Genomic DNA, 72089 nt, shown 5'->3' on the forward strand with positions numbered 1-72089 from the left:
TTGGCGTACCGCGAGGAAGTTTCTTACCATTCGCGAAATAATAAAAGGCGTCGAGCTAACGACGTAAAACGAGCGCTTGTTGGGAGGCACCCCAACGGTTTTATTTTTCTGTTTTTCTGTAAATGAGATGTAAATGTGTTAAGTGGAGGCACATTGGAATTTCTTTTTTGTTGCACTGGTTTTTGTCTTTCTGGTGTAGCGCGCTTAATGTGTTAGACCGCGCTTAGCGCGGTCTGTAGCTTTTGGCTAATGAATTCTTTTTAATGATTCATTTGACTCGCCTTTTTCCCACTTACACCAAGGCTTTATAGTTTTGTATTTTATAGTTATAATTTTAATTCTTTTGTTGTTGTTTAGACTCAAATTTTGGCCCGATTACTTGGAATCGCATTTGGTAATTCTCCAATTTTGATTGATTCAACATGCCAATTGTGCGGTAATGATTGTTCGAATTTGTACATAGCAAGGTACTCGTTTATCGCTTTCTATAGCATAACATGTTTAGGAGACTTTTCATTTGTACAATTTTCATATTATTCATTCTTTTTGCATAACTTGCTCATGACTTGAATCACATTAGTTTCCCCTTTTTACCATAAATGTGAGGTGGCTTTCCATTGTGTACATATGCGAGTGACCGACATTTCTTGTTTTAACTGGATATCATTATGTTTAATCTGTCGTTTGTATTGATTTTGTGAATGCACGAAAGTGATCAAGGCACTTGTTTGATTTTGAGCGAAACTACCATAGCCAAATATCAATTCACCTTGTGAGTGTGTGACCATTAGTAACCCCCTTTGAGCCTTTTTGTCAATATCCATATTGTTTTTGCTTAATTCTTGTCTATGAGCGTTTGGTTTTCATTTGTGTATGGATGTTGATTCTTTGTTTTCTTGAACCCTCAACTATGATTTATAGTTTGAATTTTTACCTTGCCTTAGAAAGTAGGGAGTATTCTTATTATGATGATAGTTGTATTCAAGTTGGGGAGAGGATGTTTGCTTACTTATATTGTGGTTGGTGTGAGGTTGTGAAAAGAAAAAAGAAAAAAAAAATTGTGAAAAAGAAAGAAAAGAAAAAGAAAGAAAAAAGGAAAAAAAAATTGGAAAAAGAAAAGAGCAAAAAGAGTTTGGAATAAGATTTGTGTTAATAAGTATTGTGTTTGGTGTGAAACATGTGAGGAAGAAGAAGTTTGATTGAAATTATATTGTTTGAAACTTTGTGGAAGTAATTACTCCCTTAGGTTTAGGCAAGTTTTTGTTTCGATTAGCTTTAGGACTTATCACTTGTTTGTTAACCAAGCCACATTACAACCTTTAAAGCCCTTGTGATTCGTGCCGTTGCGTTTTCGATACTATTTTTGGATGAACGCATAATTTTGTCTATTGTTTGCAAGTTTGTCGGGTGTGTGTCAAAGTCCTCACCTTTCGGTGTTTTTCATCTACCGATGAATTTTTGCTAGGCGTGATTTTTGATTGAGCTTGTTTTGTTTTAGAATGTTTTGTATGATTTTTGTACTTAGGATCCGTTTCATTTTCATGTTGTCGTTGTAGGATTGTGGTAAGTATTTACTTTGTTGGTACGTTTTTGTTTGAACCGTACAATTGTTTCGTTTTTCTAAACTGTGTTGATTATTAATTCTGTGGAGTTTTTACTTTTGATTCTTTTGGGTGTTTGGCCTTGTTTGAGGACAAACAAATTCAAGTTGGGGAGAGTTGTTAAGTGTCAAAATGTAGTTATTTTGTGTTTGTAAATAGTGGCACTTATCGATACTTTTTGTTAATACCGTTCGAATAATACCCCGTTTTGTGTATAAATACGTCTACTTTGTGAATAGATGTATCTTCATATACTTTTATACTTTTTGATAGTTTTCTATTCATTTTGTAGGTATTGAGGCGTATTTGGAGCATGAGCAATAACGTGGCGAAGACACGGCTTCAAACGCGCGATTTTGAGCGGCGAAATCAATTCATTCGGCGAATAAAGCTCAAAACCAAATAATAATAAATCACCAATTTGGTTGATATGTTGTCATTGTTAGATAGAGCATGAAATAAGCTTTCCAACGCTTCGAACCGGGCGTAAATCGGAGTTACGGTTCTCAAGATATGGCCAAAATAAGATTTCAATTTTCTGTTGAGCGGGCTAAGCGCGGATTTGCGCGCTAAGCGCGGTCTGGGCGGTTTGGAATGTCATTAAATAGGGAAAAATCACATTTTTTAGGGTTATGCTTTGGGGTATTTGTTCCCAAAGTCATCACAACCATTTTTGAGTGGAAAGATGCTAGAAAACACATTGGAACTGTCAAATGGATGATCCGGGGTTGAATCCTTCATCAATCGGAGCCGACAAACCGTGAGATTTTTAGGGTTTTTCTTCTTTTCTTCTCTTTGTGGTTTCATTTGTGGGTTTTTTTATATATATACTCTGATCTCATGTATATTTGTCGCCCATGGCGTTGTATAAAGTTGCTTTACAATATAAACTTGTTGTTTTTCCTGATTTTTTACATCTTGATGTTTGGGTTATGTTTGGTGGGTTGTTTTGCATCTTGATGTTAGGGGTTTGTGTTGTTGTAGAGATAGACCTCACAAATCTTGATTAGGAGAGATGATCATTAGCTTCTTGATTGTAGAGATAGATGAAGAGTTAATGTTCACTTTGTGTAGGTTCGTAATGCTACCGGGTTGTTTGATTGGTGGAGAGATCGTCGATCGAGCAATATTTTAATTTAACACGGTAAGCTACCGTATGTTTGATTGATGGAGAAATCGTCAACTAAGCATACAATAGAACTCGTGGAGGTGTTTGGACACGAATGCCGACAACGGGCAACACGTGAATGGTTTAAGGAGTATAGTAGACTGAGTGCAACTGGTCGATAAGTTTAAGTTTGTGAAGAGTAGATTATATGCAATACTTGATAGTTTCTTCTATTTGAAGAATGTATTCTTTTTGTGTTGATATTTACTTTTCCATTTCATATTTAAATTCATTCAAAACCAAACTCATAACTAAGAATCCGTCGAACGGCAGTTCAGTAGCACTAATCTCTGTGGACACGATAAATTCCCGGATAAATATTTCCAAATCTTTTGTTGCTTGCCGCTTTACCGCTTCAACAAAATGGCGCCGTTGCCGGGGATTGGTTTTGAGATTAATCGCATTGCGATGGTTTTGTGTTTTAAGTTTCGTAAATATGTCCATATCGTATATGTTGTGCATATTCCCATACTTGTGTGTTTTTATATATCTATACATGTTTATGTTTTCATACTTGTACATGTTTGTGTGTTTGATTTTGTTCCTCTTTACTTTTGCTATTTAGCAAGGTGAAGTTGGCTAAACAAATTGAACTCGGATAGTTCATAAATTCTAAATCTTCACTTTTCAATTTGTTTAGCCAAATAAGGATTTTGTAAATATTGTGTTTTATGTATATTATGTTTTTACACATACTTGTATATACGTTTGCTTTTGATTTGTTTGTTAAGTGTTTGGGCAGGACGTTTCCTTTAGGTTGCGTTTGAGGCGAAAGCATTGGCGTACCGCGAGGAAGTTTCTTACCATTCGCGAAATAATAAAAGGCGTCGAGCTAACGACGTAAAACGAGCGCTTGTTGGGAGGCACCCCAACGGTTTTATTTTTCTGTTTTTCTGTAAATGAGATGTAAATGTGTTAAGTGGAGGCACATTGGAATTTCTTTTTTGTTGCACTGGTTTTTGTCTTTCTGGTGTAGCGCGCTTAACGTGTTAGACCGCCCTTAGCGCGGTCTGTAGCTTTTGGCTAATGAATTCTTTTTAATGATTCATTTGACTCGCCTTTTTCCCACTTACACCAAGGCTTTATAGTTTTGTATTTTATAGTTATAATTTTAATTCTTTTGTTGTTGTTTAGACTCAAATTTTGGCCCGATTACTTGGAATCGCATTTGGTAATTCTCCAATTTTGATTGATTCAACATGCCAATTGTGCGGTAATGATTGTTCGAATTTGTACATAGCAAGGTACTCGTTTATCGCTTTCTATAGCATAACATGTTTAGGAGACTTTTCATTTGTACAATTTTCATATTATTCATTCTTTTTGCATAACTTGCTCATGACTTGAATCACATTAGTTTCCCCTTTTTACCATAAATGTGAGGTGGCTTTCCATTGTGTACATATGCGAGTGACCGACATTTCTTGTTTTAACTGGATATCATTATGTTTAATCTGTCGTTTGTATTGATTTTGTGAATGCACGAAAGTGATCAAGGCACTTGTTTGATTTTGAGCGAAACTACCATAGCCAAATATCAATTCACCTTGTGAGTGTGTGACCATTAGTAACCCCCTTTGAGCCTTTTTGTCAATATCCATATTGTTTTTGCTTAATTCTTGTCTATGAGCGTTTGGTTTTCATTTGTGTATGGATGTTGATTCTTTGTTTTCTTGAACCCTCAACTATGATTTATAGTTTGAATTTTTACCTTGCCTTAGAAAGTAGGGAGTATTCTTATTATGATGATAGTTGTATTCAAGTTGGGGAGAGGATGTTTGCTTACTTATATTGTGGTTGGTGTGAGGTTGTGAAAAGAAAAAAGAAAAAAAAATTTGAAAAAGAAAGAAAAGAAAAAGAAAGAAAAAAGGAAAAAAAAATTGGAAAAAGAAAAGAGCAAAAAGAGTTTGGAATAAGATTTGTGTTAATAAGTATTGTGTTTGGTGTGAAACATGTGAGGAAGAAGAAGTTTGATTGAAATTATATTGTTTGAAACTTTGTGGAAGTAATTACTCCCTTAGGTTTAGGCAAGTTTTTGTTTCGATTAGCTTTAGGACTTATCACTTGTTTGTTAACCAAGCCACATTACAACCTTTAAAGCCCTTGTGATTTGTGCCGTTGCGTTTTCGATACTATTTTTGGATGAACGCATAATTTTGTCTATTGTTTGCAAGTTTGTCGGGTGTGTGTCAAAGTCCTCACCTTTCGGTGTTTTTCATCTACCGATGAATTTTTGCTAGGCATGATTTTTGATTGAGCTTGTTTTGTTTTAGAATGTTTTGTATGATTTTTGTACTTAGGATCCGTTTCATTTTCATGTTGTCGTTGTAGGATTGTGGTAAGTATTTACTTTGTTGGTACGTTTTTGTTTGAACCGTACAATTGTTTCGTTTTTCTAAACTGTGTTGATTATTAATTCTGTGGAGTTTTTACTTTTGATTCTTTTGGGTGTTTGGCCTTGTTTGAGGACAAACAAATTCAAGTTGGGGAGAGTTGTTAAGTGTCAAAATGTAGTTATTTTGTGTTTGTAAATAGTGGCACTTATCGATACTTTTTGTTAATACCGTTCGAATAATACCCCGTTTTGTGTATAAATACGTCTACTTTGTGAATAGATGTATCTTCATATACTTTTATACTTTTTGATAGTTTTCTATTCATTTTGTAGGTATTGAGGCGTATTTGGAGCATGAGCAATAACGTGGCGAAGACACGGCTTCAAACGCGCGATTTTGAGCGGCGAAATCAATTCATTCGGCGAATAAAGCTCAAAACCAAATAATAATAAATCACCAATTTGGTTGATATGTTGTCATTGTTAGATAGAGCATGAAATAAGCTTTCCAACGCTTCGAACCGGGCGTAAATCGGAGTTACGGTTCTCAAGATATGGCCAAAATAAGATTTCAATTTTCTGTTGAGCGGGCTAAGCGCGGATTTGCGCGCTAAGCGCGGTCTGGGCGGTTTGAAATGTCATTAAATAGGGGAAAATCACATTTTTTAGGGTTATGCTTTGGGGTATTTGTTCCCAAAGTCATCACAACCATTTTTGAGTGGAAAGATGCTAGAAAACACATTGGAACTGTCAAATGGATGATCCGGGGTTGAATCCTTCATCAATCGGAGCCGACAAACCATGAGATTTTTGGGTTTTTCTTCTTTTCTTCTCTTTGTGGTTTCATTTGTGGGTTTTTTTTATATATATACTCTGATCTCATGTATATTTGTCGCCCATGGCGTTGTATAAAGTTGCTTTACAATATAAACTTGTTGTTTTTCCTGATTTTTTACATCTTGATGTTTGGGTTATGTTTGGTGGGTTGTTTTTCATCTTGATGTTAGGGGTTTGTGTTGTTGTAGAGATAGACCTCACAAATCTTGATTAGGAGAGATGATCATTAGCTTCTTGATTGTAGAGATAGATGAAGAGTTAATGTTCACTTTGTGTAGGTTCGTAATGCTACCGGGTTGTTTGATTGGTGGAGAGATCGTCGATCGAGCAATATTTTAATTTAACACGGTAAGCTACCGTATGTTTGATTGATGGAGAAATCGTCAACTAAGCATACAATAGAACTCGTGGAGGTGTTTGGACACGAATGCCGACAACGGGCAACACGTGAATGGTTTAAGGAGTATAGTAGACTGAGTGCAACTGGTCGATAAGTTTAAGTTTGTGAAGAGTAGATTATATGCAATACTTGATAGTTTCTTCTATTTGAAGAATGTATTCTTTTTGTGTTGATATTTACTTTTCCATTTCATATTTAAATTCATTCAAAACCAAACTCATAACTAAGAATCCGTCGAACGGCAGTTCAGTAGCACTAATCTCTGTGGACACGATAAATTCCCGGATAAATATTTCCAAATCTTTTGTTGCTTGCCGCTTTACCGCTTCAACAAAATGGCGCCGTTGCCGGGGATTGGTTTTGAGATTAATCGCATTGCGATGGTTTTGTGTTTTAAGTTTCATAAATATGTCCATATCGTATATGTTGTGCATATTCCCATACTTGTGTGTTTTTATATATCTATACATGTTTATGTTTTCATACTTGTACATGTTTGTGTGTTTGATTTTTTTCCTCTTTACTTTTGCTATTTAGCAAGGTGAAGTTGGCTAAACAAATTGAACTCGGATAGTTCATAAATTCTAAATCTTCACTTTTCAATTTGTTTAGCCAAATAAGGATTTTGTAAATATTGTGTTTTATGTATATTATGTTTTTACACATACTTGTATATACGTTTGCTTTTGATTTGTTTGTTAAGTGTTTGGGCAGGACGTTTCCTTTAGGTTGCGTTTGAGGCGAAAGCATTGGCGTACCGCGAGGAAGTTTCTTACCATTCGCGAAATAATAAAAGGCGTCGAGCTAACGACGTAAAACGAGCGCTTGTTGGGAGGCACCCCAACGGTTTTATTTTTCTGTTTTTCTGTAAATGAGATGTAAATGTGTTAAGTGGAGGCACATTGGAATTTCTTTTTTGTTGCACTGGTTTTTGTCTTTCTGGTGTAGCGCGCTTAACGTGTTAGACCGCCTTTAGCGCGGTCTGTAGCTTTTGGCTAATGAATTCTTTTTAATGATTCATTTGACTCGCCTTTTTCCCACTTACACCAAGGCTTTATAGTTTTGTATTTTATAGTTATAATTTTAATTCTTTTGTTGTTGTTTAGACTCAAATTTTGGCCCGATTACTTGGAATCGCATTTGGTAATTCTCCAATTTTGATTGATTCAACATGCCAATTGTGCGGTAATGATTGTTCGAATTTGTACATAGCAAGGTACTCGTTTATCGCTTTCTATAGCATAACATGTTTAGGAGACTTTTCATTTGTACAATTTTCATATTATTCATTCTTTTTGCATAACTTGCTCATGACTTGAATCACATTAGTTTCCCCTTTTTACCATAAATGTGAGGTGGCTTTCCATTGTGTACATATGCGAGTGACCGACATTTCTTGTTTTAACTGGATATCATTATGTTTAATCTGTCGTTTGTATTGATTTTGTGAATGCACGAAAGTGATCAAGGCACTTGTTTGATTTTGAGCGAAACTACCATAGCCAAATATCAATTCACCTTGTGAGTGTGTGACCATTAGTAACCCCCTTTGAGCCTTTTTGTCAATATCCATATTGTTTTTGCTTAATTCTTGTCTATGAGCGTTTGGTTTTCATTTGTGTATGGATGTTGATTCTTTGTTTTCTTGAACCCTCAACTATGATTTATAGTTTGAATTTTTACCTTGCCTTAGAAAGTAGGGAGTATTCTTATTATGATGATAGTTGTATTCAAGTTGGGGAGAGGATGTTTGCTTACTTATATTGTGGTTGGTGTGAGGTTGTGAAAAGAAAAAAGAAAAAAAAAATTGTGAAAAAGAAAGAAAAGAAAAAGAAAGAAAAAAGGAAAAAAAATTGGAAAAAGAAAAGAGCAAAAAGAGTTTGGAATAAGATTTGTGTTAATAAGTATTGTGTTTGGTGTGAAACATGTGAGGAAGAAGAAGTTTGATTGAAATTATATTGTTTGAAACTTTGTGGAAGTAATTACTCCCTTAGGTTTAGGCAAGTTTTTGTTTCGATTAGCTTTAGGACTTATCACTTGTTTGTTAACCAAGCCACATTACAACCTTTAAAGCCCTTGTGATTCGTGCCGTTGCGTTTTCGACACTATTTTTGTATGAACGCATAATTTTGTCTATTGTTTGCAAGTTTGTCGGGTGTGTGTCAAAGTCCTCACCTTTCGGTGTTTTTCATCTACCGATGAATTTTTGCTAGGCGTGATTTTTGATTGAGCTTGTTTTGTTTTAGAATGTTTTGTATGATTTTTGTACTTAGGATCCGTTTCATTTTCATGTTGTCGTTGTAGGATTGTGGTAAGTATTTACTTTGTTGGTACGTTTTTGTTTGAACCGTACAATTGTTTCGTTTTTCTAAACTGTGTTGATTATTGATTCTGTGGAGTTTTTACTTTTGATTCTTTTGGGTGTTTGGCCTTGTTTGAGGACAAACAAATTCAAGTTGGGGAGAGTTGTTAAGTGTCAAAATGTAGTTATTTTGTGTTTGTAAATAGTGGCACTTATCGATACTTTTTGTTAATACCGTTCGAATAATACCCCGTTTTGTGTATAAATACGTCTACTTTGTGAATAGATGTATCTTCATATACTTTTATACTTTTTGATAGTTTTCTATTCATTTTGTAGGTATTGAGGCGTATTTGGAGCATGAGCAATAACGTGGCGAAGACACGGCTTCAAACGCGCGATTTTGAGCGGCGGAATCAATTCATTCGGCGAATAAAGCTCAAAACCAAATAATAATAAATCACCAATTTGGTTGATATGTTGTCAATGTTAGATAGAGCATGAAATAAGCTTTCCAACGCTTCGAACCGGGCGTAAATCGGAGTTACGGTTCTCAAGATATGGCCAAAATAAGATTTCAATTTTCTGTTGAGCGGGCTAAGCGCGGATTTGCGCGCTAAGCGCGGTCTAGGCGGTTTGGAATGTCATTAAATAGGGAAAAATCACATTTTTTAGGGTTATGCTTTGGGGTATTTGTTCCGAAAGTCATCACAACCATTTTTGAGTGGAAAGATGCTAGAAAACACATTGGAACTGTCAAATGGATGATCCGGGGTTGAATCCTTCATCAATCGGAGCCGACAAACCGTGAGATTTTTGAGTTTTTCTTCTTTTCTTCTCTTTGTGGTTTCATTTGTGGGTTTTTTTATATATATACTCTGATCTCATGTATATTTGTCGCCCATGGCGTTGTATAAAGTTGCTTTACAATATAAACTTGTTGTTTTTCCTGATTTTTTACATCTTGATGTTTGGGTTATGTTTGGTGGGTTGTTTTGCATCTTGATGTTAGGGGTTTGTGTTGTTGTAGAGATAGACCTCACAAATCTTGATTAGGAGAGATGATCATTAGCTTCTTGATTGTAGAGATAGATGAAGAGTTAATGTTCACTTTGTGTAGGTTCGTAATGCTACCGGGTTGTTTGATTGGTGGAGAGATCGTCGATCGAGCAATATTTTAATTTAACACGGTAAGCTACCGTATGTTTGATTGATGGAGAAATCGTCAACTAAGCATACAATAGAACTCGTGGAGGTGTTTGGACACGAATGCCGACAACGGGCAACACGTGAATGGTTTAAGGAGTATAGTAGACTGAGTGCAACTGGTCGATAAGTTTAAGTTTGTGAAGAGTAGATTATATGCAATACTTGATAGTTTCTTCTATTTGAAGAATGTATTCTTTTTGTGTTGATATTTACTTTCCCATTTCATATTTAAATTCATTCAAAACCAAACTCATAACTAAGAATTCGTCGAACGGCAGTTCAGTAGCACTAATCTCTGTGGACACGATAAATTCCCGGATAAATATTTCCAAATCTTTTGTTGCTTGCCGCTTTACCGCTTCAACAAAATGGCCATAATATTTCATCTTCACTTAGTCACAAAATCAATCTCACAAATATATACAACATCACGTATTCAAAAAATCGTCACAAATATACAATTCGCATATCATCAAGATCATTACAATTATCATCATGTTTCGGCACATCGGCACAATTACTCAATTTCACATATTAACACAGTCATCGCAATTATCTTCATAACCCACTAAACTAACGACAATTAGCTAGGATTCATACCATAAGGCTAATCACATAACAGTGCACAATAATAATCATATTGGCAATCACAATATTATTCGCAACAAAGGCATCCAAACCGAAATCACAATTTTTGGTCAATTCTCAAAATAATCTCAATATGCCAATATATCAAGTAAATCAAATCGACTTTCAATCATCAACTAAATCAATTAGAAATAATGTTAATTATCAAAACAACATCATACGCATAACAATATATATTCTCAACTTGAATGTTCAACCAAAACACAGTTACAGTCAATTTCTCAAAATACCGTAATTTACCGATAAACTGAATAATTGGTCCAAGTCCAAGCATATTTCAATCACACAGAGTTATTGGAATTAATTCAACTAATAATTTAATTATCCAATTAATAATCAAACTATATTAATTTCAATTCAACTATTATATTTCTATTCCATTACTTTCTAATTCTACACGGCTCATTATATTTCACACAGAGTTATTAGTTTTCTATTCATTTTGTAGGTATTGAGGCGTATTTGGAGCATGAGCAATAACGTGGCGAAGACACGGCTTCAAACGCGCGATTTTGAGCGGCGAAATCAATTCATTCGGCGAATAAAGCTCAAAACCAAATAATAATAAATCACCAATTTGGTTGATATGTTGTCATTGTTAGATAGAGCATGAAATAAGCTTTCCAACGCTTCGAACCGGGCGTAAATCGGAGTTACGGTTCTCAAGATATGGCCAAAATAAGATTTCAATTTTCTGTTGAGCGGGCTAAGCGCGGATTTGCGCGCTAAGCGCGGTCTGGGCGGTTTGGAATGTCATTAAATAGGGAAAAATCACATTTTTTAGGGTTATGCTTTGGGGTATTTGTTCCCAAAGTCATCACAACCATTTTTGAGTGGAAAGATGCTAGAAAACACATTGGAACTGTCAAATGGATGATCCGGGGTTGAATCCTTCATCAATCGGAGCCGACAAACCATGAGATTTTTGGGTTTTTCTTCTTTTCTTCTCTTTGTGGTTTCATTTGTGGGTTTTTTTTATATATATACTCTGATCTCATGTATATTTGTCGCCCATGGCGTTGTATAAAGTTGCTTTACAATATAAACTTGTTGTTTTTCCTGATTTTTTACATCTTGATGTTTGGGTTATGTTTGGTGGGTTGTTTGTCATCTTGATGTTAGGGGTTTGTGTTGTTGTAGAGATAGACCTCACAAATCTTGATTAGGAGAGATGATCATTAGCTTCTTGATTGTAGAGATAGATGAAGAGTTAATGTTCACTTTGTGTAGGTTCGTAATGCTACCGGGTTGTTTGATTGGTGGAGAGATCGTCGATCGAGCAATATTTTAATTTAACACGGTAAGCTACCGTATGTTTGATTGATGGAGAAATCGTCAACTAAGCATACAATAGAACTCGTGGAGGTGTTTGGACACGAATGCCGACAACGGGCAACACGTGAATGGTTTAAGGAGTATAGTAGACTGAGTGCAACTGGTCGATAAGTTTAAGTTTGTGAAGAGTAGATTATATGCAATACTTGATAGTTTCTTCTATTTGAAGAATGTATTCTTTTTGTGTTGATATTTACTTTTCCATTTCATATTTAAATTCATTCAAAACCAAACTCATAACTAAGAATCCGTCGAACGGCAGTTCAGTAGCACTAATCTCTGTGGACACGATAAATTCCCGGATAAATATTTCCAAATCTTTTGTTGCTTGCCGCTTTACCGCTTCAACAAAATGGCGCCGTTGCGGGGGATTGGTTTTGAGATTAATCGCATTGCGATGGTTTTGTGTTTTAAGTTTCGTAAATATGTCCATATCGTATATGTTGTGCATATTCCCATACTTGTGTGTTTTTATATATCTATACATGTTTATGTTTTCATACTTGTACATGTTTGTGTGTTTGATTTTGTTCCTCTTTACTTTTGCTATTTAGCAAGGTGAAGTTGGCTAAACAAATTGAACTCGGATAGTTCATAAATTCTAAATCTTCACTTTTCAATTTGTTTAGCCAAATAAGGATTTTGTAAATATTGTGTTTTATGTATATTATGTTTTTACACATACTTGTATATACGTTTGCTTTTGATTTGTTTGTTAAGTGTTTGGGCAGGACGTTTCCTTTAGGTTGCGTTTGAGGCGAAAGCATTGGCGTACCGCGAGGAAGTTTCTTACCATTCGCGAAATAATAAAAGGCGTCGAGCTAACGACGTAAAACGAGCGCTTGTTGGGAGGCACCCCAACGGTTTTATTTTTCTGTTTTTCTGTAAATGAGATGTAAATGTGTTAAGTGGAGGCACATTGGAATTTCTTTTTTGTTGCACTGGTTTTTGTCTTTCTGGTGTAGCGCGCTTAACGTGTTAGACCGCCCTTAGCGCGGTCTGTAGCTTTTGGCTAATGAATTCTTTTTAATGATTCATTTGACTCGCCTTTTTCCCACTTACACCAAGGCTTTATAGTTTTGTATTTTATAGTTATAATTTTAATTCTTTTGTTGTTGTTTAGACTCAAATTTTGGCCCGATTACTTGGAATCGCATTTGGTAATTCTCCAATTTTGATTGATTCAACATGCCAATTGTGCGGTAATGATTGTTCGAATTTGTACATAGCAAGGTACTCGTTTATCGCTTTCTATAGCATAACATGTTTAGGAGACTTTTCATTTGTACAATTTTCATATTATTCATTCTTTTTGCATAACTTGCTCATGACTTGAATCACATTAGTTTCCCCTTTTTACCATAAATGTGAGGTGGCTTTCCATTGTGTACATATGCGAGTGACCGACATTTCTTGTTTTAACTGGATATCATTATGTTTAATCTGTCGTTTGTATTGATTTTGTGAATGCACGAAAGTGATCAAGGCACTTGTTTGATTTTGAGCGAAACTACCATAGCCAAATATCAATTCACCTTGTGAGTGTGTGACCATTAGTAACCCCCTTTGAGCCTTTTTGTCAATATCCATATTGTTTTTGCTTAATTCTTGTCTATGAGCGTTTGGTTTTCATTTGTGTATGGATGTTGATTCTTTGTTTTCTTGAACCCTCAACTATGATTTATAGTTTGAATTTTTACCTTGCCTTAGAAAGTAGGGAGTATTCTTATTATGATGATAGTTGTATTCAAGTTGGGGAGAGGATGTTTGCTTACTTATATTGTGGTTGGTGTGAGGTTGTGAAAAGAAAAAAGAAAAAAAAATTGTGAAAAAGAAAGAAAAGAAAAAGAAAGAAAAAAGGAAAAAAAATTGGAAAAAGAAAAGAGCAAAAAGAGTTTGGAATAAGATTTGTGTTAATAAGTATTGTGTTTGGTGTGAAACATGTGAGGAAGAAGAAGTTTGATTGAAATTATATTGTTTGAAACTTTGTGGAAGTAATTACTCCCTTAGGTTTAGGCAAGTTTTTGTTTCGATTAGCTTTAGGACTTATCACTTGTTTGTTAACCAAGCCACATTACAACCTTTAAAGCCCTTGTGATTCGTGCCGTTGCGTTTTCGATACTATTTTTGTATGAACGCATAATTTTGTCTATTGTTTGCAAGTTTGTCGGGTGTGTGTCAAAGTCCTCACCTTTCGGTGTTTTTCATCTACCGATGAATTTTTGCTAGGCGTGATTTTTGATTGAGCTTGTTTTGTTTTAGAATGTTTTGTATGATTTTTGTACTTAGGATCCGTTTCATTTTCATGTTGTCGTTGTAGGATTGTGGTAAGTATTTACTTTGTTGGTACGTTTTTGTTTGAACCGTACAATTGTTTCGTTTTTCTAAACTGTGTTGATTATTGATTCTGTGGAGTTTTTACTTTTGATTCTTTTGGGTGTTTGGCCTTGTTTGAGGACAAACAAATTCAAGTTGGGGAGAGTTGTTAAGTGTCAAAATGTAGTTATTTTGTGTTTGTAAATAGTGGCACTTATCGATACTTTTTGTTAATACCGTTCGAATAATACCCCGTTTTGTGTATAAATACGTCTACTTTGTGAATAGATGTATCTTCATATACTTTTTTACTTTTTGATAGTTTTCTATTCATTTTGTAGGTATTGAGGCGTATTTGGAGCATGAGCAATAACGTGGCGAAGACACGGCTTCAAACGCGCGATTTTGAGCGGCGGAATCAATTCATTCGGCGAATAAAGCTCAAAACCAAATAATAATAAATCACCAATTTGGTTGATATGTTGTCAATGTTAGATAGAGCATGAAATAAGCTTTCCAACGCTTCGAACCGGGCGTAAATCGGAGTTACGGTTCTCAAGATATGGCCAAAATAAGATTTCAATTTTCTGTTGAGCGGGCTAAGCGCGGATTTGCGCGCTAAGCGCGGTCTAGGCGGTTTGGAATGTCATTAAATAGGGAAAAATCACATTTTTTAGGGTTATGCTTTGGGGTATTTGTTCCGAAAGTCATCACAACCATTTTTGAGTGGAAAGATGCTAGAAAACACATTGGAACTGTCAAATGGATGATCCGGGGTTGAATCCTTCATCAATCGGAGCCGACAAACCGTGAGATTTTTGAGTTTTTCTTCTTTTCTTCTCTTTGTGGTTTCATTTGTGGGTTTTTTTATATATATACTCTGATCTCATGTATATTTGTCGCCCATGGCGTTGTATAAAGTTGCTTTACAATATAAACTTGTTGTTTTTCCTGATTTTTTACATCTTGATGTTTGGGTTATGTTTGGTGGGTTGTTTTACATCTTGATGTTAGGGGTTTGTGTTGTTGTAGAGATAGACCTCACAAATCTTGATTAGGAGAGATGATCATTAGCTTCTTGATTGTAGAGATAGATGAAGAGTTAATGTTCACTTTGTGTAGGTTCGTAATGCTACCGGGTTGTTTGATTGGTGGAGAGATCGTCGATCGAGCAATATTTTAATTTAACACGGTAAGCTACCGTATGTTTGATTTATGGAGAAATCGTCAACTAAGCATACAATAGAACTCGTGGAGGTGTTTGGACACGAATGCCGACAACGGGCAACACGTGAATGGTTTAAGGAGTATAGTAGACTGAGTGCAACTGGTCGATAAGTTTAAGTTTGTGAAGAGTAGATTATATGCAATACTTGATAGTTTCTTCTATTTGAAGAATGTATTCTTTTTGTGTTGATATTTACTTTTCCATTTCATATTTAAATTCATTCAAAACCAAACTCATAACTAAGAATTCGTCGAACGGCAGTTCAGTAGCACTAATCTCTGTGGACACGATAAATTCCCGGATAAATATTTCCAAATCTTTTGTTGCTTGCCGCTTTACCGCTTCAACAAAATGGCCATAATATTTCATCTTCACTTAGTCACAAAATCAATCTCACAAATATATACAACATCACGTATTCAAAAAATCGTCACAAATATACAATTCGCATATCATCAAGATCATTACAATTATCATCATGTTTCGGCACATCGGCACAATTACTCAATTTCACATATTAACACAGGCATCGCAATTATCTTCATAACCCACTAAACTAACGACAATTAGCTAGGATTCATACCATAAGGCTAATCACATAACAGTGCACAATAATAATCATATTGGCAATCACAATATTATTCGCAACAAAGGCATCCAAACCGAAATCACAATTTTTGGTCAATTCTCAAAATAATCTCAATATGCCAATATATCAAGTAAATCAAATCGACTTTCAATCATCAACTAAATCAATTAGAAATAATGTTAATTATCAAAACAACATCATACGCATAACAATATATATTCTCAACTTGAATGTTCAACCAAAACACAGTTACAGTCAATTTCTCAAAATACCGTAATTTACCGATAAACTGAATAATTGGTCCAAGTCCAAGCATATTTCAATCACACAGAGTTATTGGAATTAATTCAACTAATAATTTAATTATCCAATTAATAATCAAACTATATTAATTTCAATTCAACTATTATATTTCTATTCCATTACTTTCTAATTCTACAACAAAACTCATTATTTCACTATCAATGGTTTACCCACAATAAACACAACATTCTAATACACATAGATTATCAATTGCACACAACTTATCACATTTATATCATCACATTCCAACAAATCATCAAATATCCAAAATTGCAACATACAAGAACATGGATATCAAAGTATAGAATTAAATCCACCATAACATACTATCATACAACCCATTAGCATGAAAGAACTCCACCCTTACCTTGGCAAATATGGACTCTTTCACCATAGCTCTAAGCTTTTCACCAAAATAAATCCTTCAAACATAATTTGGAGACACACCTAAAAACCAGTTCGGAAATCAGCTTATCAGACGAACTTAAAACTCTCAAAATCAAAATCGCTTTGGTCAGAACTTACCTCGATGAGTCAGGAACATTGTGTCAAAACCACGCGACGATCCAACGGTTGGATTTAGAGATACATCCGTTTTTCTAAGGTGACTCAATGCTGAAACTTGCTGCGAAAATGGGGTTTCTTCTAGCTTTTCTCTTCCACCATTGTTCTCTTCCCTTTTGCCTCTTTTCTCTTCTTCCTATCTTTTCCCCCAAATGAAAATAGTAACCTCTAAAACCCTAACTTTCTCTTACTATCTCACTTATGTCAATTGGGCTTAACCCACCAATCCATCCATTATGTTTCTATCACTTAGGCCCATTTAGTTAAATTTCTCTAATAACTCAATTAAGTCAAACACAAACACTCACATAATTAAATACTTAAATAATTATTATATCACATAATAACTAAATAAATAATTATTAAAAATACCAAATAATATAATTACTAATATAATTAATAAAAATCGGGATGTTACAACTCTCCCCCACTTAGAATATTTTCGTTCTCGAAAATACAATCGACACAACCATCTCATTGCCAAAACTACACTTATTCTCTCCAGACTCACACAAACACAAAGGCATTCCACACCTTCGACCATACAAAGCTTCAAAATACAAGCTCTCAAAAGATCCTTAAGCTACTGAATTGTCTTCTCCGTTTGACCATCAGCTTGCGGATGATAAACAAAACTCAAACACAACTTAATAATCAAAGTACTCTGCAAGACTTTCCAAAATCTAGAAGTAAACTTCGGATCTCTATCAGAAACAACACTCGACAGAATACCATGCCAACTCACAATCTTTTCAAAATACAACTTTGTAAGTCTCTCCATCGGATAATCCCTGCTTATCAGAATAGAGTGAGCAAAATTCATCAATCCATCTACAATGACCCAAATTTCATCACAATTAATCGATGTCCTCGACAAACCCAAAACAAAATCCATAGAAACACTATCCCACTTCCACTCAAGAATGGACAACGGTTGCATCAAACCAGACAATTTCTGATGTTTAATCTTTGACTTCTGACAAGTCAAACACGAATACACAAATTCCGCAATATCCTTCTTCATACGTCGCCACCAAAATAACTTTCTCATGTCTTGATACATCTTAGTAGCACCAGGATAATTACTCAACCACTTTGATGCCCTTCATCCCAAAAATTCTCTTTTTCAAACCCGAAACATTAGGAATACAAATTCAATCACGACATCTCATGACACCGTTCTCATCAATCCGAAAATTATCACCTTATCCTCGATCAATCAATGTCATCTTGTCAACCAATTTCAACTCCGATTTCTGACCTTCTCTAATCTCATCAAGAATACCACAAGTAAGCTTCAACATACCAAACTCAAATCTCGAAATTATTCCAAAAATTCCAATTCTTGAATCATCAACATAGACATATGCAATTATTTCCTACTCAATGCATTGGCTACAACGTTCGCTTTTCCCGGATGGTAATTCAAACCAAAATCATAGTCCTTTCAAGAATTACAACCATATTCTTTTCCTCATTATCAACTCGTTCTGATCAAACAACTACTTCAAACTCTTGTGTTCACTATATACCTCGAATCTCGATCCAAACAAGTGGTGCCTTCAAGGCTTCAAAACAAAAACAACGGCGACCAACTCTAAATCTTGCGTCAGATAATTCCTCTCATGAATCTTAAGTTGCCTTGAAGCATAAGCTGCCACTTTCCCTTTCTGCTTCAACACAAAGCCTCACAGAACCTTCCTTCTTATTTAACCAACATAACAGGTGCACCCCACGGCGACACACTCGGACGAATAAAACTCTTCTCAAGCAAATCCTCAAGTTAACCCTTCAACTCTTTCAACTCTGAAACTGACATCTGATATGGATCCATCGACATAGGACTGGTTCCAAGAACTAAATCAATAAAAAATTGAACTTCTCTTTCCGGCGGTAAATCACTTACATCTTTAGGAAACACTTATGCAAATGCGCAAGCTATCGGTAATTCATCAATCATTCTTTTCTCATGAACATCCAAAGTTGCCAACAACATAAACAACATCGCACCATCTTGCACAGACTCATTCACTTCCAATATTATCAAGCTGGCAAGATAAGTCTATCACATCCAATACGATCCCGTCTACTATCAACAAGAGATTAAGGGTGATCAGTTCCTCAATTTGTCAATAGATAGCCGACAACCATAATGGTAGCGTAAACCATCGTTACTCAACTGCAATAGAATCCTTCACGTCACCAAAAGTACCATACTTCAATAACTCCCAAAATCATCTGAACATGCTAACACACACCTTGTGATAACATTAGAACATAATTCCTTAACACCATTATCAACACTTTTTATTCTTGGAATCATACTCGTCCCTTCGCATTTCTAACTCCGACTTGAACGTTCTAACAACTTCGACAACTTTTCCAATCTCTTGCCAAGGATCCCTTGACAAGGTCTACCGTAATCCGTCGCTTAATCATTATTCTTACGTCAACATCCTATGCAACGGTTACTTAAACTGATAACTTCACAGTCCACCAATAATGCTGAATATGGCAACTTCCTACATTCCATCTTATAACAATTATCCTTATTCGAAGACGTTCTGACTTGCTAAACAACCAAAATCTTAAATCCATGTTACCTTCGAATTCGGAAACTAACAAACTTCTACATTGCTAGCTCTGTCTCCTTAAGCAATATATTGCACCTAGAACTTACAACTGAAACATATCCGAGAAGCACAGCTTCTCCCCTACTTCGCTCAAACTAACCCTTCAACAAAACGAACAAGTACCAACAGGGTTTCACACACATGTCGCGTACTAAGGAATAAAACACTAACAACATTCAACTGTCACACAACTCAACTGACTCGACAACTTGGCCGGACGGACCGACCTGCTCTGATACCACTAATGTAACACCCCAAATTCTACCCGAAAATATCATGCGAGAAATCAAAGTATTTTAAAAACTATCAACAAGCATTTGGGATATCACATTTACTTCATATAAACAACTCATAAATAGGTACATAGCACTTTAATCTCAGAGAAGCACAAAACAACTTATAACAGCTCTTAGACAAACCAACTTCATTTTAATATGCAGCGGAATCATAACATTCGACTTTATAAACAAATCATCTTATTTAATCGGAAATAACTTCAAACATCATAGTACTTCTCATTATTCAATTTGGAACTCAACAACTAAAACATGAACAACATAGAAACAACAATATAGACAACCCCCGAGTGCTACGTATCAGAGCGACACACCAACCGGACACGATGAAGCTACAAACTTCCACAGCTATACTTGAGTACCTGCCCATTTCCCATGGTAGGGGAAACACCAGCAGAAGGGGTGAGATATCAAACAGTATAAAGGAAAGTATGAGAATAGATATAGCATGATAATATCATACACAATTCACCACTTCTCAATATAAGCAATTTGCATCACGACAACAACATGGTTCATATATTCAAACTTATACACATATATCATTAATACATATATATTCACAGTCTCATCATACATGTTTCATTCACGTACATCATATCTACAACACATCAACAATCCATGTCAAATGAATTCAACTTCACAAACTATGCATCCACACATCATAACAATGAATTGAATGCAACTCGGTATACAAACTCGAATGCGACTCAAACTATGCATATGCATGTGGTACTAATCGGAGCTTCAGCCCCCGTCACCAATTGCCCAATTCAGAGGCACAAGACATAAGCCTTTGTCACTAGTTTGCCAATCCAGGCCGTCACAGAGTATGCATATGATATGTGACTCGACAAACAAGACAACACAGCATACTCATCACAATCACATATCGTCACAAGGCATAAGCCTATATCACAATCAATTACCATTTATACGAGGTAATTCACGTCACCATAATATTTCATCTTCACTTAGTCACAAAATCATCCTCACAAATATATACAACATCACGTATTCACAAAATCGTCACAAATATACAATTCGCATATCATCAAGATCATTACAATTATTATCATGTTTCGGCACATCGGCACAATTACTCAATTTCACATATTAACACAGTCTTCGCAATTATCATCATAACCCACTAAACTAACGATAATTAGCTAGGATTCATACCATAAGGCTAATCACATAACAGTGCACAATAATAATCATATTGGCAATCACAATATTATTCGCAACAAAGGCATCCAAACCGAAATCACAATTTTTGGTCAATTCTCAAAATAATCTCAATATGCCAATATATCAAGTAAATCAAATCGACTTTCAATCATCAACTAAATCAATTAGAAATAATGTTAATTATCAAAACAACATCATACGCATAACAATATATATTCTCAACTTGAATGTTCAACCAAAACACAATTACGGTCAATTTCTCAAAATACCGTAATTTACCGATAAACCGAATAATTGGTCCAAGTCCAAGTATATTTCAATCACACAGACTTATTGGAATTCATTCAACTAATAATTTAATTATCCAATTAATAATCAAACTATATTAATTTCAATTCAACTATTATATTTCTATTCCATTACTTTCCAATTCTACAACAAAACTCATTATTTCACTATCAATGGTTTACCCACAATAAACACAACATTCTAATACACATAGATTATCAATTGCACACAACTTATCACATTTATATCATCACATTCCAACAAATCATCAAATATCCAAAATTGCAAATACAAGAACATGGATATCAAAGTATAGAATTAAACCCACCATAACATACTATCATACAACCCTTTAGCATGAAAGAACCCCACCCTTACCTTGGCAAATATGGACTCTTTCACCATAGCTCTAAGCTTTTCACCAAAATAAATCCTTCAAACATAATTTGGAGACACACCTAAAAACCAGTTCGGAAATCAGCTTATCAGACGAACTTAAAACCCTCAAAATCAAAATTGCTCTGGTCAGAACTTACCTCTATGAGTCAGGAACGTTGTGTCAAAACCACGCGACGATCCAACAGTTGGATTGAGAGATACATCCGTTTTGCTAAGGTGACTCAATGCTGAAACTTGCTGCGAAAATGGGGTTTCTTCTAGCTTTTCTCTTCCACCATTGTTCTCTTCCCTTTTGCCTCTTTTCTCTTCTTCCTATCTTTTCCCCCAAATGAAAATAGTAACCTTTAAAATCCTAACTTTCTCTTACTACGTCACTTATGTCAATTGGGCTTAACCCACCAATCCATCCATTATGTTTCTATCACTTAGGCCCATTTAGTTAAATTTCTCTAATAACTCAATTAAGTCAAACACAAACACTCACATAATTAAATACTTAAATAATTACTATATCACATAATAACTAAATAAATAATTATTAAAAACACCAAATAATATAATTACTAATATAATTAATAAAAATCGGGATGTTACAGATCTTGGTGCATTGGAGGAGACTTTAATATGATCACTTCCTTGGTTGAAAGAGTTGGTATTTCAAAGAAGAACTATAGGAAGGGGATAGAAGATTTTAAGGAGTTCATAGAGGAAATGGAGTTGGTGGATCCTCCCACAATAGGAGGGAAATTTACTTGGAGCAATAGTGGTGGAAGTGCTATGAGTAGATTGGATAGATTTCTTCTATCGGATAATTTCATCGTTGATTGAAAGGTTGAAGGTCAAACTATAGGAGAAAGGGATGTGTCCGATCATGCTCCAATTTGGATCAAAGATAATAAGAGAAATTGGGGTCCTAAACCTTTTAGGTTTAATAATTTGTGGTTTGATCATGAGAAGTTTTTTATGTTTGTGGAAGGGGAATGGAGGAAGATTATGGTGAAGGGAAGAGGAGATTTTTGTTTGGTTGAAAAAATGAAAATTCTTAAAAGCCAACTTATCAAATGGAACAAGGAGGTTTATGGTTGGATAGATCTCAACATTGAAGAGGCGGGAAAGGAGATGCATTTTTTAAATAACAAGTTTGCTCATTTTGCAGGTAATATTCCGGAAGAAGTGGTGGTCGATAGAGCTAGAGCGGCGATTGATTTTTGGGAAAACCTTAATAAAAAAGAAGGTTTTCTTCGTCAAAAATCAAGGAATTTATGGTTAACCAAAGGTGATTGTAACTGTCGCTTTTTCCATAATTATCTCAAAGAGAAAAGGAGGAGAAACTCTTTGTGCGCTCTTGAATCTAGAGGAGGGAGATTGGAAGATGTTACCGAAATTAAAGATTTTATTCACAATCATTTTAACTTGTTTTTCAATTACATTGTGGAGGAGAGACCGGCGCTTAGCGGAGTGCAATTGAAGCCGCTTAGTATTCCGGATAGTTCATCTCTTGAAAGACCGTTCTCGGAGATGGAAGTTAAGGAAGTCATTTGGTCGTGTGATGGTAACAAAAGTGCGGGTCCGGATGGTTATTCTTTAGAATTTTACAAAAGGTTTTGGTTGGTGATTCGGGAGGACATTTTACGGCTTTGCAATGACTTACATGGTAAAGGTACTCTTGTGAAATCTATTACTTCTTCTTTCCTAGCGTTGATTCCCAAAAACAACAATCCGCAAAATTTAGGTGAATATCGTCCTATTTGCTTGGTGGGTAGTATTTACAAAATTATTGCAAAAATTTTGGCGGCTAGATTGAAAGAGGTGATTGGTACTTTGGTGTCCAATAATCAAACCGCTTTTGTACCGGGTAGAAACATGATGGATGGTGTTCTTTTGGTGAACGAATTATTCGATTAGATGAAGAAAAAGAAAAGAGGTAGCATTTTACTCAAGGTGGATTTCGAGAAGGCTTACGATTCCATTTCTTGGCAATATCTTAAAGAGATGATGGTGAGAATGGGTTTTGGGGAGAGGTGGATGAAATGGATGGATACTTGTATTTTTACGATTCATATGTCCGTTTTGGTCAACGGAAGTGCAACAAAGGAATTCAAGGTGAACAAAGGATTGAGACAAGGAGATCCTTTATCTCCTTTTATCTTCGTTCTTGCTATGGAAGGTTTAACCGCGCTTGTGAGAAAATCGATAGAGGTGGGGGATTTCAAACCTTTCAAATATGGGGAAGAGGATTTTGTGGATATTTTGCAATTCGCGGATGACACAATAATTCTTGGAGAACCGTGTTGTGACAATCTTTGGAGTTTAAAAGTTTTGTTGAGAGGTTTTGAGCTTGTTTCCGCTTTGAAAATTAATTTTGCTAAAAGTAATAGTATAGGTGTTAATGTTGGTGATTGGTTCCTCAATGCGGCAAAGGCGTTTCTTTCTTGTAACAAAGGAAACATTCCCTTCAAATTTTTGGGAATTATGGTGGGGGAGAGCTGTAACACCCCTCTAATTAACCCGCGGCAATTAAACAAATTATTAAATCAGAGTAACATGTAGAGAGGCATCACACTTCAAAATAACAAAATACACGTCACATAAGTCATGCATCATTGGAACACCTGAAAATCATAACTCATTGTCCAAACCATGTTCTACACAGCGGAAAAATACATCATCAAGTCTACATTATTACTAAATGTATCAGACTTCAACCAAAACAGATAAATATAGAGTTACAATCAAAACTACAAACAAACGTTCCCAGTGTTACAACTACCAGAGCATGACACCTGACGCTAACTAAAAACACTGACTCATGAGCTAATCCTCATCGAGTCGATCAGCCGTTATCCTCAATCTGAAAATGACAACATGTAAGGGTGAGTCTCGTCATAATTAACAAATGTTATAAGGTTATAAAGCAATAACACGTCACAGTTGCATCATTCACCCAATTGTTTCATAAACAGACAATCAAAACAAAACAAATAACAACCAACGCATCATCAGCATTTACAACACTGGAATACCTCCAATCATGTCATAAATCATGCATATGAATGAACTGACACTATGCATGTGGTACCAACGTCATCCAATGGGAATAACCCATGACCGATCTATCATCATCCAGATGCGGCCCTGCCAGCACAGATTCCACACAATGGGAATCATGCCCTTCACTGATCCAACACATCCCTTATGGATACAGTATCAACAATGCACATGAATGAGTGCAACATATATAACATACTTATATCATTATCATCATCGTCCTCAATAATCATCATCATCATCCTCAATAATCATCATCATCATTCGAGTATGTTCATATATATTAACATCATTCGACACAATTCTATCATCATCATGTCGAAAACATGCACACATTTGCTACAATCACCATCATCATCAAGAAATAGCAACATATATTATCATCATTCTAAAACCAGTCATATCATCATCACATAGATCGTTTAATAAGGTTCATTTAGCCCGAAACGGCGCATCAAATGAACCAACGGTTAGAAAGTTATGCCTCTTTGAACTTTCTTAAAATATCACAAAACATCAACAGCACGCGGCGCCATCACACATTCGCGGCGCGGAACGAATCGAAACAACGCCTTCGCGGCGCGACCACATGTTCGCGGCGCGGAACGAATCGGAACAACGCCTTCGCGGCGCGGTCACTTGTTCGCGGCGCGTACTGAACGCAACAAAACTTCCTGACCTTTTGCCTTCAGGTTCGCGGCGCCTCCCCTCTGTACGCGGCGCGAACCGCGATTCTGGAAACCCCCATCTGCAGAAAAGACAGCATTCCATGTATCCCAAAACACCCCAACACATACCAGTGCGAACATGGAGAATTAGAATGCACAAACAACACAAATTACGTCTCGTAATGCACCAAATATACATCAATTGAGATTATAACAACACATACATCATAGATTCAAACACAGGGGTCAAATATCATACAATTGACACAATCCCTAAACCTATCATATGACTCAATTGACCCGAATTCTACATCTAATCAGCATCATCAACCCCTAACCCGATAATAGATGATAACTAAGACAAGTCCCCCCTTACCTTAGATAATTCTGGATTCTTGGTCTCTCCCTCTACCGCTCTCCTTCACGTTCCTCGTTCTTCAGACTTCTTTCTTTCACGCTCTTTCTTTTTCCCAATTCCAATGTTTATGAAATAATAAAATTAGAAAAAGGTTTTAGATAATCACCCCCCCTTCTTCCTCTATTTCCACATATGGCCCAAAAGCCAAAAACTCCATTTATTCATTATTTCAACAATTTCTTTAATAATTCTAATTATTAATTCAATAATACAATTAAATTAATATTAAAATTATACGGGCGTTACAACTCTCCCCCACTAAAAGAGTTTTCGTCCTCGAAAACATACCTCAAGCAAAGAGTTCCGGATAGGAATCTTTCATCTGGCTCTCTAGCTCCCAGGTAACATTTCCTTCAGCTGGTCCTCCCCAAGCTACTCTGACTAAAGCTATTTCCTTGCCACGCAATTGCTTCAGTCTTCTATCTTCAATCCTTACAGGCAATGTTTCAACCGTTAAGTTGTCTTTTACCTGTACATCGTCCACTTGGATCACATGGGACGGATCTGGAATGTACTTCCTCAATTGAGACACATGAAACACGTCGTGCAAGTTTGCAAGCATCGGCGGCAAAGCGACACGATATGCCAATTCTCCCACCTTTTCAGAAATTTGGAACGGTCCAATAAAACGCGGAGTTAACTTCCTTGACTTCAATGCCCGACCAATTCCTGTCATAGGAGTAACTCTCATAAACACATGATCTCCCTCTTGAAACTCAAGTGTCTTCCTTCTTTTATCATAGTAACTCTTCTGACGACTCTGAGAAGCTCTCATCTTCTCCTGAATCATCTTAATCTTCTCCGTGGTCTGTTGTACAATTTCTGGCCCAATCACAGCACTCTCACCAGATTCATACCAACACAACGGCGTCCTACATCTCCTACCATACAACGCCTCAAACGGAGCCATACCAATACTCGAATGATAACTATTGTTGTAAGTAAACTCGATCAAAGGCAGATAGCTATCCCAAGTACCTCCTTTTTCCAGCACACAAGCACGTAACAAATCTTCTAACGACTGTATTGTCCTCTCCGTCTGTCCATCCGTCTGCGGATGATAAGCAGAACTCAACCTCAATTTAGTACCTAAAGCCTTCTGCAAACCTTCCCAGAACTTAGACGTAAACCTCGGATCTCTGTCTGACACGATACTTGAAGGAATACCATGAAGACTAACTATCTTCTCGATATACAACTGAGCTAGCTTCTCCATCGGATAATCCATCCTCACCGGTATAAAATGTGCAGATTTCGTCAACCTGTCTACCACGACCCAGATAGCTTCACAATTCTTGCCAGTCCTCGGCAAACCCGACACAAAATCCATTGATATGCTATCCCACTTCCACTCAGGAATAAACATCGGTTGCATAAACCCAGACGGCTTCTGATGCTCAATCTTTGACTTCTGGCAAATTAAACAAGAGTACACAAACTCGGCAATTTCTTTCTTCATTCTCGGCCACCAAAACAACTTTTTCAAATCATGATACATCTTGGTAGCACCAGGATGAATACTCAACCCACTACGGTGTCCTTCCTTTAAAATACGTTTCCGGAGTTCTACAATATCAGGGACACACACTCGATCACCAAACCTCAGTATACCATTTTCATCAATTCTAAATTCACCACCCTTGCCTTGATTAATCAAAGTCAACTTATCTATTAACTCAACATCATCTTTCTGACCCTCTCTGATCTCTTCAAGAATGCCACTAGTCAACTTCAACATACCCAATTTGACACTAGTAGGAGTACCTTCACATACCAAACTCAAGTCTCTGAATTGTTCAATCAAATCCAATTCCTTCACCATTAGCATAGACATATGCAAGGTTTTCCTACTCAATGCATCAGCAACAACGTTTGCCTTACCCGGATGGTAATTCAAACCAAAATCATAATCTTTCAGGAATTCTAACCATCTTCTCTGCCTCATATTCAACTCTTTCTGGTCAAAGAGATACTTCAGGCTCTTATGATCACTGAATACCGCAAATCTCGAACCATACAAATAGTGTCGCCACAACTTCAAAACGAACACTACAGCTGCTAACTCCAAATCATGAGTCGGATAATTCCTCTCATGTACTTTAAGTTGTCTCGACGCATAAGCAACTACTTGCTGATTTTGCATTAACACACCACCTAAACCCATTAGTGACGCATCACAGTAAATCACAAATGATTCTGTCGGATTCGGCAAAATCAAGATAGGAGCACTAGTCAACCTTCTCTTCAGCTCTTGGAATCCCTCTTCACACTTTGCATCCCAAATAAAAGCTTGTCCCTTCCTGGTCAGTTTAGTTAACGGCAATGCTAACTTTGCAAATCCTTCAATAAACTTCCTGTAATAACCTGCAAGGCCAAGAAAACTACGAATCTCTGATACTGACTTCGGAGCTTCCCACTGAGACACGGCTTCTATCTTTGTAGGATCAACAGCAATACCATTCTTAGAAATCACATGTCCAAGAAAACTAACTTCTTCTAACCAGAATTCACACTTCGACAGTTTGGCAAAAAGTTGCTTCTCCTTCAACAGTTCTAACACAGTTCTGAGGTGTTCGGCATGTTCTTCCTCATTCTTAGAATATATCAGGATATCGTCGATAAATACCACCACAAACTTGTCGAGATAAGGATGAAATATTCTGTTCATATACTCCATAAAAACACCAGGTGCATTAGTAACTCCAAACGGCATTACCGAATACTCGTAATGTCCATACCTTGTTCTAAAAGCAGTCTTCTGAATGTCATCATCTTTCACACGTATCTGGTGATACCCAGACCTCAAATCAATTTTACTAAATACCCGCGCTCCAACCAACTGATCCATCAAATCATCAATCCTCGGCAATGGATACCGATTCTTGATAGTAACCTTGTTCAATTGTCTGTAATCTACGCACAGCCTCATCGAACCCTCTTTCTTCTTTACTAGTAACACAGGCGCACCCCACGGAGAAACACTAGGACGAATAAATTTCTTCTCCAACAATTCTTCTAACTGCTTCTTCAGTTCGGCCAACTCAGATGGAGACATCCGATACGGTGCCATCGACACTGGACTAGTTCCCGGAATTAAATCAATAGAAAACTCTACTTCTCTTTCCGGTGGTAATTCATTTACATCTTCAGGAAAAACTTCTGGAATTTCACACACCACAGGTAATTCGCTACTAGCCACCTTTTCTTTCACATTCATCATTGCGAACAACATAAATACTGTTGCACCATCTCCGATAGCCTCATTCACCTGCCTAGCTGTCATTTCCAGATTATCAACACAACCCTCTTCAGGAAAAATTACCGTCTTCTCAAAACAGTTGATATGAACACGGTTGAACTCCCACCAGTTCATTCCCAGGATTACATCAAGTTCTTTCAACGGAAGGCACACTAAGTCCATTCCGAATTCTCTACCAAAAATGTCAACCGGACAATTCAAGCATGCAGACGAAGTAGTTACTGAACCCGACGCAGGAGTGTCAATAATCATACTTCCATTTATGTCAGATATCTCAAGATTTAACCTCGTAGCACAGTCCAAAGAAATAAAAGAATGAGTTGCTCCAGTATCAATAATTGCAACTAAAGGTGTGCCATGAATGAAACACGTACCTTTAATCAATCTGTCCTCTGGAGTAGTCTCTGACCCGGTCAAAGCAAAAACTTTTCCTCCCGATTGGTTCTTCTTTGGCTTAGGACAATTAGGACTGATGTGACCCTCTTCACCACAGTTGTAACAAGTCACAACTCTCTTCTTACAATCAGCCGCGACATGACCCACTTCCTCACACTTGAAGCACTTCTTCTGGTTCAGCTTACACTCATTCCTACGATGTCCCATCTCACCACAATTGTAGCATCTGATACGAGCACTGGAATCTCCCCCACTGGGTTTCTTCCAATCAACAGGTTTACCTCTACCATATGGTTTACCTCTGTCCATAGGCTTCTTCCCTTTTCTGTCAACCAACTCGCGAGAGTGAGATGACTTCAGCTTGATGCTATCTTCCTCAAAAATCCTGCTACAATCCACCAGATCAACAAATCTCCGGATCCTTTGGTACCTGATACCCTGTTTGATCTCATCACGAAGGCCATTCTCAAACTTGACACATTTCGAGAATTCACTAGCTTCGTCGTTGTTGTAGTGCACATAGTACTTTGCCATTTCTACAAACTTGGCAGCATACTCTGGTACAGTCATGTTACCTTGAACCAACTCCAAAAATTCCACTTCTTTTCTGCCCCTGACATCCTCAGGAAAATACCTCCTCAGAAACTCCCTTTTGAATATAGCCCAAGTAACCGCTGTACCGCCGGCATCCAGTTCAGCTTTTGTTGTCAACCACCAGTCATCAGCCTCCTCAGACAACATGTGGGTACCAAACCTCACCTTGAGATTCTCAGCACAATCTATGACTCGGAAAATCCTCTCGATCTCTTTGAGCCATTTCTGAGCACCTTCAGGATCGTGCGTGCCTTTGAACAATGGAGGATTGTTCCTCTGAAAATTCCCCAGTTGCCTATCCGCACCAATCCCTGTTCCTACAGTCCCTCCTCCAAGCACACCAGCAATCATGCCCAGAGCCTCAGCAAGAGCATCATCGTTTCTTCCTCCTCTTCCAGCCATTTGTTCTGCTTAAATACAACAATCCAGTCAGAACAAGTATCGACAAATAACTCGTATTAGTCGTATACACAGGAAAACTGACACTGACATTGAGACTCTGGTCACAACGACCGACTATGCTCTGATACCACTATTGTAACACCCCTCTAATTAACCCGCGGCAATTAAACAAATTATTAAATCAGAGTAACATGTAGAGAGGCATCACACTTCAAAATAACAAAATACACGTCACATAAGTCATGCATCATTGGAACACCTGAAAATCATAACTCATTGTCCAAACCATGTTCTACACAGCGGAAAAATACATCATCAAGTCTACATTATTACTAAATGTATCAGACTTCAACCAAAACAGATAAATATAGAGTTACAATCAAAAGTACAAACAAACGTTCCCAGTGTTACAACTACCAGAGCATGACACCTGACGCTAACTAAAAACACTGACTCATGAGCTAATCCTCATCGAGTCGATCAGCCGCTATCCTCAATCTGAAAATGACAACATGTAAGGGTGAGTCTCGTCATAATTAACAAATGTTATAAGGTTATAAAGCAATAACACGTCACAGTTGCATCATTCACCCAATTGTTTCATAAACAGACAATCAAAACAAAACAAATAACAACCAACGCATCATCAGCATTTACAACACTGGAATACCTCCAATCATGTCATAAATCATGCATATGAATGAACTGACACTATGCATGTGGTACCAACGTCATCCAATGGGAATAACCCATGACCGATCTATGATCAGCCAGATGCGGCCCTGCCAGCACAGATTCCACACAATGGGAATCATGCCCTTCACTGATCCAACACATCCCTTATGGATACAGTATCAACAATGCACATGAATGAATGCAACATATATAACATACTTATATCATTATCATCATCGTCCTCAATAATCATCATCATCATCCTCAATAATCATCATCATCATTCGAGTATGTTCATATATATTAACATCATTCGACGACAATTCTATCATCATCATGTCGAAAACATGCACACATTTGCTACAATCACCATCATCATCAAGAAATAGCAACATATATTATCATCATTCTAAAACCAGTCATATCATCATCACATAGATCGTTTAATAAGGTTCATTTAGCCCGAAACGGCGCATCAAATGAACCAACGGTTAGAAAGTTATGCCTCTTTGAACTTTCTTAAAATATCACAAAACATCAACAGCACGCGGCGCCATCACACATTCGCGGCGCGGAACGAATCGAAACAACGCCTTCGCGGAGCGACCACATGTTCGCGGCGCGGAACGAATCGGAACAACGCCTTCGCGGCGCGGTCACTTGTTCGCGGCGCGTACTGAACGCAACAAAACTTCCTGACCTTTTGCCTTCAGGTTCGCGGCGCCTCCCCTCTGTACGCGGCGCGAACCGCGATTCTGGAAACCCCCATCTGCAGAAAAGACAGCATTCCATGTACCCCAAAACACCCCAACACATACCAGTGCGAACATGGAGAATTAGAATGCACAAACAACACAAATTACGTCTCGTAATGCACCAAATATACATCAATTGAGATTATAACAACACATACATCATAGATTCAAACACAGGGGTCAAATATCATACAATTGACACAATCCCTAAACCTATCATATGACTCAATTGACCCGAATTCTACATCTAATCAGCATCATCAACCCCTAACCCGATAATAGATGATAACTAAGACAAGTCCCCCCTTACCTTAGATAATTCTGGATTCTTGGTCTCTCCCTCTACCGCTCTCCTTCACGTTCCTCGTTCTTCAGACTTCTTTCTTTCACGCTCTTTCTTTTTCCCAATTCCAATGTTTATGAAATAATAAAATTAGAAAAAGGTTTTAGATAATCACCCCCCCCCCCCTTCTTCCTCTATTTCCACATATGGCCCAAAAGCCAAAAACTCCATTTATTCATTATTTCAACAATTTCTTTAATAATTCTAATTATTAATTCAATAATACAATTAAATTAATATTAAAATTATACGGGCGTTACAAGAGCCATAGGAAAAAAAAGGTGTGGGCGGAGGTGATCAATAAAATAAAGGGGCGGCTTTCTAGTTGGAAGGGAAAGAACTTATCAATGGGAGGTAGAGTTACTCTTGTTAATTAGGTTTTAAATGCAATCCCAACTTTCACCTTATCTTTCTTTAAAGCTCCGACTAAGGTGATCAAAGAGATAAGAAGGCTTCAAAGTGATTTTTTATGGGGTGGGAGCTCCGATAAAAAGTGTATCCATTGGGTGAAGTGGAAGTATGTGTGTAGACCGAAAGAGAAGGGAGGGCTTGGAGTGAGAGATGTGGAGGAAGTTAACAATGCTCTTCTCTTGAAATAGAAATGGAGAATTTTGAGAGAAGATAATGCTATTTGGAGTAGATTTTTTTCTTTGAGATATCATTGTCCCAAGCTAAAGATGCAAGTTCCTAATGGAGATATGAGTAGAATTGATGATTCAATTTGGTGGAGAGATATTATCAAAAATAATTTGATTGATGATTTTGTTGAGGGTGGTTTTTCCGGGTGTTTTTCGTGTTGTTGTAAAGATGGTAAAAATATTCTTTTTTGGCATAGTTTGTGGTTGGATGATCAATCTCTTCGCGAGCTTTATCCGGATTTGTTTGATATGTCAACCATTAAAAATTGTGTGATTGCGGATGTGTTGGTTTGGAATAACGGCAACCATTTTTGGGAGTTGGAGGCTTTATTTCGAGGCGGGGCTGCCACTGTTTTTCCGGTCGGGGCTGGTACTATTTTTACGAGTGGGGCTGCCACTTCTTCTTTGGTAGCGGCTGTTCGGGGGCTTCCGTGTTGGTCCCGTTTTTGTGCCGACATAAACTCTTACATTCCGAATGAATTGGAGACGGATAGTTTTCGGTGGCGTGTCAATCCGGAAAAGGAGTTTTCTGTAAGTAGCATTTCGAATATAGTTAATGATTCCAAATCTTTTGTTTGCTCAAACCACTTGTTTACTTTGTTGAAAGTGATGTGGGAGCTAAAAATTCCTCCTAAAATGAAAATTTTTGCTTGGAGATTCTTCATTGAAAAAATCCCTTCCAAAGACGAATTGTTGAAAAAAGTAGTAACTAGCATCTTAAATTCGGATTGTGTGTTTTGTGATAACCATCCGGAAGTGTTTTCTCATCTCTTTTTTAACTGTCACGTGGTGAAAGAGATTTGGATAAACATGTATGGTTGGTTGGGCATTAAGGAGGTCTTAAACGGAGTGGATTTTTTGGATTTTGGAGCCATTCAAGACAAAGTGAAAAATGCTAATCATAGGTTGAAGATAAACATTGTTTGGATTGCTATTATTTGGTGTATTTGGATCATGAGGAATGCCATAATCTTCAAGGGGGAAGCTTTCAACTATGATGTGGTTTGTTACAATATCATATTTCTATCGTGGAGATGGTTGTCTTTTGGTTACCCTAAGTTTAGTGCCATTTATTATGAATGGTTCAAACTTCCTTTATCTTGTTCTAACGCTATTTAGCGTCTCTTTGTAAGGGTTGCACCCTTAATGCGAGCTTTATAATCAATTGCTTATTAAAACAAAAAAAAACTGCATCCGACAACATATAACAAACATATAAATTATTGTAAAAAAAAAACAAACATATAAATTAAAACTTCTTTCATTATTAATTTACTACCACATATAACCATGTATTAATATAATTAAAAAAAATACATCCCACAAGATATAAATTTTAATTTTTTAATTAACTTGATTAGAGTTAATCTAAGTTGATATACTATTTATAAGATTTTTTTAATTTTTTAACTAGTTTAACTTCCCTTTTATTTATATATTAATTTTAATAAAATTTTGAGACTCTTCATTTTATGTTTTAAAGTTTTGAGGCTCTATTGAATTATTTAAAATTATTTTTAAATTTTGAATGTTGTTTATAATTTTTAAATTTTATTTAAATTTTTAAAATAAATTTTAATGTTATTTATAATTACATACAATTTATTATCAAATTTCTATGATTAAATATAATTCATTATCATTTGTGGAATTGTATATTCAACAATATTTTTTGTAACACTCTAATTCAATACGTTCATTTGATTTGATTGCATCGATGTCAATCAACACTCACATTTTCACGTGTTTATCTCCTTGTTAGTTCTTCACTGTCGAACCTTTGTGTCCCACGTTCCAACGAACACACTACGCCGCCGCCACCAACTCAGTGACAACGACAACCACCACCATTCTCTTTGAGTATCACACTATGACCTTCTCCTCTTTTTGAAACGGAAGAAAAAAATAAAACTAAAAAAAGAAAATAAAAATTCAAAATTAACTACTCAATTTTTTATTACAGCTCAATTTATATTATTGGCCCAAAGTCTCTAAAAAGTCAGGACCGACCCTGATAATTGGTTTGTAATTTCTTTTATCGAGCTTTGTTTTGTCCTCTTGTAAATAGTTTGGAGAACCTTTAATTTTCCCATATATTATATCTTGTTTGAAAAAATAAAAAGAAGGAGAGTATTTTTTTTACCATCTAGTAGTATAATATAGAGGTTTGACTTTTGAATTAAATTCATTATTTCATTAATTTTTTTTCATGCAAATATTGAATACAATATTTCAATAATTTTCTAATTCTGTATTCATTATGTCAATTCTATTTTTATTGCAACGACTCCCTGCCTTTAAGAAAAAAACATTAAAGCATTCAAATATAAAAATTAGTAATAGATTTAATGCGATCAAATACTATAACAGGCCCTCATAATCTTGGCTATATATACTTCACGCATTCAAATATATCATCATCACTTATACATTTGAGGCAAACCTAAGCATATAATTTACTGGTAAGTTTTCAATTATTTCTGTTTTGAAATTATTTTATTATTTTTTGTATCAAAACAATATGTTACATTAGGATTTTTCGTCAAACACTATATGATTGAGAATATTAATTTCTTTTCTCATTTTTTATTTTTTGTAATAACACAATTGATGGTAATGTTTATTGAGATTTGATAAAACTAAAAGAGAGTGATTGAGTCCGTCAATAACGTTTTATGATCTATATAATGAGTTTCAATATTTTGTTTCAGTATTTGTTGGGTAAAAGAGAATATATCAATTCATAATATAAATTTCATATAATATTTTACAAACCTTATTTATTAAATAATTGATCATGTGACGTATCCGCATTGCATAATATTGTATCGTTTAGTTCATTATTAAGGCTAATTATTCTATAGTAATTTTTTCAATGTTTGAACCAATTTTTAGTTGATATTTTAGATTTATTTGATTGTTTTGTATTATTTATTAATACGTTTTCATTTTGTTATATCTTATTTTATTTATAGGTGTCAATTTCACACTTTTGAATATAAAGAAATTATAATGGAGTCAATATTCAAGAGTTGTGAAAATAAGACCGAGAAAAGTTTTGAGCAACCAATTAGGGTTAGTTCAAGACTTCAAAATCAACATAAACTTTCTTATAACCTCTACCACAAAAGAGGTATCAAATTTGAAGACAATTTTATTCAAAAAAGACCAAAGCTCAACCATTTGAAGAAACAACAAACATTGGATGATAAAATTCATGAAAGTGACCCTTGGTTTGAATCTATAGATTCGAGTTCTTCAAAAAGTACAGGTTTATTTGTGTTTGACGAACTTGACATGAGGGGCATTTTGTCTCTGAGACAAACATTTAGACTTTTCAATCTTCATAATCTTGCTAAGGTGCGTGATATAATATATTTTAATATTTTACATGATTTATGATAATTCTTTTTTTTCATAATTATAATAATCTTACATTAGACTACTTTATTTTTATATTGGTTATTTATTTTCTTGATTTTTTATATTATGAAAATAAAATTCATTAACACTTTTTTTTTTATAAATTTAAAAGTTATATGTTTATAATAACCAAGTAAAACGGTATGAAATATTTATATTTTATAAGAGAAAATAAAAAAAAATGTTAATCGATTACTAATGCAATTTTCTTAGTAGAGAAATTAATTACGATTATGCTATATTATTTTTATATCCTTTCATTAATGCTTGTAAATCAAATCTAGTGTTCCATATTTTAATTCAATTTTTTTTATTGTTGAGTATTAATTAAAATTTTTAAATCAAAGTTGAGTTAACTTATGGATTTAACACTTAAACATTGTGTCTATTACATTTTAGTTCTAATAATGTGACCCATTAATTTTACAGGAAGAGACTAATAACAAAAAGGCCAATGCCTGGCTTGTAAGGGATAGCAAGGTCATCATCTTTATGACTTAATTTGATCTTGGTTATGAGTTTGACACTAATTTGCACTATTGTTGCACTAATGTTTTTCATCCAACACAAAATAGGAAATACTTGAACTTCATTTTATTTGTTCTGAGTTGGAATTTATGAGACAATGAATATATGGATCTTATTTGCTTATAATTTATTATAGAAAGAATTTATTCAATTAATTTTTATTGTATTGCAGATTGTTGAAAATGGCATTGATAATGAACTTGTTATGGGACTCACAACATCAAAATATCTGATCAATAAGCTTCAGACACTTGCTAAAGTGGGAATAGATAAGGTGGTAAATTTTTAGTTATATAATTTAATTTTTATTTTTATTTAATTAAAATTTTTAAGAGAGATTGAGTATAAATTTCATCAATAAAAACAAGAGAGAAATATGTAAGTGAGTTTATTTTATATACAGGTGGTTATATAAAACTGTTTGCACATTTTTTTACTATTATATGTTATTTCTGATCTTTGGTGATATATTTTTGTTCCATTTATAAAGTGAAATTTTAAGATTATTTTATATTACTCCAGGTCCATTTTATGAAAGGTCAAGTCGCTAGAGCTATTTCTTCTTCGCCAAGGTATTTATTAACAAATTTCTTTTTATATATAGTATTATTAAACTCTGATGATATATCATACTTATAACTGAATTATAAAAATATTATTATTTTTAGTTTGGTATGCAACGACATTAGTGATGGACAAGAAGCTATTAGCATAATTGCAACCAATGAATTTGATGATCCTCCCACTGCTCCTATTGGTAAGTTTATTCACACTGCTGTGTTGAAGATGTGTAGTGATGTTTCATTTTCTTTTTCTAATATATAGTCACTTTTTTAAAAGTGAAATATTGTGCTATCACTCCTTTTTTTTTAATATAAAAAGTATATGACATTGATGATGTTTTTACAATTTTAGGTTTTACCTATATTATGTCAAATAAAGTTTCAAAACATGTCAAGATTCCATCAAGGACTCATGGATGTCATTGCCAAGGAAGTTGTAGAAATATTAAAATATGTTCATGCACTAATTTTTTTAATGGCTCTAACTTTCCTTACACAAACGATAATAGGTAACATTTTTCGTTTCATTCTTCTTTCTTTCTTATATATGATACTAGAAGTGTTTGATATTTAATATTCTTAAAATTAATAACTAACTTTTAATTATTTAATGTTTTTAGATTAATAGAGCCTCGAGACATCGTAGTGGAATGTGGGCCGCAGTGTGGATGCGGGCCTAACTGTGGAAATAAAATTTCCCAAAAGGGTTTGAATTATAGACTTGAGGTCATTTAACATTTTAAACAAACTTTTAAATTTTATTATCATTGTTGTCTATAAATATGTTAATTAACTAAAATACTAATCTTTTATACAGGTTTATCGTACAGTCAAAAAAGGATGGGCTGTTAGAACATGGGACTTTATACCTTCTGGTGCACCAGTAATAGAATATATTGGTGTACTAAGTAGAGACGATAAATTAGATAATTCAATTATCAATGACTACATATTTGATATTGATTGCTTGCACACAATCAATGGATTGGATGGAAGAAATGTAAGAATACAAAAATTTATAATACCACTATGATTTAATTAGATTTGCTCTCCACCCGATATTTTATCTATCTAGTTTATTAATTAAAAAAAATATGTACTCTTTATCATTATGTAGTTTTTATTTTATTATAAATAGTATATGAAAGTAAATAAGATTAATATTAATATTTTTTTATTATTGATATTTTTCAGAAAAGGATGGGCGATGTAATACTGCCTAAAAGCAAATCATATCAAAATAAAGTCAGCGAAATAGAAAAAGATCCCGAATTTTGTATTGATGCAGGTTCTTTCGGAAATGTTTCAAGGTTTATCAACCACAGTTGTGAGCCAAACCTTTTTGTACAATGTGTTCTCAACAATCACCTTGATGTTAGACTAGCTCGTCTGATGTTGTTTGCAGCACATGACATACCTCCCTACCAGGTAATTATTTTTATAATTTTTTGTTATGATGTGTTAACTTTTTTTATGGTGATGAACATAAAAAGAAATTTATGTATTTATGATCGTAATGAAAATAAATCTTTTAGCATTTTCTATTGTAACCAGAAATGACCGTAGTTTTTAAATTCAAGAATCACTTATGTTTTACAAAAAATTTAGTAAATTTTTCACAAATTTTAAAAAATAAAATAAAATAAAAAACCTGCCGCAAAGTTAGTGAATCATAAGAAATTTATATTATCATTGTTCATGTTATCTTTTATATTTCTATAATAAATTCAATTTAAATCTTTAATTATATTTAAATTTGTATTTTGGACATGTGCCTCTTATATTGTCGACAACTTGTTTCGTAGGAAAATTTAATAAGAAAATGTTAATTTTTTTTATTTAACAGGAACTGACTTATGATTATGGATATAGACTTGATAGTGTGGTTGATTCAAATGGAAAAATCAAACAGCTTCAATGTCATTGTGGTGCAAAGAAATGTCGTAAGCGTTTGTACTAGTATGGTAAAAATCATACAAATTTCATCAAATTAATATGTATTAGACATTTAAGGGATTATCTATAGAGAAATATATTGCAAAATTGTAATAAATATGACAATAAAATGTAATTTTGTGTTCTACAATTTTTCTTAAAGAGATATAATGATCGACAATATTGCCTCTTATAATCACTTAAATATATTTAAAATCAATGAAACAACACAAAAAGAAAACACTTTATCAATGCTAATCTCCTTCAAAATATATCTTCGTGGTTACAATAGAGTTAACGAAAAGAATCCTACATATTTAGTTATTGTATTTAAAAATAAAACCATATTTTGAAACAATTAAACGACACCAAACAACACCCCACTAAATTAAATAGTTATTTTTTTCTTCTTTTCCCCAAACCAAAAAAAAGGGTCAATATGTAATTTTCAAAAATAAAAGATTTGTAGTGTAAAAACCAACAAATTTAATGTATTTAAGTTAATTAAAAAAATAACATTCTTAATTATTAAAATATATTATTTATTATGAACTACCATAATATGAACATTTTTTAAAATGAAAAACAATTATTGAAGAATGGAAAATATTTATAGGGAGTAACAAGAGTACCTAAGATTACAGCGGAATACATTAAACAAAAATCAAAACATCACTTGAATATGTAAGAACTAGGTTGGCAACCCTAAAACAATTGAGGTGTTCAATTTTGATCTACAACATTTATTGCTTCTAGCAATACTTTTTTTTGCATCACCTATAAATTGTTGCCTAAAAAAAGATTAAGCAACATTTATTACGTGTTGCGAAGACAATTCTCGCAACATGTTACAAATGTTCCCTAAATTATTTATGGGAACGATTTTCAAATGTTAATATAATTTATCTTGGGAAATAACTAATAAATGTCCCATTAAATGTGTATGGGAATAATTTTATATTGTTGTATGATTCCTAATAAAAGGTTACATTTTTAAATGTTGCATAAAAATTTTAACAAAACAAAAATTATTTAAGAATAAAAAAATATTTTATAATATCAATTAATAAGAAATTTTTCATTGCGCATATATATAACATGAATGCATTTTTAAAGCTAATCTTTCATTCAAATATATAAACATTCCAAATTTTGTCTTTAATTTTTAAATAATATATAAATATAAAAATAAAATAATTTTGTAATGCCCATAAATTTTGAAAGGATACCAATATTCAAGTTAAATTTGTTTTAAATTTTAGTTAAATTTAAAAATAAATTATTATAAATAAATTTATATAATATGAAAATTATTTGATGTCCAAAATTTTAGAGAATTATTTTTAAAAGATAATCAAAATATATTTTTCCGTTAGTTTTTTTATAAGAAAGTTTATTTAATTTAATAACATTAATAATAATACTTGAATATTACTACACAGAACATATTGAATGTTTTAATTTTAATAATAGTTATTTTGTGATAAAATAATTATTAATAGTTTCTTTAAAAAAATATAAGTCTACTTACGTCAAAAAAGAGATAAATAATTAGAGAAATAAAATAAAATAAGAATGAGGAGAGATGAAAGTGAAACCCTTCAGTCACATCTTGTTTCAATTCAGCGTTCGCCGTTCTTCCATCTAAAAGACTTTTTTTTTAATAAGCAATTGAATATAAGATATCGCACTAGGGGTACAACCCTTTCATCGAGAACACGCTAGGAAGTTTTGTTACAAAGTAATGGTAATTTATACCAATCATAAAAATTGATCCTACTCGGAGATTCCTTATTACTAACCCATCTCCATGAAAAATACAAGATGTTTGATATCACCTCATCGAAGCTAAAAATACCGTTATAAAAAATGATTGTATTTCTCATATTCCAAGTACACCAAATTAAAGCTATCCATCCATATTGTGTTTAGATTAGCTTTAGTGTTGGTGTTTTTCACCTTTTCTTGAATACTCCCAAAGCCTTGAATTCCTCATGAGAGAGATTAACATCATTACCAAACCACATATAAATTCTATTCCAAACCGCCTTTGTGACATGGCATTGGTAGAAAAGATGATCCAAAGATTCCGGATGGTTTGAACAAAAAGGACAATCTATGGAAGTACGATTAGACACACCTCTATTGACAAGTTGAACTTTTAGCGGTAGTCTATTGATGAGGAATCTCCAAGAAAAAATCTTGATCTTTGCCGGAATGTTTGTCTTCCAAATGACATCCAACAACTTGATAGTGGGTGTTGGCCAAGCTAGATCCTTTGCATTAGACACCAAGTGCGAAACACTAGACACCGTGAAATCTCCATTTGAGGTTAGGTTCCAATGGAAATCGTCCGTTGCCAATATGTCCTGCACAATCCCTTGAAGAATCGATTTCAAGTCCCTAAAATCTTCGCCAATAACCGTGCCCGTTACGGATAAGATGGTGGAAGGAGCGGTCGGAACCGAAGAATTCAAAACATCCACACCGAAGATGGATTCCAAGTTCCACGTAATGTCACCATGGTTAAAATTAAGGAGATCACTCACCATGCATAATTTGTTGGTTGTACGATCAAACAAATGCGGAAAAGAAACACAGAGCGGTTGATCATCCAACCAACAACTATGCCAAAAAAGAATATTATTACCTTTCTTGAACTCACATTTAACCCAATCGGTGAACCCTTCACCCTAATCATCCTCTTTGAAATCATCAAGAACAATGTCTCTCCACCATCGAGAATCATCCCGATTTAAAAGATCCTTGCTAGAAGCTAACACTTTTATTTTCGGGATATGATATCTCAAAAGTAAAAATCTACTCCATATTGCCTTATCCTCCTTTAAAATTCTCCACTTCCATTTAAGAAGAAGAGATTTGTTCATTTCTCCCACATCTCTAATACCTAACCCTCCTTTCCCTTTGGGCTTGCAAACATTCTCCCACTTAACCCAATGGATGCATCTTGATTTCACATTCCCACACCATAAAAAATTGCTAAGAAGACTTCTTATCGCTTGAATAATTTTACTCGGAGCTTTATAAAAAGAAAGAGTAAAAATAGGGATAGCATTAAGAACGGATCCAATAAGAGTCACCCTCCCGCCAATAGATATGTTTCTTCCCTTCCACTTAGTGAGTCTTGATTTTATGTTGTCAATCACCTCTTGCCACACCTTTTCCTTATACGCACCTTCACCCACCCAAATACCAAGGAATTTAAACGGGAAGTAACCTTTTTTGCAAGCAAGGAAAATTGTCGCCGATTTGATAAACCAATCTCCGATGTGAGTTCCATAGAAGTTACTTTTATGGAAGTTGATCTTCAATCCGGAAACCAATTCAAAACCTCTCAACAACACTTTTAAACTCCAAAGATTATCATAAGTAGGTTCTCCTAGAATGATGGTATCGTCTGCAAATTGGAGAATATCCACAAAGTCGTTTACTCCATACTTGATAGGTTTAAAGTCTCCCACCTCCACCGAATTCTTAGTTAGAGCGGTTAAAACTTCCATAGTAAGAACAAACAAGAAAGGTGACATGGGATCACCTTGACGTAATCCTCTTTAAACCTTGAAATCTTTTGTTGCACTTCCATTCACCAACACGGACATGTAATTGGTAAAAATGCTAGACTCCATCCATTTCATCCATCTTTTACCAAATCCCATTTTCACCAAAATCCATACCTTAGATAATTCCAAGAAATTGAGTCATAAGCCTTTTCGAAATCCACTTTAAGTAATAAGCACCCCTTCTTCTTCCTTTTTGCCCAATCAAGAATTTCGTTAACCATTAGAAACCCATCCATCATGCTTCTTCCGGGAACAAAAGTGGTTTGATTGGAAGAGACCAACTTATCCAATACACCTCTCATCCTATCCGCTAACATCTTTGCAATGATCTTATAAATACTCCCCACTAAACAAATGGGCCGATATTCAAACAAGTCATGCGGATTCTTCTTTTTAGGAATAAGAGCAAGGAAAGAGGAAGTAATGGATTTAACAAGAGTACCTTTATGATAGAAGTCATTGCAACACTTCATGACGTCTTCTTTAATGAGAGACCAATACCTTTTGTAAAACTCCAAAGAGAAACCATCCGGCCCCGGACTCTTGCTACCATCACACGACCAAATAGCTTCCTTCACTTCATCTTCCTCGAAAGGATTCTCTAAGTCCGATGAGTCTTCCGAAGATAAAGTGTTAAAATTGATCCCTCTAAGTCCGGCCTTAAAAGACATTCTTCTTTAAAGAAATTTTCATAATGCTTGAAAGTGAACTCTTTAATTTCTTCAACTCCTTCCAATCTTCCCGCCAGTGTGTCAATGGAGCAAATAGCATTTCTTCTTCTTCTTTCTTTTAGAGAATTGTGGAAATAACGAGTGTTGTCATCACCTTCGGAAAGCCAAAGTTGTCTCGACTTTAACCTAAGGATCCCTTCTCTCTTGTTAATGTTATCCCAAAATTCCTCCGCCACTTTTATTCTTTTCACAACTACATCTTCCGGGACGTTACCTGCAAAATGAACAAACACGTTATCTAAAGAGTGCAACTCTTTCCCATCTTTGTTGATTTGGAGATCTATCCACCCATAGACATTCTTGTTCCACCAAGCTATCCGGTTTTTGAGAGTTTTCAACTTTTCCACCAAGCAATAATCACCACTTCCTTTGACCACAATCTTCTTCCACTCCTCCTTTAGTTGAAAGACAACCCAGATTGTCAACTCTTTTTTTAATAATCCATCGAGTTCAAAAGGAAATTCAAGTGGGTTATCTTCACCGGCCTGAATTTATAAGAATTATCTCTTTTTAATCCATATTTTGTATATGAGACAGTATATGCATCTGTGTTGAAAAGAACATAAAAGAATCTGAAACAATAGCATTGGTATGATAATTTAAAAAAATATCCTTTTTATATTGTTTACCTGATAAAGAAGAGAAAAGATTATGAATAAGTTTAACACAAAAATATCCTCTTTCTCTGCTATTTTCTCCAAGACTCTCTTCTTCCGCTATAATAATGCTTATTCTCAATTGATTCTCAAAATATGTTTTATGAGTTTCTAACCTAAGTGGTTTACTGCATCACTATTTCAACTTGGGACTAATCAATTCTCACACACACAGCTCACTCATCCCAATTAATTTAATTTACGCACACCCCTTTCTAGCTCTTAACTCTCAATTTTCGGTCTAATCTTAATTACTCGGAATATTTCCAAAACGCTAAATATTAACTTATTAATATTTTTAATACTAAAAATATTAAAATTCTTGACTAACTATCGCTCCGCTATCCCGAACTAATACCGACTAAATTGTCCCAAAACGCGAAAATATCAATAATTATCACAAATGACTAAATTAAGCACATAATTGTTTTTCTGGGCGTTACAATGGGTTTTTTTGGAGGATTTTGGGGAGTTGGGTGTAGATAAAGATGTGGTGGAATGGGATCTTAATCGGGAAGAAGTGTTTTTGGTATCTTCTTGTTATGGGGGTATGCGAGCAAGCGTACTTTTTTGGGCCTTTTTGTAGATTTCATGAGGCGAAGGGGTTGGTTTGGAAATCGGAGGTGCCGTTACAAATTAAGGCTTTTGGGTGGAGGCTCCTTGCTAATAGGCTTCCAACAAAAAATATTTTGGTGCATAGAGGTATTCCTATCCTTTTTGATCATTTAAAGTGCTCTTTTTGTAGTATTGATCTAGAAAATCGAGATCATACTTTTTTTGTTTGTTCTTTCGTAAAGAATATTTGGAGGGAGATAGCATTATGGATAAGTAAATCGGGGATAGAGGAGGAAGAGTGCTTGTCAAGTTTTATGGATTGACACTCATTTTGTAAATCTAAAAAGGTAGATGTAAAGAAGTTAGATGTGATTTGGTTAGCCACAACTTGGTCCATTTGGTTGGTTAGGAATGATGCTTGTTTTCGTGAGGAGGATTGGAATTTTGATTATTTGCTTTGGAACATCAAAATTTTGGTGTGTAGGTGGTCCTTTTGTGGAGAGATTACTCGTTTCAATTATCCTTATTACGATTTTGTCAAAGAGCCGTTGCGTTTCTTATCGTAATGATAATTGGTTTATAATTTCTTTTGTCGGGCTTTTGCTTTGTCCTCTTGTAAACAGGTTGGAGAACCTTTAGTTTTCCTTTATATGTGTTTAAAAAAAAAAATTTTTTTTTACCATATAGTAGTATAATATAGAGGTCTGACTTTTGAATTAAATTCATTATTTCATTAATTTTTTTCATGCAAATATTGAATACAATATTTCAATAATTCTTTATTTCTGTATTCATCATTATGTCAATTCTATTTTCATTACAACGACTCACTGCCTTTAAGAAAAAAACATTAAAGCATTCAAATATAAAAATTAGTAATAGATTTAATGCGATCAAATACTATAATAGGCCCTCATAATCTTGGCTATATATACTTCACTCATTCAAATATATCATCATCACTTATACATTTGAGGCAAAGATAAGCATATAATTTACTGGTAAGTTTTCAATTATCTCTGTTTTTAAATTACTTTATTATTTTTTGTATTAAAACAATATGTAACGTTAGGATTTTTCGTCAAACACTATATGATTGAGAATATTAATTTCTTTTCTCATTTTTATTTTTTGTAATAACACAATTGTTGGTAATGTTTATTGAGATTTGATAAAACTAAAAGAGATAGTGATTGAATCCGTCAATAACGTTTTAGGATCTATAATGCAAAACACATATTGAGTTTCAATATTTTGTTTCAGTATTTGTTGGGTAAAAGAGAATATATCCATTCATAATATAAATTTTATATAATATTTTACAAACCTTATTTATTAAATAATTGATCATCTAACGTATCCGCGTTGCATAATATTGTATCGTTTAGTTCATTATTTTTTTTAAATAAGTGATGGAATTAAAGGGAGCAAAAGGGATGCTCCGCCCCGATACAAGAAAGAAAGCTTCTACCTCTCAAAATAAAGAAGAGGGAGAATATTCCAATAATAAAAACTACAAAGATTTACTCTCTTATGAGAGGCACATAACCACCTCCATGAGTATAGAATAATCTCCGACATGCATTCGATAAAGCTAAAATCTTCCTCTTTAAAGATCACCGCATTACGCTTTAACCAAATAATCCAAACCGTAGCAAGCCAAACAGTACCCACAATCGTACATTTATCTAAGCAAGGAATCTTCCCGAAATTATAAAGGCTAATTATTCTATAGTAATTTTCTCAATGTTTGAACCAATTTTTAGTTGATATTTTAGATTTATTTGATTGTTTTGTATTATTTATTAATACGTTTTCATTTTGTTATATCTTATTTTATTTATAGGTGTCAATTTCACACTTTTGAATATAAAGAAATTATAATAGAGTCAATATTCAAGAGTTGTGAAAATAAGACCGAGAAAAGTTTTGAGCAACCAATTAGGGTTAGTTCAAGACTTCAAAATCAACATAAACTTTCTTATAACCTCTACCACAAAAGAGGTATCAAATTTGAAGACAATTTTATTCAAAAAAGACCAAAGCTAAACCATTTGAAGAAACAACAAACATTGGATGATAAAATTCATGAAAGTGACCCTTGGTTTGAATCTATAGATTCAAGTTCTTCAAAAAGTACAGGTTTATTTGTGTTTGACGAACTTGACATGAGGGGCATTTTGTCTCTGAGACAAACATTTAGACTTTTCAATCTTCATAATCTTGCTAAGGTGCGTGATATAATATATTTTAATATTTTACATGATTTATGATAATTCTTTTTTTTTTTCATAATTATAATAATCTTACATTAGACTACTTTATTTTTTTATTGGTTATTTATTTTCTTGATTTTTTATATTATGAAAATAAAATTCATTTACACTTTTTTTTTTATAAATTTAAAAGTTATATGTTTATAATAACCAAGTAAAACGGTACGAAATATTTATATTTTATAAGAGAAAATAAAAAAAAATGTTAATCGATTACTGATGCAATTTTCTTAGCAGAGAAATTAATTACGATTATGCTATATTATTTTTATATCCTTTCATTAATGCTTGTAAATCAAATCTAGTGTTCCATATTTTAATTCAATTTTTTTTATTGTTGAGTATTAATTAAAATTTTTAAATCAAAGTTGAGTTAACTTATGGATTTAACACTTAAACATTGTGTCTATTACATTTTAGTTCTAATAATGTGACCCATTAATTTTACAGGAAGAGACTAATAACAAAAAGGCCAATGCCTGGCTTGTAAGGGATAGCAAGGTCATCATCTTTATGACTTAATTTGATCTTGGTTATGAGTTTGACACTAATTTGCACTATTGTTGCACTAATGTTTTTCATCCAACACAAAATAGGAAATACTTGAACTTCATTTTATTTGTTCTGAGTTGGAATTTATGAGACAATGAATATATGGATCTTATTTGCTTATAATTTATTATAGAAAGAATTTATTCAATTAATTTTTATTGTATTGCAGATTGTTGAAAATGGCATTGATAATGAACTTGTTATGGGACTCACAACATCAAAATATCTGATCAATAAGCTTCAGACACTTGCTAAAGTGGGAATAGATAAGGTGGTAAATTTTTATTTATATAATTTAATTTTTATTTTTATTTAATTAAAATTTTTAAGAGAGATTGAGTATAAATTTCATCAATAAAAACAAGAGAGACATATGTAAGTGAGTTTATTTTATATACAGGTGCTTATATAAAACTGTTTGCACATTTTTTTACTTTTATATGTTATTTCTGATCTTTGGTGATATATTTTTGTTCCATTTATAAAGTGAAATTTTAAGATTATTTTATATTACTCCAGGTCCATTTTATGAAAGGTCAAGTCGCTAGAGCTATTTCTTCTTCGCCAAGGTATTTATTAACAAATTTCTTTTTATATATAATATTATTAAACTCTGATGATATATCATACTTATAACTGAATTATAAAAATATTATTATTTTTAGTTTGGTATGCAACGACATTAGTGATGGACAAGAAGCTATTAGCATAATTGCAACCAATGAATATGATGATCCTCCCACTGCTCCTATTGGTAAGTTTATTCACACTGCTGTGTTGAAGATGTGTAGTGATGTTTCATTTTCTTTTTCTAATATATAGTCACTTTTTTAAAAGTGAAATATTGTGCTATCACTCCTTTTTTTTTTAATATAAAAAGTATATGACATTGATGATGTTTTTACAATTTTAGGTTTTACCTATATTATGTCAAATAAAGTTTCAAAACATGTCAAGATTCCATCAAGGACTCATGGATGTCATTGCCAAGGAAGTTGTAGAAATATTAAAATATGTTCATGCACTAATTTTTTTAATGGCTCTAACTTTCCTTACACAAACGATAATAGGTAACATTTTTCGTTTCATTCTTCTTTCTTTCTTATATATGATACTAGAAGTGTTTGATATTTAATATTCTTAAAATTAATAACTAACTTTTAATTATTTAATGTTTTTAGATTAATAGAGCCTCGAGACATCGTAGTGGAATGTGGGCCGCAGTGTGGATGCGGGCCTAACTGTGGAAATAAAATTTCCCAAAAGGGTTTGAATTATAGACTTGAGGTCGTTTTTTTCAATTTCATCGGAGTTGGCACTAGTTTCGTTTCTGTGAAGGATCGTATCATGGATTGGAAGATAGCCCAGAGGAAGATTTTTCGAGCAGTGCATCCAAGGTGGGATTGTTTCCCATTCAATGGTGGTAGGAAGTTAAGAGGGTCAGAAGTCCTTGTCTCTATCTTTTTTTCCGACATACCCAATAGAGTGAATGCCAAGGATGTTTTTGATCTCTTCGGATGCCATGGAGATGTGGTGGAGGTGGTGATCCCACCTAGGAAGAACAATCTAGGGAAAAGGTTTGGTTTTGCCCGTTTTGTTGGTGTGGAGGAGGGAAGACTCTTGGCGGTGAGGCTGGATAATATAATGATCGACGGCAAGAAGATCCATGCAAACGTCCCTAGGTTCGAGAGGGCTCAAACGTTTCGTGGCAAGGATACGGTGAGGGGTAAGGTAGCGGAGGCACCAGAGTTAAGGGGGGCAGAGAGAAGAATCAACAATCCCAGTTTTCGTAAAGGGTGGAGTTATGCTGAAGTGGCAGGGAAGACGAAGGTAGATTCCGTAGGGGTTGAGGCACCGGTTCCGGCTCCGGTTCTGAGCTTTGTGTCTAGGGAGGAGGATAAGGAAAGACTTAGAAAGGCCTACGTAGGGGTGGTTCTCAATCCTGGTTCAGCATACAATATTCAAACTCATTTTGAGGTTGAAGGGGTATTCTCTATCAAGGTTTCACCTTTGGGGGCCAACCTTTGTTTACTCGAAGAGACAGAAAGGGGTTTTATCAGGGAGTTGATCGGTGAAGGTCAAACATGGTGGAAACAGTGGTTTAAAGAGGTTCGACCCTGGGAGGAGACAGATGTAGACTCGGACAGGGTTGTTTGGTTCCGGATCTACGGGGTCCCTTGCCATGCATGGAATGCGGACTTTTTTGTTGCGCTCGCAAACTCCTTAGGTTCCTTCATTTGCTTAGACGAAAACACTGCTAGCAAATCTTGTATGGATATAGCCAGGGTCATGATGAGGGTTCATGATGGTTCTTTCGTTCTGCCTGGTTTCTTAACGGTGGACATAGATGGTGTGGCTTTTCGTCTGGTGCTAAGAGAAGACTCGTGGGGACCTATGCGCTTGAACAGATCTTCACCGGCCTCGGAAAAAACCCAGTTGGATGAATCAAGTTCGGAGGACATGGGGTTAGGGTACGGCGGAGGATCTGAGGAGGACGAAGGCCTTTTCCTTTCAGACGACGTTTTATCCTTTGGGTCAAACTCAAAGGTATGTTGTGCAAAAGTAGACTCAGAGGTAGACAAGGAGGTAGGATCACTCAGAGAAATCAATCAGGAGTTGATTTTTTCGAGGCAGAAAGAAATCCTTGAGCCACCTTTATCGTTTGACGGCGCTGTGAACCATGCGAAGGATATGGTGATGATCAGAAAAATCAGAGAGATCAATAGAGAAAGCGGTATGGCTTTTAGCTCTTTTGAGGAAGGTGGGGGAAAATCAAAGTCTGAAGAAACGCGTGTAGCAGAATCAGGCGGTGAAGGGGGGCCCAATTCTGTAGGTACTCCTAGAAGACACGTGGCGAGACTACACGGTAGGAAAAAGACTCGGTTTAAAAAACTTAATAGCTTTACTGGGCCGCCCATTTCCGGTAAAGTGAGGCCCAAAAAGAAAAAGTCAGCTCTTGCTTTGCTAGGTGGGCCAAGTACTGTGCTTATTCCCATAGAATCGGACCCAATTTCTCAATTCCCTCTTTTCTCGACCAAAAGTGAAGAAAGTGCCCATGGGGAAAACTCAGTAGATACGGATATCAAAAGGTGCAATAAGAGGATAACCGATTTTATTCAGCAAGGAACAGGAGGGGAGATGTTAGAACAGCGTATCATCAAGTTGGGAGTAACAGATAACAAGCAAAATTCCTTTATTCAGTCAGCAGAAATGAGCAGCCCAGTTAAGGAAGGAGCGAAGGAGCAAACAATAGTGTCCCAATGATAATCGGGTCTTTCAATATAAGGGGGGGTTGTAGTCGGATCAAGAGGAGAAGGATTCATCAGATAATAACTTCAGGGAAGGCGGATGTTTTCCTGATCCAGGAAACAAAGCTGAGAAGCTGTTCGGAGGCGATGGCGAAAAGCTTCTGGCGCGAGGAAGGAATCGATTTTTCTGTGTCGGACTCTCAAGGTATGTCTGGTGGTTTAATAATTCTGTGGAAAGTCTCGAAAGTGAATGTGATTGGCAGCTTTAGGGGCGTTGGTTTCCTGGGCATAATAGTGGAGCCGAAAGAGTTTGAGAGGCATGTTTGTCCTGTTTATATCTGCAATGTTTATTCTCCTTGCGGTCTTACTCCTAAACGTGTTCTCTGGAAAAACCTGGTAGATGTTAAAGAGCGCTTTAACGATGGGGAATGGTTAATTGCTGGGGATTTCAATTCTGTTAAAGATGGTAGGGAAAGAAGAGGGAGGTCGGCGTTGAGTAATCAGGGGGAGTGGGAGGAGTTCGCTGGGTTCATATCTGATGTTGATTTGGAAGATGTTCCGTGCAAAGGTAAGACTTTCAGCTGGTTTAGTAGTGATGGCAGGGCCAAAAGTAGGATAGATCGCTTCTTGGTTTCAAGTAATTTAATTGATTGGTGGGGAGTCGTCGGTCAACAAATAGGAGATAGGGACATATCCGATCATTGTCCAATTTGGCTTGTGTTGGATAAAACGGATTGGGGCCCGAAACCCTTCAAATTCAATAATGAGTGGTTTAATCATAAGGATTTTATAGGTTTTGTAGAGAAGGAATGGAGGAATATGTGTGTTAAAGGGAGATGAGACTATGTGTTGAAGGAGAAGTTGAGACTTCTCAAGATAAAATTGAGATGGTGGAATTTGAATGTGTTCGGAAAAATCAACCTAGAGTTGGAGGAGGGTGTGAAGGAGATTAATGCTTTGGACAATCATCTCTCGGATGAGGAAGTGGATAGTGGGGATAGAAGGAGGGCTAATAGAAAGTTTTGGACTAATCTAAAGATTAGGGAAAACATGTTAATTCAAAAGGCGAGATTAAAGTGGTTAAACGATGGAGATGATAATAGCAAATTCTTTCATTCGGTTTTGAGGAGCGGTAGGAGGCGCAATTACCTTGGTCACATCTCAACGGGGAGGGGAATCCTTAGCAAGGTGGAGGAAGTAAAGGAGGAGGTTTTTGTTCATTTTGAGTCGAAATTTAAGGAAAGTGACACTTTTAGACCGATTTTGGAGGGTGATCTATTCAACAAGATTAACCTTGAAGACAAAGGCTTTTTAGATTCTCCCTTTGAGGAAAGTGAAATTAAGGAGGCGGTTTGGAGTTGTGATGGGGACAAAAGTCCGGGTCCGGATGGGTATTCGATTCTTTTTTACAAGAAGTGTTGGGGATTCGTCAAGTCGGATATCTTTTCTTGCTTTAGAGATTTTTACTCGTGGAGCAAGCTATCTAAGTCCATTACTTCATCCTTCTTGGCTTTGATCCCTAAATCTAATAATCCCTTAGCTTTAGATGATTATAGGCCTATATGCTTGGTAGGGAGCATCCATAAAATCATATCAAAAGTTTTGGCGGGAAGAATCAAGAAGGTCATAGGGAAAGTCATATCCAATAGCCAAAGCGCTTTTGTTCCGGGAAGACAATTGTTAGACGGGGTTGTAGTTGCAAACGAATTAGTGGACTACGCAACAAAGGCTAAGAAGGAAGTGCTTCTCTTTAAAGTTGACTTTGAGAAAGCGTATGACAAGGTTAATTGGGAGTTTCTTAGTGCAATGTTGATTAGAATGGGGTTTGGAGAAAGATGGATTAAGTGGATGAAAGCTATCGTTTTCACAAGTCATATGTCGGTGTTGGTGAATGGTAGCCCAACCAAGGAGTTCAAGGTGGAGAAGGGTTTGAGGCAAGGCGACCCAATCTCCCCTTTCCTCTTTGTTATAGTAGCGGAAGGATTGAAAGGGTTAGTGAATAGAGCGGTAGAGAATGGAGATTTTGCGGGGTTCACATTCAAGAGAAGGTGTTTCGTGGACGTCCTCCAATTTGCGGACGATACCTTATTGATTGGAGATGGTAGTTTGGCTCATTTGTGGGCTATTAAATCGGTTTTGAAGGCCTTCGAGATGATTTCGGGTTTGGGTATTAACTTTCACAAGAGCAAGTTAATAGGGATAAATATTAGTGATAATTTCTTGGAGTTAGCCACTAATTTTCTTGGTTGTAGGAGGGAAGAAAAGGAGTTCTCTTTCTTAGGTCTACCTATCGGTAGCAATCCAAGAAAGATCATCACTTGGGACCCGTTGTTGACGAAAATTAGAAGGAGATTGGAGAGTTGGAAAGGAAGGTTCCTTAGTTTTGGAGGTAGAATCACCCTTGTGAAGGCGGTCCTTAGTAGCCTAGCTATTTTTCATCTCTCTTTCTTCAAGGCTCCAAAGAAAGTTATTAAGGACATAAATCGCATCCAAAGTAATTTTTTATGGGGAGGATCGGAAAACAAAAGGTGCATACATTGGATTAGTTGGAAATCGGTTTGTCTACCTATTGAGAAAGGAGGTTTGGGGATTAGAAGGATTGAAGATTTTAACACGGCTCTCTTGTATAAATGGAAATGGAGGATTGTAGAAAAACCGGATTCCTTGTGGTATGGGGTGTTGAAAGCGCGGTATGGAGATGTTAATCTTTGTGTAGCTCATGCGGAGTCCAAAGGGAAGGGGGAGGAATTAAAATCTCATTGGTGGAGGGACATAATGACATTGGAACCGCGGGACTTTTTTAATACTAACACTTGTTTTTCTGTAGGTAACGGCGGAACTACTTCGTTTTGGCACGCTAATTGGTCTAAACAGGGTATTCTTAAAGATATGTACCCTTTGCTGTTTTTTCTGTCATCTCTGAAGAATGTTTCAGTGGCTCTCATGGGGAGTTGGCGTGACGAGGGATGGAGGTGGGGAGACTTCGGCTTGTCGAGCCTCTATCCTAGTTCCCAGCACTATCCATCTCCTGGGAATGCCTCTGTTTTGGGTCTGCAGCAGGTTCACTCGGGTTTATTACAGCAAACAGGGGCTGCAGCGGTGCAGTCTTCGGAGCAGCTGGGAGCGCAGCAGCCTTACGGAATCCATGATCTTGCTGCGGAATCGCTGGAGCAGTTGCAAATCAATCTACAGGATGTTTCCTTGGACCGGAATTGCGCTGACAGAGCAGTTTGGTTGCCGGAAAATCATGGTTCTTTCTCGGTTAGAAGCTGCTACGAAGTTCTAGGCAAGTTTCAAATCCCGTTTGGCCCGGAGGGTGAGTTTGATAAGGTTTTTAGTCTAGTTTGGAAGATTGATGCGCCTTTGAAATCGAAAGCTTTCGCTTGGCGGTGCTTCAACAATAAGATACCGACAAAAGGAGTTCTTTTTCGGAAAGGTATAATTGCTCAATCTAATTCTTTCTGCGCCTTTTGTTGTTGCAATGTTGAAGAACCATCCCACCTCCTTCTGTCGTGCTATTGTGTGGAGTTGGTTTGGAGAGAAATAGCGAATTGGATTGGTTTCGATGATTTTAAAGCGGCGGATTTTAAAGAGAGCTTTATGAGATGGTACATTTTCGGAAGGAAGGCTAGAGTTAGAAAAGGAAAGGAGGGAATTTTTTGGTTATCGGTGGTTTGGTATATTTGGTTAATCAGAAACGGGATTGTGTTTAGAAGCGACACATGGAATATCTCGGACATTGTTTGGGGAATCAAGGCTTTGGTTTGGAGGTGGTCTTTTGTTGGGAATATTATGCACACCAATTGTAATTTTTACGAATTTAGTAGGGATCCTATTTTCTACCTTTCGTAAGGCTCAATTGGAGCATAATCTTCTTTGGCCGGTACACATTCCGTGCCTCTTGTATCCCTTTTTGAGAACTTGGGTTCTCGTGGTTTAATATATCCCTTGCTTATTAAAAAAAAAAAACATTTTAAACAAACTTTTAAATTTTATTATCATTGTTGTCTATAAATATGTTAATTAACTAAAATACTAATCTTTTATACAGGTTTATCGTACAGTCAAAAAAGGATGGGCTGTTAGAACATGGGACTTTATACCTTCTAGTGCACCAGTAATAGAATATATTGGTGTACTAAGTAGAGACGATAAATTAGATAATTCAATTATCAATGACTACATATTTGATATAGATCGCTTGCACACAATCAATGGATTGGATGGAAGAAATGTAAGAATACAAAAATTTATAATACCACTATGATTTAATTAGATTTGCTCTCCACCCGATATTTTATCTATCTAGTTTATTAATTAAAAAAAATATGTACTCTTTATCATTATGTAGTTTTTATCTTATTATAAATAGTATATGAAAGTAAATAAGATTAATATTAATATTTTTTTATTATAGATATTTTTCAGAAAAGGATGGGCGATGTAATACTGCCTAAAAGCAAATCATATCAAAATAAAGTCAGCGAAATAGAAAAAGATCCCGAATTTTGTATTGATGCAGGTTCTTTCGGAAATGTTTCAAGGTTTATCAACCACAGTTGTGAGCCAAACCTTTTTGTACAATGTGTTCTCAACAATCACCTTGATGTTAGACTAGCTCGTCTGATGTTGTTTGCAGCACATGACATACCTCCCTACCAGGTAATTATTTTTATAATTTTTTGTTATGATGTGTTAACTTTTTTTATGGTGATGAACATAAAAAGAAATTTATGTATTTATGATCGTAATGAAAATAAATCTTTTAGCATTTTCTATTGTAACCAGAAATGACCGTAGTTTTTAAATTCAAGAATCACTTATGTTTTACAAAAAATTTAGTAAATTTTTCACAAATTTTAAAAAGTAAAATAAAATAAAAAACCTGCCGCAAAGTTAGTGAATCATAAGAAATTTATATTATCATTGGTCATGTTATCTTTTATATTTCTATAATAAATTCAATTTAAATCTTTAATTATATTTAAATTTGTATTTTGGACATGTGCCTCTTATATTGTCGACAACTTGTTTCGTAGGAAAATTTAATAAGAAAATGTTAATTTTTTTTATTTAACAGGAACTGACTTATGATTATGGATATAGACTTGATAGTGTGGTTGATTCAAATGGAAAAATCAAACAGCTTCAATGTCATTGTGGTGCAAAGAAATGTCGTAAGCGTTTGTACTAGTATGGTAAAAATCATACAAATTTCATCAAATTAATATGTATTAGACATTTAAGGGATTATCTATAGAGAAATATATTGCAAAATTGTAATAAATATGACAATAAAATGTAATTTTGTGTTCTACAATTTTTCTTAAAGAGATATAATGATCGACAATATTGCCTCTTATAATCACTTAAATATATTTAAAATCAATGCAACAACACAAAAAGAAAACACTTTATCAATGCTAATCTCCTTCAAAATATATCTTCGTGGTTACAATAGAGTTAACGAAAAGAATCCTACATATTTAGTTATTGTATTTAAAAATAAAACCATATTTTGAAACAATTAAACGACACCAAACAACACCCCACTAAATTAAATAGTTATTTTTTTCTTCTTATCCCCAAACCAAAAAAAAGGGTCAATATGTAATTTTCAAAAATAAAAGATTTGTAGTGTAAAAACCAACAAATTTAATGTATTTAAGTTAATTAAAAAAATAACATTTTTAATTATTAAAATATATTATTTATTATATACTACCATAATATGAACATTTTTTAAAACGAAAATCAATTATTGAAGAATGGAAAATATTTATAGGGAGTAACAAGAGTACCTAAGATTACAGCGGAATACATTAAACAAAAATCAAAACATCACTTGAATATGTAAGAACTAGGTTGGCAACCCTAAAACAATTGAGGTGTTCAATTTTGATCTACAACATTTATTGCTTCTAGCAATACTTTTTTTTGCATCACCTATAAATTGTTGCCTAAAAAAAGATTAAGCAACATTTATTACGTGTTGCGAAGACAATTCTCGCAACATGTTACAAATGTTCCCTAAATTATTTATGGGAACGATTTTCAAATGTTAATATAATTTATCTTTGAAAATAACTAATAAATGTCCCATTAAATGTGTATGGGAATAATTTTATATTGTTGTATGATTCCTAATAAAAGGTTACATTTTTAAATGTTGCATAAAAATTTTAACAAAACAAAAATTATTTTAGAATAAAAAAATATTTTATAATATCAATTAATAAGAAATTTTTCATTGCGCATATATTTAACATGAATGCATTTTTAAAGCTAATCTTTCATTCAAATATATAAACATTCCAAATTTTGTCTTTAATTTTTAAATAATATATAAATATAAAAATAAAATAATTTTGTAATGCCCATAAATTTTGAAAGGATACCAATATTCAAGTTAAATTTGTTTTAAATTTTAGTTAAATTTAAAAATAAATTATTATAAATAAATTTATATAATATGAAAATTATTTGATGTCCAAAATTTTAGAGAATTATTTTTAAAAGATAATCAAAATATATTTTTCCGTTAATTTTTTTATAAGAAAGTTTATTTAATTTAATAACATTAATAATAATACTTGAATATTACTACACAGAACATATTGAATGTTTTAATTTTAATAATAGTTATTTTGTGATAAAATAATTATTAATAGTTTCTTTAAAAAAATATAAGTCTACTTACGTCAAAAAAGAGATAAATAATTAGAGAAATAAAATAAAATAAGAATGAGGAGAGATGAAAGTGAAACCCTTCAGTCACATCTTGTTTCAATTCAGCATTCGCCGTTCTTCCATCTAAAAGACTTTTTTTTAATAAGCAATTGAATATAAGATATCGCACTAGGGGTACAACCCTTTCATCGAGAACACGCTAGGAAGTTTTGTTACAAAGTAAGGGTAATTTATACCAATCATAAAAATTGATCCTACTCGGAGATTCCTTATTACTAACCCATCTCCATGAAAAATACAAGATGTTTGATATCACCTCATCGAAGCTAAAAATACCGTTATAAAAAATGATTGTATTTCTCATATTCCAAGTACACCAAATTAAAGCTATCCATCCATATTGTGTTTAGATTAGCTTTAGTGTTGGTGTTTTTCACCTTTTCTTGAATACTCCCAAAGCCTTGAATTCCTCATGAGAAAGATTAACATCATTACCAAACCACATATAAATTCTATTCCAAACCGCCTTTGTGACATGGCATTGGTAGAAAAGATGATCCAAAGATTCCGGATGGTTTGAACAAAAAGGACAATCTATGGAAGTACGATTAGACACACCTCTATTGACAAGTTGAACTTTTAGCGGTAGTCTATTGATGAGGAATCTCCAAGAAAAAATCTTGATCTTTGCCCGGAATGTTTGTCTTCCAAATGACATCCAACAACTTGATAGTGGGTGTTGGCCAAGCTAGATCCTTTGCATTAGACACCAAGTGCGAAACACTAGACACCGTGAAATCTCCATTTGAGGTTAGGTTCCAATGGAAATCGTCCGTTGCCAATATGTCCTGCACAATCCCTTGAAGAATCGATTTCAAGTCCCTAAAATCTTCGCCAATAACCGTGCCCGTTGCGGATAAGATGGTGGAAGGAGCGGTCGGAACCGAAGAATTCAAAACATCCACACCAAAGATGGATTCCAAGTTCCACGTAATGTCACCATGGTTAAAATTAAGGAGATCACTCACCACGCATAATTTGTTGGTTGTACGATCAAACAAATGCGGAAAAGAAACACAGAGCGGTTGATCATCCAACCAACAACTATGCCAAAAAAGAATATTATTACCTTTCTTGAACTCACATTTAACCCAATCGGTGAACCCTTCACCCAAATCATCCTCTTTGAAATCATCAAGAACAATGTCTCTCCACCATCGAGAATCATCCCGATTTAAAAGATCCTTGCTAGAAGCTAACACTTTTATTTTCGGGATATGATATCTCAAAAGTAAAAATCTACTCCATATTGCCTTATCCTCCTTTAAAATTCTCCACTTCCATTTAAGAAGAAGAGATTTGTTCATTTCTCCCACATCTCTAATACCTAACCCTCCTTTCCCTTTGGGCTTGCAAACATTCTCACACTTAACCCAATGGATGCATCTTGATTTCACATTCCCACACCATAAAAAATTGCTAAGAAGACTTCTTATCGCTTGAATAATTTTACTCGGAGCTTTATAAAAAGAAAGAGTAAAAATAGGGATAGCATTAAGAACGGATCCAATAAGAGTCACCCTCCCGCCAATGGATATGTTTCTTCCCTTCCACTTAGTGAGTCTTGATTTTATGTTGTCAATCACCTCTTGCCACACCTTTTCCTTATACGCACCTTCACCCACCCAAATACCAAGGAATTTAAACGGGAAGCAACCTTTTTTGCAAGCAAGGAAAATTGTCGCCGATTTGATAAACCAATCTCCGATGTGAGTTCCATAGAAGTTACTTTTATGGAAGTTGATCTTCAATCCGGAAACCAATTCAAAACCTCTCAACAACACTTTTAAACTCCAAAGATTATCATATGTAGGTTCTCCTAGAATGATGGTATCGTCTGCAAATTGGAGAATATCCATGAAGTCGTTTACTCCATACTTGATAGGTTTAAAGTCTCCCACCTCCACCGAATTCTTAGTTAGAGCGGTTAAAACTTCCATAGCAAGAACAAACAAGAAAGGTGACATGGGATCACCTTGACGTAATCCTCTTTAAACCTTGAAATCTTTTGTTGCACTTCCATTCACCAACACGGACATGTAATTGGTAAAAATGCTAGACTCCATCCATTTCATCCATCTTTTACCAAATCCCATTTTCACCAAAATCCATACCTTAGATAATTCCAAGAAATTGAGTCATAAGCCTTTTCGAAATCCACTTTAAGTAATAAGCACCCCTTCTTCTTCCTTTTTGCCCAATCAAGAATTTCGTTAACCATTAGAAACCCATCCATCATGCTTCTTCCGGGAACAAAAGTGGTTTGATTGGAAGAGACCAACTTATCCAATACACCTCTCATCCTATCCGCTAACATCTTTGCAATGATCTTATAAATACTCCCCACTAAACAAATGGGCCGATATTCAAACAAGTCATGCGGATTCTTCTTTTTAGGAATAAGAGCAAGGAAAGAGGAAGTAATGGATTTAACAAGAGTACCTTTATGATAGAAGTCATTGCAACACTTCATGACGTCTTCTTTAATGAGAGACCAATACCTTTTGTAAAACTCCAAAGAGAAACCATCCGGCCCCGGACTCTTGCTACCATCACACGACCAAATAGCTTCCTTCACTTCATCTTCCTCGAAAGGATTCTCTAAGTCCGATGAGTCTTCCGAAGATAAAGTGTTAAAATTGATCCCTCTAAGTCCGGCCTTAAAAGACATTCTTCTTTAAAGAAATTTTCATAATGCTTGAAAGTGAACTCTTTAATTTCTTCAACTCCTTCCAATCTTCCCGCCAGTGTGTCAATGGAGCAAATAGCATTTCTTCTTCTTCTTCTTTTTTTTAGAGAATTGTGGAAATAACGAGTGTTGTCATCACCTTCGGAAAGCCAAAGTTGTCTCGACTTTAACCTAAGGATCCCTTCTCTCTTGTTAATGTTATCCCAAAATTCCTCCGCCACTTTTATTCTTTTCACAACTACATCTTCCGGGACGTTACCTGCAAAATGAACAAACACGTTATCTAAAGAGTGCAACTCTTTCCCATCTTTGTTGATTTGGAGATCTATCCACCCATAGACATTCTTGTTCCACCAAGCTATCCGGTTTTTGAGAGTTTTCAACTTTTCCACCAAGCAATAATCACCACTTCCTTTGACCACAATCTTCTTCCACTCCTCCTTTAGTTGAAAGACAACCCAGATTGTCAACTCTTTTTTTAATAATCCATCGAGTTCAAAAGGAAATTCAAGTGGGTTATCTTCACCGGCCTGAATTTATAAGAATTATCTCTTTTTAATCCATATTTTGTATATGAGACAGTATATGCATCTGTGTTGAAAAGAACATAAAAGAATCTGAAACAATAGCATTGGTATGATAATTTAAAAAAATATCCTTTTTATATTGTTTACCTGATAAAGAAGAGAAAAGATTATGAATAAGTTTAACACAAAAATATCCTCTTTCTCTGCTATTTTCTCCAAGACTCTCTTCTTCCGCTATAATAATGCTTATTCTCAATTGATTCTCAAAATATGTTTTATGAGTTTCTAACCTAAGTGGTTTACTGCATCACTATTTCAACTTGGGACTAATCAATTCTCACACACACAGCTCACTCATCCCAATTAATTTAATTTACGCACACCCCTTTCTAGCTCTTAACTCTCAATTTTCGGTCTAATCTTAATTACTCGGAATATTTCCAAAACGCTAAATATTAACTTATTAATATTTTTAATACTAAAAATATTAAAATTCTTGACTAACTATCGCTCCGCTATCCCGAACTAATACCGACTAAATTGTCCCAAAACGCGAAAATATCAATAATTATCACAAATGACTAAATTAAGCACATAATTGTTTTTCTGGGCGTTACAATGGGTTTTTTTGGAGGATTTTGGGGAGTTGGGTGTAGATAAAGATGTGGTGGAATGGGATCTTAATCGGGAAGAAGTGTTTTTGGTATCTTCTTGTTATGGGGGTATGCGAGCAAGCGTACTTTTTTGGGCCTTTTTGTAGTTTCATGAGGCGAAGGGGTTGGTTTGGAAATCGGAGGTGCCGTTACAAATTAAGGCTTTTGGGTGGAGGCTCCTTGCTAATAGGCTTCCAACAAAAAATATTTTGGTGCATAGAGGTATTCCTATCCTTTTTGATCATTTAAAGTGCTCTTTTTGTAGTATTGATCTAGAAAATCGAGATCATACTTTTTTTGTTTGTTCTTTCGTAAAGAATATTTGGAGGGAGATAGCATTATGGATAAGTAAATCGGGGATAGAGGAGGAAGAGTGCTTGTCAAGTTTTATGGATTGACACTCATTTTGTAAATCTAAAAAGGTAGATGTAAAGAAGTTAGATGTGATTTGGTTAGCCACAACTTGGTCCATTTGGTTGGTTAGGAATGATGCTTGTTTTCGTGAGGAGGATTGGAATTTTGATTATTTGCTTTGGAACATCAAAATTTTGGTGTGTAGGTGGTCCTTTTGTGGAGAGATTACTCGTTTCAATTATCCTTATTACGATTTTGTCAAAGAGCCGTTGCGTTTCTTATCGTAATGATAATTGGTTTATAATTTCTTTTGTCGGGCTTTTGCTTTGTCCTCTTGTAAACAGGTTGGAGAACCTTTAGTTTTCCTTTATATGTGTTTAAAAAAAAAAATTTTTACCATATAGTAGTATAATATAGAGGTCTGACTTTTGAATTAAATTCATTATTTCATTAATTTTTTTCATGCAAATATTGAATACAATATTTCAATAATTCTTTATTTCTGTATTCATCATTATGTCAATTCTATTTTCATTACAACGACTCACTGCCTTTAAGAAAAAAACATTAAAGCATTCAAATATAAAAATTAGTAATAGATTTAATGCGATCAAATACTATAATAGGCCCTCATAATCTTGGCTATATATACTTCACTCATTCAAATATATCATCATCACTTATACATTTGAGGCAAAGATAAGCATATAATTTACTGGTAAGTTTTCAATTATCTCTGTTTTTAAATTACTTTATTATTTTTTGTATTAAAACAATATGTAACGTTAGGATTTTTCGTCAAACACTATATGATTGAGAATATTAATTTCTTTTCTCATTTTTATTTTTTGTAATAACACAATTGTTGGTAATGTTTATTGAGATTTGATAAAACTAAAAGAGATAGTGATTGAATCCGTCAATAACGTTTTAGGATCTATATTGCAAAACACATATTGAGTTTCAATATTTTGTTTCAGTATTTGTTGGGTAAAAGAGAATATATCCATTCATAATATAAATTTTATATAATATTTTACAAACCTTATTTATTAAATAATTGATCATCTAACGTATCCGCGTTGCATAATATTGTATCGTTTAGTTCATTATTTTTTTTAAATAAGTGATGGAATTAAAGGGAGCAAAAGGGATGCTCCGCCCCGATACAAGAAAGAAAGCTTCTACCTCTCAAAATAAAGAAGAGGGAGAATATTCCAATAATAAAAACTACAAAGATTTACTCTCTTATGAGAGGCACATAACCACCTCCATGAGTATAGAATAATCTCCGACATGCATTCGATAAAGCTAAAATCTTCCTCTTTAAAGATCACCGCATTACGCTTTAACCAAATAATCCAAACCGTAGCAAGCCAAACAGTACCCACAATCGTACATTTATCTAAGCAAGGAATCTTCCCGAAATTATAAAGGCTAATTATTCTATAGTAATTTTCTCAATGTTTGAACCAATTTTTAGTTGATATTTTAGATTTATTTGATTGTTTTGTATTATTTATTAATACGTTTTCATTTTGTTATATCTTATTTTATTTATAGGTGTCAATTTCACACTTTTGAATATAAAGAAATTATAATAGAGTCAATATTCAAGAGTTGTGAAAATAAGACCGAGAAAAGTTTTGAGCAACCAATTAGGGTTAGTTCAAGACTTCAAAATCAACATAAACTTTCTTATAACCTCTACCACAAAAGAGGTATCAAATTTGAAGACAATTTTATTCAAAAAAGACCAAAGCTAAACCATTTGAAGAAACAACAAACATTGGATGATAAAATTCATGAAAGTGACCCTTGGTTTGAATCTATAGATTCAAGTTCTTCAAAAAGTACAGGTTTATTTGTGTTTGACGAACTTGACATGAGGGGCATTTTGTCTCTGAGACAAACATTTAGACTTTTCAATCTTCATAATCTTGCTAAGGTGCGTGATATAATATATTTTAATATTTTACATGATTTATGATAATTCTTTTTTTTTTCATAATTATAATAATCTTACATTAGACTAATTTATTTTTTTATTGGTTATTTATTTTCTTGATTTTTTATATTATGAAAATAAAATTCATTTACACTTTTTTTTATAAATTTAAAAGTTATATGTTTATAATAACCAACTAAAACGTTACGAAATATTTATATTTTATAAGAGAAAATAAAAAAAATGCTAATCGATTACTGATGCAATTTTCTTAGCAGAGAAATTAATTACGATTATGCTATATTATTTTTATATCCTTTCATTAATGCTTGTAAATCAAATCTAGTGTTCCATATTTTAATTTAATTTTTTTTATTGTTGAGTATTAATTAAACTTTTTAAATCCAAGTTGAGTTAACTTATGGATTTAACACTTAAATATTGTTTCTATTACATTTTAGTTCTAATAATGTGACCCATTAATTTTACAGGAAGAGACTAATAACAAAAAGGCCAATGCCTGGCTTGTAAGGGATAGCAAGGTCATCATCTTTATGACTTAATTTGATCTTGGTTATGAGTTTGACACTAATTTGCACTATTGTTGCACTAAAGTTTTTCATGCAACACAAAATAGGAAATACTTGAGCTTCATTTTATTTGTTTTGAGTTGGGATTTATGAGGCTATGAATATATGGATCTTATTTGCTTATAATTTATTATAGAAAGAATTTATTCAATTAATTTTCATTGTATTGCAGGTTGTTGAAAATGGCATTGGTAATGAACTTGTTATGGGACTCACAACATCAAAATATCTGATCAATAAGCTTCAGACACTTGCTAAAGTGGGAATAGATAAGGTTGTAAAATTTTATTTATTTAATTTAATTTTTATTTTTATTTAATTAAAATTTTTAAGAATGATTGAGTATAAATTTCATCAATAAAAACAAGAAAGAAATATGTAAGTGAGTTTATTTTATATACAGGTGGTTATATAAAACTGTTTGCACATTTTTTTACTATTATATGTTATTTTTGGTCTTTGGTGATATATTTTTGTTCCATTTATAAAGTGAAATTTTAAGATTATTTTATATTACTCCAGGTCCATTTTATGAAAGGTCAAGTCGCTAGAGCTATTTCTTCTTCGCCAAGGTAGTTATTAACAAATTTTGTTTTATATATAATGTTATTAAACTCTGATGATATATCATACTTATAACTGAATTATAAAAATATTATTTGTTTAGTTTGGTATGCAACGACATTAGTGATGGACAAGAAGCTATTTGCATAATTGCAACCAATGAATTTGATGATCCTCCCACTGCACCTACTGGTAAGTTCATGTGTAGTGATGTTTCATTTTCTTTTTCCAATATATAGTCACTTTTTTAAAGTGAAATGTTGTGCTATCACTCCATTTTTTTAATATAAAAAGTATATGACATTGATGGTGTTTTTACAATTTTAGGTTTTACATATATTATGTCAAATAAAGTTTCAAAACATGTCAAGATTCCACCAAGGACTCATGGATGTCATTGCCAAGGAAGTTGTAGAAATATTAATATATGTTCATGTACTAATTTTCTTAATGGCTCTAAGTTTCCTTACACAAACGATAATAGGTAACATTTTTCGTTTCATTTTTCTTTCTTTCTTATATATGATATTAGAAGTGTTTGATATTTAATATTCTTAAAATTAATAACTAACTTTTAATTATTTAATGTTTTTAGATTAATAGAGCCTCGAGACATCGTAGTGGAATGTGGGCCGCAGTGTGGATGCGGGCCTAACTGTGGAAATAAAATTTCCCAAAAGGATTTGAATTATAGACTTGAGGTCATTTAACATTTTAAACAAACTTTTAAATTTTATTATCATTGTTGTCTATAAATATGTTAATTAACTAAAATACTAATCTTTTATACAGGTTTATCGTACAGTCAAAAAAGGATGGGCTGTTAGAACATGGGACTTTATACCTTCTGGTGCACCAGTAATAGAATATATTGGTGTACTAAGTAGAGACGATAAATTAGATAATTCAATTATCAATGACTACATATTTGATATTGATTGCTTGCACACAATCAATGGATTGGATGGAAGAAATGTAAGAATACAAAAATTTATAATACCACTATGATTTAATTAGATTTGCTCTCCACTCGATATTATATCTATCTAGTTTATTAATAAAAAAAATATGTACTCTTTATCATTTGGTAGTTTTTATTTTATTATAAATAGTATATGAAATTAAATAAGATTAATATTAATATTTTTTTATTATTGATATTTTTCAGAAAAGGATAGGTGATGTAATACTACCAAAAAACAAATCATATAAAAAAAAAGTCAGCGAAATAGAAAAAGATCCCGAATTTTGTATTGATGCAGGTTCTTTCGGAAATGTTTCAAGGTTTATCAACCACAGTTGTGAGCCAAACCTTTTTGTACAATGTGTTCTCAACAATCACCTTGATGTTAGACTAGCTCGTCTGATGTTGTTTGCAGCACATGACATACCTCCCTACCAGGTAATTATTTTTATAATTTTTTGTTATGATGTGTTAACTTTTTTTATGGTGATGAACATAAAAAGAAATTTATGTATTTATGATCGTAATGAAAATAAATCTTTTAGCATTTTCTATTGTAACCAGAAATGACCGTAGTTTTTAAATTCAAGAATCACTTATGTTTTACAAAAAATTTAGTAAATTTTTCACAAATTTTAAAAAGTAAAATAAAATAAAAAACCTGCCGCAAAGTTAGTGAATCATAAGAAATTTATATTATCATTGGTCATGTTATCTTTTATATTTCTATAATAAATTCAATTTAAATCTTTAATTATATTTAAATTTGTATTTTGGACATGTGCCTCTTATATTGTCGACAACTTGTTTCGTAGGAAAATTTAATAAGAAAATGTTAATTTTTTTTATTTAACAGGAACTGACTTATGATTATGGATATAGACTTGATAGTGTGGTTGATTCAAATGGAAAAATCAAACAGCTTCAATGTCATTGTGGTGCAAAGAAATGTCGTAAGCGTTTGTACTAGTATGGTAAAAATCATACAAATTTCATCAAATTAATATGTATTAGACATTTAAGGGATTATCTATAGAGAAATATATTGCAAAATTGTAATAAATATGACAATAAAATGTAATTTTGTGTTCTACAATTTTTCTTAAAGAGATATAATGATCGACAATATTGCCTCTTATAATCACTTAAATATATTTAAAATCAATGCAACAACACAAAAAGAAAACACTTTATCAATGCTAATCTCCTTCAAAATATATCTTCGTGGTTACAATAGAGTTAACGAAAAGAATCCTACATATTTAGTTATTGTATTTAAAAATAAAACCATATTTTGAAACAATTAAACGACACCAAACAACACCCCACTAAATTAAATAGTTATTTTTTTCTTCTTATCCCCAAACCAAAAAAAAGGGTCAATATGTAATTTTCAAAAATAAAAGATTTGTAGTGTAAAAACCAACAAATTTAATGTATTTAAGTTAATTAAAAAAATAACATTTTTAATTATTAAAATATATTATTTATTATATACTACCATAATATGAACATTTTTTAAAACGAAAATCAATTATTGAAGAATGGAAAATATTTATAGGGAGTAACAAGAGTACCTAAGATTACAGCGGAATACATTAAACAAAAATCAAAACATCACTTGAATATGTAAGAACTAGGTTGGCAACCCTAAAACAATTGAGGTGTTCAATTTTGATCTACAACATTTATTGCTTCTAGCAATACTTTTTTTTGCATCACCTATAAATTGTTGCCTAAAAAAAGATTAAGCAACATTTATTACGTGTTGCGAAGACAATTCTCGCAACATGTTACAAATGTTCCCTAAATTATTTATGGGAACGATTTTCAAATGTTAATATAATTTATCTTTGAAAATAACTAATAAATGTCCCATTAAATGTGTATGGGAATAATTTTATATTGTTGTATGATTCCTAATAAAAGGTTACATTTTTAAATGTTGCATAAAAATTTTAACAAAACAAAAATTATTTTAGAATAAAAAAATATTTTATAATATCAATTAATAAGAAATTTTTCATTGCGCATATATTTAACATGAATGCATTTTTAAAGCTAATCTTTCATTCAAATATATAAACATTCCAAATTTTGTCTTTAATTTTTAAATAATATATAAATATAAAAATAAAATAATTTTGTAATGCCCATAAATTTTGAAAGGATACCAATATTCAAGTTAAATTTGTTTTAAATTTTAGTTAAATTTAAAAATAAATTATTATAAATAAATTTATATAATATGAAAATTATTTGATGTCCAAAATTTTAGAGAATTATTTTTAAAAGATAATCAAAATATATTTTTCCGTTAATTTTTTTATAAGAAAGTTTATTTAATTTAATAACATTAATAATAATACTTGAATATTACTACACAGAACATATTGAATGTTTTAATTTTAATAATAGTTATTTTGTGATAAAATAATTATTAATAGTTTCTTTAAAAAAATATAAGTCTACTTACGTCAAAAAAGAGATAAATAATTAGAGAAATAAAATAAAATAAGAATGAGGAGAGATGAAAGTGAAACCCTTCAGTCACATCTTGTTTCAATTCAGCATTCGCCGTTCTTCCATCTAAAAGACTTTTTTTTAATAAGCAATTGAATATAAGATATCGCACTAGGGGTACAACCCTTTCATCGAGAACACGCTAGGAAGTTTTGTTACAAAGTAAGGGTAATTTATACCAATCATAAAAATTGATCCTACTCGGAGATTCCTTATTACTAACCCATCTCCATGAAAAATACAAGATGTTTGATATCACCTCATCGAAGCTAAAAATACCGTTATAAAAAATGATTGTATTTCTCATATTCCAAGTACACCAAATTAAAGCTATCCATCCATATTGTGTTTAGATTAGCTTTAGTGTTGGTGTTTTTCACCTTTTCTTGAATACTCCCAAAGCCTTGAATTCCTCATGAGAAAGATTAACATCATTACCAAACCACATATAAATTCTATTCCAAACCGCCTTTGTGACATGGCATTGGTAGAAAAGATGATCCAAAGATTCCGGATGGTTTGAACAAAAAGGACAATCTATGGAAGTACGATTAGACACACCTCTATTGACAAGTTGAACTTTTAGCGGTAGTCTATTGATGAGGAATCTCCAAGAAAAAATCTTGATCTTTGCCCGGAATGTTTGTCTTCCAAATGACATCCAACAACTTGATAGTGGGTGTTGGCCAAGCTAGATCCTTTGCATTAGACACCAAGTGCGAAACACTAGACACCGTGAAATCTCCATTTGAGGTTAGGTTCCAATGGAAATCGTCCGTTGCCAATATGTCCTGCACAATCCCTTGAAGAATCGATTTCAAGTCCCTAAAATCTTCGCCAATAACCGTGCCCGTTGCGGATAAGATGGTGGAAGGAGCGGTCGGAACCGAAGAATTCAAAACATCCACACCAAAGATGGATTCCAAGTTCCACGTAATGTCACCATGGTTAAAATTAAGGAGATCACTCACCACGCATAATTTGTTGGTTGTACGATCAAACAAATGCGGAAAAGAAACACAGAGCGGTTGATCATCCAACCAACAACTATGCCAAAAAAGAATATTATTACCTTTCTTGAACTCACATTTAACCCAATCGGTGAACCCTTCACCCAAATCATCCTCTTTGAAATCATCAAGAACAATGTCTCTCCACCATCGAGAATCATCCCGATTTAAAAGATCCTTGCTAGAAGCTAACACTTTTATTTTCGGGATATGATATCTCAAAAGTAAAAATCTACTCCATATTGCCTTATCCTCCTTTAAAATTCTCCACTTCCATTTAAGAAGAAGAGATTTGTTCATTTCTCCCACATCTCTAATACCTAACCCTCCTTTCCCTTTGGGCTTGCAAACATTCTCACACTTAACCCAATGGATGCATCTTGATTTCACATTCCCACACCATAAAAAATTGCTAAGAAGACTTCTTATCGCTTGAATAATTTTACTCGGAGCTTTATAAAAAGAAAGAGTAAAAATAGGGATAGCATTAAGAACGGATCCAATAAGAGTCACCCTCCCGCCAATGGATATGTTTCTTCCCTTCCACTTAGTGAGTCTTGATTTTATGTTGTCAATCACCTCTTGCCACACCTTTTCCTTATACGCACCTTCACCCACCCAAATACCAAGGAATTTAAACGGGAAGCAACCTTTTTTGCAAGCAAGGAAAATTGTCGCCGATTTGATAAACCAATCTCCGATGTGAGTTCCATAGAAGTTACTTTTATGGAAGTTGATCTTCAATCCGGAAACCAATTCAAAACCTCTCAACAACACTTTTAAACTCCAAAGATTATCATATGTAGGTTCTCCTAGAATGATGGTATCGTCTGCAAATTGGAGAATATCCATGAAGTCGTTTACTCCATACTTGATAGGTTTAAAGTCTCCCACCTCCACCGAATTCTTAGTTAGAGCGGTTAAAACTTCCATAGCAAGAACAAACAAGAAAGGTGACATGGGATCACCTTGACGTAATCCTCTTTAAACCTTGAAATCTTTTGTTGCACTTCCATTCACCAACACGGACATGTAATTGGTAAAAATGCTAGACTCCATCCATTTCATCCATCTTTTACCAAATCCCATTTTCACCAAAATCCATACCTTAGATAATTCCAAGAAATTGAGTCATAAGCCTTTTCGAAATCCACTTTAAGTAATAAGCACCCCTTCTTCTTCCTTTTTGCCCAATCAAGAATTTCGTTAACCATTAGAAACCCATCCATCATGCTTCTTCCGGGAACAAAAGTGGTTTGATTGGAAGAGACCAACTTATCCAATACACCTCTCATCCTATCCGCTAACATCTTTGCAATGATCTTATAAATACTCCCCACTAAACAAATGGGCCGATATTCAAACAAGTCATGCGGATTCTTCTTTTTAGGAATAAGAGCAAGGAAAGAGGAAGTAATGGATTTAACAAGAGTACCTTTATGATAGAAGTCATTGCAACACTTCATGACGTCTTCTTTAATGAGAGACCAATACCTTTTGTAAAACTCCAAAGAGAAACCATCCGGCCCCGGACTCTTGCTACCATCACACGACCAAATAGCTTCCTTCACTTCATCTTCCTCGAAAGGATTCTCTAAGTCCGATGAGTCTTCCGAAGATAAAGTGTTAAAATTGATCCCTCTAAGTCCGGCCTTAAAAGACATTCTTCTTTAAAGAAATTTTCATAATGCTTGAAAGTGAACTCTTTAATTTCTTCAACTCCTTCCAATCTTCCCGCCAGTGTGTCAATGGAGCAAATAGCATTTCTTCTTCTTCTTCTTTTTTTTAGAGAATTGTGGAAATAACGAGTGTTGTCATCACCTTCGGAAAGCCAAAGTTGTCTCGACTTTAACCTAAGGATCCCTTCTCTCTTGTTAATGTTATCCCAAAATTCCTCCGCCACTTTTATTCTTTTCACAACTACATCTTCCGGGACGTTACCTGCAAAATGAACAAACACGTTATCTAAAGAGTGCAACTCTTTCCCATCTTTGTTGATTTGGAGATCTATCCACCCATAGACATTCTTGTTCCACCAAGCTATCCGGTTTTTGAGAGTTTTCAACTTTTCCACCAAGCAATAATCACCACTTCCTTTGACCACAATCTTCTTCCACTCCTCCTTTAGTTGAAAGACAACCCAGATTGTCAACTCTTTTTTTAATAATCCATCGAGTTCAAAAGGAAATTCAAGTGGGTTATCTTCACCGGCCTGAATTTATAAGAATTATCTCTTTTTAATCCATATTTTGTATATGAGACAGTATATGCATCTGTGTTGAAAAGAACATAAAAGAATCTGAAACAATAGCATTGGTATGATAATTTAAAAAAATATCCTTTTTATATTGTTTACCTGATAAAGAAGAGAAAAGATTATGAATAAGTTTAACACAAAAATATCCTCTTTCTCTGCTATTTTCTCCAAGACTCTCTTCTTCCGCTATAATAATGCTTATTCTCAATTGATTCTCAAAATATGTTTTATGAGTTTCTAACCTAAGTGGTTTACTGCATCACTATTTCAACTTGGGACTAATCAATTCTCACACACACAGCTCACTCATCCCAATTAATTTAATTTACGCACACCCCTTTCTAGCTCTTAACTCTCAATTTTCGGTCTAATCT

At 34.1% G+C, this 72089-nt stretch overlaps 3 protein-coding genes across 3 annotated transcripts; 2 read left to right on the forward strand and 1 right to left on the reverse strand.

The window, feature by feature from the left end:
* Positions 1-41242: 41242 nt before the first annotated feature.
* Positions 41243-41839, reverse strand: LOC131613790 (uncharacterized). The gene has a single exon (XM_058885430.1). The coding sequence runs from the start codon at positions 41837-41839 to the stop codon at positions 41243-41245; it is 597 nt and encodes a 198-aa protein (XP_058741413.1).
* A 5139-nt stretch (positions 41840-46978) lies between these two features.
* LOC131613791 (histone-lysine N-methyltransferase, H3 lysine-9 specific SUVH4-like) lies at positions 46979-56080 on the forward strand. Its single transcript, XM_058885431.1, has 10 exons — positions 46979-47041; positions 47537-47587; positions 47772-47909; positions 48158-48207; positions 48304-48392; positions 48552-48708; positions 48820-48925; positions 54938-55120; positions 55315-55548; positions 55967-56080. The coding sequence occupies exons 1-10, from the start codon at positions 46979-46981 to the stop codon at positions 56078-56080; spliced, it is 1185 nt and encodes a 394-aa protein (XP_058741414.1).
* Positions 56081-63744: 7664 nt separating this feature from the next.
* LOC131613793 (histone-lysine N-methyltransferase, H3 lysine-9 specific SUVH4-like) lies at positions 63745-66895 on the forward strand. The gene is made up of 10 exons (XM_058885432.1): positions 63745-63807; positions 64299-64349; positions 64534-64671; positions 64920-64969; positions 65065-65153; positions 65289-65445; positions 65557-65662; positions 65754-65936; positions 66130-66363; positions 66782-66895. The coding sequence occupies exons 1-10, from the start codon at positions 63745-63747 to the stop codon at positions 66893-66895; spliced, it is 1185 nt and encodes a 394-aa protein (XP_058741415.1).
* The last annotated feature ends 5194 nt before the right edge of the window (positions 66896-72089 follow it).

This window comes from Vicia villosa, linkage group LG6, assembly GCF_029867415.1.
Source record: "Vicia villosa cultivar HV-30 ecotype Madison, WI linkage group LG6, Vvil1.0, whole genome shotgun sequence".
Classification (NCBI taxonomy): domain Eukaryota; kingdom Viridiplantae; phylum Streptophyta; class Magnoliopsida; order Fabales; family Fabaceae; genus Vicia; species Vicia villosa.

Coding starts and splice junctions, on each gene's coding strand:
- LOC131613790 (XM_058885430.1), bottom strand. CDS start 41,839: ATGGTGAGTGATCTCCTTAATTTTAACCATGGTGACATTACGTGGAAC.
- LOC131613791 (XM_058885431.1), top strand. CDS start 46,979: ATGAGGGGCATTTTGTCTCTGAGACAAACATTTAGACTTTTCAATCTT. Junction 47,910..48,157: donor CTAAAGTGGGAATAGATAAG/GTGGTAAATTTT, acceptor ATATTACTCCAG/GTCCATTTTATGAAAGGTCA. Junction 48,208..48,303: donor GCTATTTCTTCTTCGCCAAG/GTATTTATTAAC, acceptor TATTATTTTTAG/TTTGGTATGCAACGACATTA.
- LOC131613793 (XM_058885432.1), top strand. CDS start 63,745: ATGAGGGGCATTTTGTCTCTGAGACAAACATTTAGACTTTTCAATCTT. Junction 63,808..64,298: donor ATCTTCATAATCTTGCTAAG/GTGCGTGATATA, acceptor TTAATTTTACAG/GAAGAGACTAATAACAAAAA. Junction 65,663..65,753: donor ATTTGAATTATAGACTTGAG/GTCATTTAACAT, acceptor TCTTTTATACAG/GTTTATCGTACAGTCAAAAA.